Source organism: Arvicola amphibius, chromosome 17, assembly GCF_903992535.2.
Source record: "Arvicola amphibius chromosome 17, mArvAmp1.2, whole genome shotgun sequence".
In the NCBI taxonomy this organism is placed as follows: domain Eukaryota; kingdom Metazoa; phylum Chordata; class Mammalia; order Rodentia; family Cricetidae; genus Arvicola; species Arvicola amphibius.
In genome coordinates this window covers 39,475,565-39,547,653 of record NC_052063.2, presented here as the reverse complement: position 1 = coordinate 39,547,653, position 72,089 = coordinate 39,475,565, and the positions used below count along the sequence as shown (strand labels likewise).

Below are 72,089 nucleotides of genomic sequence, written 5' to 3'. Positions count from 1 at the left end.
TGCAGGAAAAGTACATTAGTGAATGATCACAGCGCGTCGTGACCCATGCTCTGCTTCAGGTGTGTCCACTGCCTGTAGCTCAGAGGAAACAGCAAGGAGATTTGAAAAGGGACTACCATATTGGAACTGGCTTTGGGGAGACGTGTTGACATTTTTTCCTGACGGAAAAAAAAAAAAAAAGAGGTAAAGAAAATACAATCTGACCACACATGTGAAAGAACCCATACAAGCTGGCAACAAAAAAAAAAAAATCTGTTCTTTATGGATAAGACTGCAGCTAGTGGGTGGTAGGAACCTAGATTAGAAGTCAGTCCTGGTGCTGTATCAACATAAAATGTTTGGACTTTATCCCTTGGTAGAATGGCAGTCATTGAGAGGTTTTGCTTCGTTTGTGCTTTGATAATAACACTTGAGTGATATTGGCGGTGGGGTGAGCAGAGAAGACTAGAGACGGCTAAGAGTTCAGACAGTTAAGAGAAGAGTGATCAGAGCTCATACGATGAAGGACGTGGTGTGGGTGGAGGGAAAGGATGCTGAAAACATGGTTCAAGATGTGAGATATCCTTCTGTAAGTGTGTTGTTCTTATTGGTTAATGAATAAAGCTGCTTTGGCCTATGGCAGAACAGAATATAGCCTGGCTAGAAGAGATATAGAGAAGTAGGCGGAGTCAATGAGATACATGTAGGTGCCGAAGGAGAAAGACACCCAGAACCTTTACCAGTAAGCACAGCCTTGTGGTAACACACAGATGAATAGAAATGGGTTAATTTAAGATATAAGAGTAGGTAGAAATATGCCTGAGCTGTTGGCCAAGCGCTGTTGTAATTAATATATAGTTTCTGTGGATTATTCAGGTCTGGGCGGCCAGGAAACACAAGAGCAGTCTCCGTTTACAGTTCAGGGCATATTTAAGAGTACTGAATGACAAGCCGCTGTGAGCGCTGGAAACAGAAGATGAGTCAAGGGTGATCAGGTGGACAGGATGCCCTCCAGTAAGCAAAGAGGCTGGATTGAAATGCAAGAAAGAGCTGGAAGATAGGATGTGGTAGAGCTAACTCAGAGTGCACACATGGAAGGAAGACTAGAGAGGTGAGCAGCAGACATGGGGGCACCAGGGTCGGAAGAGCATGTCTTTGACTTTGAGTCAAGAAAGGACACAGAAGGTTAAGCTTCTTTTCTGGGATCCAAGGTAGAAAAAAATGTGTCAACTGGGAAGCTCAGTACATGTGTTGGGTGTTTGAGAACAGACACTAACAGAGGCCTGGAGAGCACTTTGGCCTTTTCAGGGTGGAGTGATTTGAAGCTCACCTCAGTTGTGTTCTGTTGGGGTACTCTAGGAAGGGCCTAGAGTGGAAGCCCGCATCACATTATCACAGGAGTGGAAGGAAAACACACAAAGGCAGAGTGTTCCCAGCCTTGACACGATGCCTTCAATCTACAAACAGCAGGCTGTGCTGCCTCCTTTAACGGTGCCCAAACCCTGCAAACTCAGGGATGTTCTGGCACTGTCCTACAAGTCTGTAACACCCATAAAGCCATTGGGAGGTCAGGGAGGCATGAGCAGCTCAAATAGGAAAGTTAAGTCTGTCATTACAAGCAAAGGTGGCTTCTCTGTTGAACCCTCCAGAAGATGGGGCATGGATACAACACACATGGTGATTTTCACAGATCCCCAACAGCCCACTTGACATAGCTCCGTGGAGCTGACCACCAGAGTACAAACTAAAAGTGCCTAACAAAAGAATGTGCCCTCTCAACTAAAGGGAAATCCATGCTTTTCGGGATCCCCATAGGAGGGGGAGATGGTGATGGAGAAAACACATTCTACCTCATTAACTTTTAGTTTTGGGAATTTAGACATGGAACATTCATAAATCTCCAGAGAAGGGGAAAAAATAATAGCTGGCAGCAAAGCCAGAGGTATCTTGCTTCTGTTAATGAACTTCAATTCGTTTTCCATTCACACACTAGAGGAAGAAATCCATTTATATGGATTAAGAGGGCCTGGAAGAGACACGAAGGCAGGTGTTGGTGAACACATCCTGTTGTGAGATAATAAGTATTCTAGGCTTTGTTGATCAGATGATCTCTGCAACAGGCACTACACTCTGCTGATACAGAAAGAGCTGCCACCAGCAATACACGCAAACAGGGGACTGCGCCCTGAAAATTTTGTCCGTACAGGGAACTCATAACATTTTCATGCAGCAAAGCGCTAGTTTTTATTTTATTTTTTTCAGTCATTCGCAAATACAAAAACAGGCATTATAAGCACATGTTTTGAAAGGTGGGGAACACAGGGTCTTTCTGCATTGCCCTGACGGGCTCCATACTCCTACCCATGACCTTATGAAATAGTTGGGACTGCTGGTATGCACCTCTGAGCCCATAAACACATGTTTCAAAGCTGAATTCCAAAGCACAAAGTTGGTATAGCAGATAGTTGTGCCGCTTGCGTCATCACTAGGCTGTGGCTGATGAGAGGCCACTGTGCTCGGTCTTTCTATGCCAGTTCAGATCGAATTGGCCATTCCCTTGCCTAGACTCTTCAATAGTTTCTCATTCACAGTGCCCAGTCCCCATACGCCTGTCACATTTACCCTCCCGACTTGTTCCCACCTACTTTGGAGACTCACTGTCCACATCCACCCCTATGCTATGACCCCAACTCACAGTACTCAAACCCAACTTGAGGCTCTTGTTTGAACACACCCTACAATGGCTCCCCTCCACTGATCCAGGGTTACCCTGACATGACGCGGGAGGCCTCTGCCGTGAAATTCCTCTACAAGTTGCCCCATTAAAGTCCCTTTCATTCCTTAGTGTTCGGTTGAGGCGCCAACCACCTCCTTTGCATAGACTTTCTTCTTTTTCATGGCTGAAATAAGATCACAGTTTATGACTTACATCTTGACACACAAATAACCACCTGATAGGATTCCCTAGGATTATATAAGACAGCGAGACAATGTTAATAAAGCCTACCGTGATACTTGAAATTGACTTACCCCTAAACTGTAAAGCAGCTAAAGCCATGTTGGATCGGCTTACACAAAACTTACAGTGACTGCATGTATGTTATGTGCTCAGTGAACATTTATTAGATATAAGTTGAATATTAAGTGCTATGTCTTTTTATGAAGCACAATCAATGGCTTGAATCCTAAAGCTAAGGGTGAGAAAGGCCAAGACACAAGATTTCTTTGATTTTTCTACTTGAGTTGGCAGAATGGTACAAAAAAAAAATCATGGACCATGGTATCTTATACATATAAGACCAGGAGTCAGTTTGGTTACTGTCTTTCTTGTGTATCTGTGTAAGCTGCTTAAATTTTCTTACATTCTGTTTATTCTTTGATAAAAACTGTCAATAAAACGTCTCAAAGGAACATTTGAGACTACTCTAGTAAAGCTTTCTATTTGGTAGGCTTTTAGTACATGCGAATTGAGAATATCAAACAGGACCCATATAGATGGCCAGCAGTGTGGAACGATGCTCAAAATAGTATACTCCTGAGTGAAATGAAACCTGTGTCTCTCAACCATTGTTTTGTAAATGTAGAAAGAGAGCAACAATCTCTTTGTCTTTCTTGGGGGAGAATCCAGGAAATTGAAGATGTTCTACAGTGTCTGAGGGTTGATCCAATGGACAACACTCTCTGCGCCATTTAGCCTTAGCAAACAGTAAGAGTGAATGTGAGCTATGATGTGAGATCAGGCTGAGAACCCATCCAGCTAGCATGTGGGACGCTAAACACAACCATAAGGGTATTTCCATGAGGTCATGTATGAGCTACCATCTTCCCTCTCCACTCTCATCTAGACTTATAAAGGTACAGGGTGATGGAGAGGGTGATGGTTCACTGAATAATGTACATCCGAACCAGTGTGGCACAGGTTGTCTTCCAAAAAACTCAACCATGGCCTACTTGGTATTGAGTTGAATCCCTAGAAAACTACCTGTAGATACAATCTCACTAAGCTGATTGTTTAATAAATATTTTTTTTTTTTGCCTCAGTGATCAAGTAGCAGGTTAGGAATCTCTTACAGTACATATAGTACAAAAAAATAATGGTACCCCATTAACCTCACTTGAATGCTGTGTGCTGGCAACTTGAAGTGCCATGGCGTTCATGACAATGTCTACATTTTGTCACAATTCTTAATTTAGTTTCCATCTCAAAATGTCATGATCCTATTAGTCTGTCAAGAACATAGCCATATATATATATATATATATATATATATATATATATATATATATCAGACATGATATGTGGTGGCCACACCTATAACCTCAGCACTGGAAGTCAAAGTCTGGATGACTACAAGTTCAAGGCCAGCCTAGGTAAAATGGTGATTTTTTTATTCTTTACTTAAAAATGAAAACCAAATACAGAATTAATAACCAATAAAGGATTAACAACCAGTTCAGACATGACTGAGCCAAAAATGTAACTAAAGCTGACATGAGCATTCTCATTGAATCTAGTGGGGATTTCAGAGAAAGGGGTTGGTAGAAATACATATGTTCTGAGTTATTCTGACATCTCATAGTTGATTTCTTAACTATTCTTTGAGATGTCCTACCCTGGACAAGGACTACGGAGAAGATAGTTATGATCTATAGGTACAGTATCTAGAAGTACACTCTCATTTCCCCTTTCTCTATCTCTGAGGTAAATGGTCCTTGAGCCCAAAGGGTGTAACTCATCACCCCAGTCTCCTCTTTCTTGTTTCAAGTTCAGACCCCCGCTGGGAAGTAACCGGACCCCTCTGGATCTTCACTGGACAGTCGCCAGGACGAGGGCTTGCTTTCTCCTTGCACTCTACAAAGCCACCTACGGCTCAGAGACGCTCTTTGACATGTTCTGAACTCGAAAGACAAATGAATTTGGCGTTTTTAAATCTGAAGGCAGAACAAAGAAGTCGGAAACACGATATGTCAAGACTGGTCACTGATCTGATCTCCCAGTGAAAAAGGAGGCCCCAGGCTCAAAGAATGCAGCGATATACCCACTATTTCCCCCCTGGGACTTCACTGTCACCAGAGAGTCTCCACTTCCAGAAGCATTCAGCAGATTCTCCCCCCTTTTGTGGGGGCCAGCTATAGGAGGTGACTGGGTATCTTATCCCTTCTCAGATATTCAGAGACTGTTTCGTGAGCAATGTAGGAAGACGAAAGGGCTCCAAAGGGGAGGACATCGGGGAACAAAGGGGACAGGTCTACATGTTTCTGATACCAGTTCTCATTTTGTGTCATGGTCAGTGGCAGATTGGGAACCAAAGTTTGGTCCTTCTGGCGACCTGGTACCCAAGTCTAGCCATTTACGCTCTTACTGAAGTCGGCTGTGGACAACCTAACAAGCCAAGGTGGGACTGCGGGGACATGAGACAGGGAGAGCATGTGCCAGCTCTCGAGGGGCTCTTCATCTTACACGTGAAACTTTACCTGTACTGATTCACATCTTCTTTTCATTTTCTCCCGGACCCTACCCAAACTTCTGGTTCTCAATAGCTCTTGCCTCAACTCTGTGTCCCCACAAAACTTATATCCTCCACTTTTACACTGTTTGAGCTTGGCAGCAGTATGCCTCAGTTGATTTGTGTGTGCTGTATCCAACCGGTTTGTCGGTATCATGGGGATGGGCTTTCCGTCTTCTCGGTCCTTCGTGTCTTTGTACAGTCACTACTTCTGTAGCTCAAACACTATAAACACTTGCTAAGGGAAGTCTTGTTGGCCAATCCTGACAACCCCTGGCTCAGATGCCCTCCAAGCATGCAAATTGAAGTTCTCCTTCCCGACAAGGCATGTGGATTTCATGCGGCCCCTGTGTCTATCCAAAAGTTGAGTTCAACTGAGCCAACTGTGAGAAAAGAACTCCCCACCATAGTGGATTTAACTTCTATTCATCGCAGAAACAGCTCAGGTCCACATATTGTCTCATCCATAAATATCAGTGATCGAGAAGGGCAGGCCCTGAACCAGTAGCGGTAGCGTAAAGCCATCATTGCATGAGTTAACTCAGCTGAGGAGTATTGGGCTTTGCTTGTGCTTCCCCCTTCTCAAACTGTTTTCTCTATGTTCTGCAGCACTCAGAATCCAGAGACCCAACCAGAACTCATTTCTCCCATCTTCTTGCTCACCTTGCCTGCTCTCCCCACAAACAATTTTGTGTCCAGTTGAATGAGAGCACACAAAGCCAACTAGCATTGAAACACGTTGGCTGCATCTCAGCTCAGCGTGAGCGCGCGTTCCCAAGTTATCTCTACTAAAAAGAAGCATGACTGGTGGTCTCAGTGAGGACTCTGAAGTCTGTCTAGCCTTTGTGATGAAGAGCATCAGGTGGAAGAAGTGGGGAGCAATTGCAATTATTCCATTCTTAAATTTCAAATAGCTACACGAATGTCCCAGAAAGAACAGAGATAATGGACCGGATCTCTTTTTTTTCCAACTCTGACAATCCCCACACCATATCCTCAGGTGATTTTAGTGTATATATGCTTAACTCTTAAAGTACTTTACATAGAGTGTAAAAAGTTCATTCTCACATTATCAAAAATATATTAATGTGCAAATGAGCCAATCTGAATAAAATGTGTCAAGGTCTTTCTAGTCACAAGTAAATAAGACTGAGAGATGTAGATGACTTGCTCTCCTGCTGCAGTTTATCATGACTGCAATGGAACCCAAGGGCAAGCCTCACACAGATGCTAAATGAAAGCACAAACGTCATTTGCAGCGTGTTCTTGGAGGAGGAGGATTACAGTCACACTGCAGTGTTGATGCTCGTCAGGAACTCACGCCATTTTCCTGTCATGTTAAATATTTCCTTGTGTTAAGAAAAAGCAAGATGCCAGGCAGTGGTGGTGCACGCTTTTAATCCCAGCAGTCGGGAACCAGAGGCAGGAGGATCTCTGTGTGTTCGAGGCCAGCCTGGTATACCTCGTGAGTTCCAGGACAGCTGGGGCTATTACACAGAGAAACCCTGTCTCAAAAAAACCAAAACAGACGGAAAAAGCAAGAACCTGAATAGCAAAGCTGGCGTTGCCTGCCAAAGGCAAACAGTGAATGTGCACTATTTTATAGAAGAGAAAACAACGGTGTCAATAATAGACTATCTCAAAGAGGCACCAGAAACAAACAAACAAACAAAAAGCCCACTATTACTTTCTTAATAATCGTAATTCTGTTTCTTGCTATGTGATTTTGTCTGTACAACACTACTCAATTAAATTGACAGTTGGATCAAAAATTACTGTCTTGGCTGCTATGTGGCATTCCGCAAATCTCTTAAAACCCCTTATTTAAGTCTGCTTTTTTTGAAAGGCACTTACCTACTCTCTGGGGTGTTATATGAATTAGGAGTGCTGGCGCCCACAGCTCCTAAGCCTGGTTAGCAGGTTGGAAGCTAATAAGTACAATGGAAATGGGCCCTACTTAGTTACTATGGATACCTCAGACATAAAGGATTCCTGTTTGGGGTACTCATCAACCAGAGCCAGCACAAAATCCCTCATGCTGCTTGGACCTAAATATGGCCATAAATGTTTACTGCACATGTATAGTATTCTAGAAGTGCTCTGAAATGGCAGAGCCGAGCTGTGGGAAACTATTCCTGTCTTTCGGTGCTTATGCATTGCCTGTTTCCCATCCAGAGAACTAAAGGTTTCCCTTCTGCAATTCACTTTGCAGAATCGAGCATTTTTGCTAGACTGCTAAAACTGCTTAGGTAAAATTAGGCACAAGTGCAATGCAATGCCCGTGGCAAACCAACTCAGCTAGAAATACTACAGTTTGGGCTGGAGATGGCTCAGTGGCTAAGGGCATTCATTGGCTGTTCTTCCAGAGGGTCTGAGTTCAATTCCCAGCACCCACATGGTGGCTTTCAAGTGTTTATACATGTATAACTGTAGTTTTCATGAATCCCAGTGCTCCCTCCTGGTGTGCAGATGTACATGCAGACAAAAGCATTCATACACACACACACACACACACACACACACACACACACACACACAATCTTTGAAACCTAATGATTCTTGAAGTCAAAGCTGTTAGTTTAAACACACTGGGCACCTTACCCCTCTTCACAGATACACACATGAGGAGGAAGGTGCAGGCGACTTGGGAGACCCGGCGGCTTGCACTTGTGCCCTGTTTTGGCTTAATGACTTTAGTAAGCCAACAGAAACACGCCGTCCCATAAAGATAATTGCACAACAAAACTTTTATCTTTTCCAGATGGCAAATGGGATGTCACTAAGTGTGACTTAATGGTCTGGCTCCCCCAGGACTCTCTCCAGCTTCATTTGCCTGCTCCACAGGGATGCCGATTCATCGGATGTACCTCAATAGGTAGCCTGGTCTCCATGGCTAATGAAAGTACGACCTAAGGCCAACCCTCATGAGCTGAGCAAGGGTGGAGAGAGGGAAGACAGGGAGCTGGCTTGAAGAGATGATGGTCTTTCGTAGCAGCTGGCAGGCTTCGCCATCTCCTCTGCACGCAGAGGGTCACAGTCTCTTTCCCCTCACTCTCTACATTCCCTTCTGCCTTTGCCACTCTCTTGGGAGATATCTCTACCCACATAGAAAGCTCTGGCTCTTCCTTCAGTGGCTCCCAGTCTTTAGCTCTTCAGCTCAGCTTCCTCCCCCAAACTCTATGTATGTAGCAGGTGTGCGAGTGTTGCCTCTCTACCCAATACTCCACTTCCATTCTTTTTCTATAGAATTTTTTTCCTTAGTTGAGGGCATGGGCACTTACTAGACGTTAATATCTGCACTGTATTTTTAGTACAGATGCTTTCCTTAATTTTTTAACCTTCTCAAATAGAAGTATTTCTAACAGCTAGCTTCCTTTGCATACACACCATGCCAATTTATGCCATACATATTTTAAAATAGTATTTTAATGCAATTTCATAGACGTTTACTTTTTCCTTTTACAACATAGTTTGCAAGCTGCAAGATCCAAAGAACAGATAAATATACCCAATGTGTTTTTGTTAATACCCTTTCAATTTTGAAGTCATGTTATGGAATTAGGAAAATGTCTGTGTATAAACACACACACACACACACACATATATATATATGTATATATATATGTATATATATATGTATATATATATATATATATATGTTGGCATGTTAGTTTTTAAAGTATAGTGCATTCATAAAAAGTCACATTCTTTTTTACTGAATTTATTCTTTAAGATTTTGTTTATCAGTCTAAGGTTAAGAGCACTTGTTGTTCTTTCTGAGGACTCAGGTTCAATTCCCAGCACCTATAGTCACTGGCTCACAGCCACATGTAAGTCCAGTTCTGGGGCCTTTGATACACTTTTCTGGCAGGCACACACATGGTACACAGATAAAGTACCCAAACACATAAAATAAACATTAAAAATTACCACAGATACACAAGCTGCTTAAATAATGTAGGTAGATATATACATGGATGACACATAGGTAAATAGATACCAAATACAGTGCTGTGAAAAAGAAAGAAATGTATTTTCATAGCGGACAGCACACACAGAGCAGTCAACAAAATATAAGAAATGTATTCACATAGAAGATTCGCCAGATGGGAGCTCTGTTTTGTCCACCATGATCTTTCAGATGTTTTTCTTTAGATGTTCCTTTCCCCTTCTCAACAACTGACTAACGAGTTGTGGAAGTAACACCTCCCCTTCCACTTCTGCTGAAGCGCCTGCCGCCATGTTACCGTGCCCTGTACCCCACAACTTCACCTTAAACTGTGCGGTTGAGCAAAGTCCAAACGGGGAAACTTCTGTCTATCTCTCCCTTTAAAGATATTTCCCCAGCGTCTCTACTGCTTCCTGTTTTGAAATCTCACTGAAGACATGAGTGGCCCTGATGTTGCTTACCTCTGTGCCCCTAAGTGTCACAGCCAAGAGACCAGCAAGAGCAGTTAGTCCTCTGGGCACAGCATTCAATGACATTGACGCTATGGAAATAAGTCTTTGAACCTTTGAGTAAGAAGTCATTTTGTGAGCTCTGAGGAACCCAGCACACTCTTTTTTCCTCTCTATTCACGTGTATGAAGGAACAGCCATTTACTACCACTTTTGATATTACACACACACACACACACACACACACACACACAAGCAAAAACAGCCACTTTCCGGGGAGTTTATGGTAAAGGGCATCAAACAACAAACCTGTTGCAAAAGGTATCACTACAGGAGAAAACCGAGTGCAAGGCATTCCCGTGCATCCATGTTCCTCCCGAGGGACTGCCCACCTCACATCATGTAAATCAGAACCGCGTGTTTGTAGATACGCTGAGCACACCACTTACCCACTCACACTGGAAGAAGTTTTATAAAGATCTGGGGCTATTGACAGGTGCCTGGAGGAGGAGAGGCTTCACGGCTGGACAGGACAATGGTCTTCACTCCCTTGTATTTCTCTTAGTGCAACCTGTTTCCTGTTATTTCTTTAAAAGTATTCCAAGAAATCTGGAGGGTAGCTGCTGCTTGATACCTGTGGACCCACTGACTGATCCGCGGTTTAAAACGTCCCCGTCATTCAAATTTCTTCCTAAGATCAGAGGTGCCATCAATCTGGGACTGTCAAGACCTTCCGTCTTAGGAACTCAGTGAAATATTTCTAGAGAGGCTTTTAATAATCTAGACTAAAGTAACATGGCATGGTGGCTAATTATGGTAGAAACACAGGACAAGCTTCGGAGAAGAATTGTAGAGGAACACAGGGGAACGGCATTCCAACTCTGGTCTGGACTTCAGGAGGCATTAGAAGCTTCCTCTAAGTGCACCTTCATATTCTTTATAGAGCCCTGAAGTGTTGAATTACTGGGCTGTGTATCCCTCGCTCTCTCATATATTTGACATCTAAAGGCCTGAGCGAAAGGTTGCTTGTTAAATAGCAGAGAAAGATTGAAGAGCCCCGCAAGATCATTATAGGGCTGGGTGTTGTGTTTCCCTTTTCAGTCTTGAAGAATAATCGCCACAAAAAAACTAAAACAAACAAACAACAAAAGAGAAAATAATGCCTCAGTCCCCTCAGACTATACATGAAGCCTGAGCATAAACATCAAGTACGATACTTGGAAAACTCAGACTACGGTAGGAATTCCGAAACTAAACTATTTGCTTGCTTTCTTCTTCTCTCCCTCCTTCTCTCCCTCTCTCCCTCTCTGTCTCTCACTCGCTCTCCCCTTTCCCACCCTCTCTTTCTTCCTCTGTGGGAAAGAATGGCTGAGACCCGTGAAATCATTCATAAAACATAGATTACTGGGGAAGAGTCAAACGACCTGACCTGCACTGTGCGTATACACATTCAGCTTCTTGAATTGGTACATACTATTGGAAATGGCATCAAACCATAAAAATAACTCACATGTCTGTTATGTTTTTCCATTTTAAGCTTATAATAGCAATAACAACCTCGGCAAAAGACATTTTCTTGGAATTAATGGCTGGCTGGGAGGCAGAGCCCAGGTTCTTCCCAGCTGGTCATTAATCCCCAGGAAATGCCTGCACCGCCATCATTATTGCTAAAGCACCATTACAGAAAATTCTCACAGTTCCAGTATATGGAAATCTAAGGCCGTTTTGCAAGACCACGGTACTCATGTGAGTTAATAGGCCACCACTGAGCACAACACACGTAATTATCCAAACGACAGAAGGGGAGCTAGTGTTCTCCTAGGCCTGTAAGATTATAGGAAGTGGGGAATGGCCTTATGGGAAGGCTATGGTGGAAGCTAAACCACATTAATTTAAAGGGGGATTGGAAACTCATATATGAAAGTTAGTGGGAGAAAAGACAAGGCGATTTACTCCTATTACATAGTTTTAGAATATTTTTCTATTATTTTTATTTTAAATTTATTTTTAAAACAATCTTTTCTCAGTTTACATACCTAGCCAGGTTCCCACTCCATCCCCTCCTCCTGCTCCCCCCACTTTCTCCACAAGTTTTAGAATATTTTTAAAAGATAACAAACTAAGGTTATATATACCTTTCTCCCTAAATTGACTAAATACTACTAAAGAGTCCGAATACAAAGAATTGTATGAACCAATGACATCTGAGGGAATAAACAGAGTGGGTAAGTGGGGGTTCCTGATTTTCAATGTTTATTAAAATTTGTAGGCATTCACCCCACTAAGTATTTCATGTGAACGTTTTGTTCTAGGAGTTTCTGGCTTCAGAAGCAAGCAAACCAAAAGCCCCATCACAAGGACAACCTGAAGCTGTCTAACTAGAGGCTTAGCATGTGCAAACAGGTGAGGAAGAAGGGTGAAAATCCGTGAATATTCACACTCCTGGCGTCCCACACTACCCTACTTAGACTACACTCCTGGCGTCCCTCACTATCCTATTTAGATGTCCTCTTAAAAATGCAAAGCTTACGAGCTACCCCGAAAATGAAAATGAGATGCTTTCGAATCTAGTCGTTCCCAACTTTTAAAACCCTATGCCCAACAAATGGTTTAAGGAAGGAATTAATCCAAAAAAAATCACATCCCAAATAGCCTACAAATCTTTCCAATGTGTTCTTATAATAAACTACAAATGTGGGCTATGATGCTTCAGGTTTAATGAACCCCCATGTATGTTCTCCTCGCGAGTTTAGAAATACCTGCCTTGCTCTAAAACGAGGCTGACATCAAGGAGGCCTGTTACGGGTTAAACTGCACCCCTAAAAAGATGGATGAAGTTCTAACCCACCTTGCATGTACAGGAGTGGAGTATTATTTGGAAGTAGGGTCTTTGCATATGTAATCAAACTAAGATAAGGGTTACGTGGGGAGCGGGGGAGCTACTCAAATACAGCCTGACGTCCTCAAAAGAGAAGAGACCAGACACATGCCTGAAGGAGATCACATGATCACAGAGGGGTGTGTCTAGAGGCCAAGAAACATCAATGTTTAGAATAACACTGAACGCTAGGGAAAAAGGCACTGGAATGATTCTCAGAGTGTGCTGGCTCACACCTGTAATCCCAGCACTAGGTTTGGGGGGGGGCGGGGGGGGGGGAACCATTGCCAACTCAAGGCCAGTTTGAGTGACCAGATGAGATCCTGTCTTGAAAAAAAAGAGACAGACAGACAGACGAGACAGACAGAGAGAAAAAAGACAGAGGGAGGCACAGAGACAGAAGAGATCATTCCAGCCTGGCTTCTGGGAAAGCGGCACAACCCCGCAGACACCCAGATGTACAATTTCCCTCTTCCCAGAAATGTGAGAGAGTAGTTTCTATTGTGCAAAGGCACCCAGGCATGTGGTACTTTGTTACATCAACCCTCAGAAAACCTAACGCAGGACCCAAGGGAAGGAAGAACCAGGGCCAACATTACAAATGGAAAACAGGGGAAGTCAAGCCAGCAAGATGAAGCCATTCCTTTAAGGGGAAAGCAAGGGGTTGGAAGTCAGGAAACCTGGTTCCCGTCAGGATAATGAGGCTCATGACCCGGAGCTGGACACTTAATTGCTCTCTGCTTTGACTTTGTCACCTGCGGAACATGAAAGCCTGGGACTCCGTAAGCGGCAGAGCAAAGCCAGACTTCTATCTGGGGAGGCTGAACACCGATCGGAACAGCACTTAATGCATCAGCAGTTCAAGTTTCGGCACCCTGTGGGCCTCGTTGACCGGCAGCAGGATGCAGAGATGCAGCTGCATCTTCATCTGCAGCTTGCCATGCCCATACCAGCAGCCTGCACACATGGATGTGGGTTAGGTAAGGACAGAAAAGCCCGCCCCGGAAATAATAGCATTCTGTTCTGGAACTCTCATAAGTTTTGTTCTTTAAAATGCTCCCCCCCCCCTAACCCTTTCAAGATTCTCTGAAAATGTCTCTGGTTAATTTAAAAGCAATCTTTTATTTAAGTAAGAAGAAAACCACACTCAAAAAAAAAAAATAGAGTGTCACTTGTAAATAAGAAATTAAGAAATATATTCTTTTAAAGTGCCACTATGGAAAAGCATTAGTTCAAAGAGAGGAAACCACTCTTGTAGGGCACCACAGAGTGGGGATTGGGCTCCAATAGGGCACTGGATACAAATACAATATATTCTCTAAAAGGCTCCCATAGTAGCCGCATTTGGACTTGGTTCACTGGTCATTATCTTCATCTTGCTGTCTAACTGCTCAGATCCCACGCATGACCAGTAGAATGCAGCAGGCCTTTGCCATTCTAAAACGGTAATGTTAGGACTTTGAGCTATTTGCTAATCCTTCTCAGAGGGGAGATCCTTAGCCAAACACAGATTTTTACTAGGTGTTGTTATGGCTTTGCTCTCTGTGTGTGTGTGTGTGTGTGTGTGTGCACACAGAAAGATGCAAACATACATGTGTTTATGTTTTAAAAAGATGTTTGCCATTTTTTTTCTTCCCTATTTCTGTGTTTATTTTAGTGGAAGGATGTACTGCTGTGGCAGCATTATCTAAGGTGAGTATTCTTGATGGTGTCACAGTAACAAGGTTTTACTGCAGTCTGTACTAGAGTCTGGGATAAATGACCAAAGTACAATCAACAGGACTGTTTGCCCAGTGAAATCTGCTTTTGTGAACATATAAAATTTATGTGAAACAAATAACTTCTGGCTCAATTTTTGCTTATGTATCTATATGTATCTGTTTATTTATTTGTTTGGTTTTCAGTGTTGGCAATCAAACCCAAGGCTTTGGTGCCACTTTATGCATGCTTAACCATGAAGCTATCCTGCAGCCTGCATTTTTGAAGGGGAGCAAAGGTATTTATCCACAACCTCGGAACTCTGGAGAACTATTTGAGCATATCCCAAAAGACAGACAGGTACTCAACTAGGCACGGTGTGTGTGGCCTCAGGAAAAGCAGGCGTGGTGCCCTCTTAGGCCAGCTCCCCTTCTTGGCCTCTCCAATTGGCAAACTCAAGGCAGTAAAGTACAGGTTACTCCAGGTAAGTCAGGAGCTGGATGCCAAGCCCGCCTATGCTCTGCTTGGGCTAGCCAGCGATTCATAACAAGGGAATCTGAAGGAGCACCCAGACAGCCACAGGTAGGAAACACAGGCCAGAATCTGTCCGTGCTTCCACAGCCAGGCAGCCTTCTAGAATGTGTAGAAGACATGACGTATCTCCCCATGTCTGTCATCATGGGATAAGCTTAAATTCTCAAGCAACTGTCTTAAAAGACAATACATGTGATGGCAGATTTCTGAACCTATACACGCGATGAAATTGGTTATGACACAATCTACACACACATAATACACACACTTATAATTACACCAAAAACCGGGAACCCAGAATATGACTGAGAGTTTGGTTAACAGCAACATCCTAGTCGAGATAGTTTAACAACAGTTTATATCGGCCAGAAGATGCTCAGTAGCTGAGACTTTGGGCAGATCCCCAGAGCTGCAGAGAAACATGGGCGAGAGAAAAAAAAGCCACCAGTGTTGGGGGAATGGGACAAAGTTTACAAGGTATTTCTTACAGCTGCATGTGAGCCCCCCCCAGTAGCTCAGGAAGATGGATAACCCAGCTGGATTGAGAGTAAAGGGAAAAGGAAGAAGGAAGACAAGAAAGGCATTTTATTTTAACAAATATGAACAGGTAAGGCTGTCAAAAGTTTCTCTTCAAACTCAATGTTTTCCTCATTTAGGAACCCAGAGGAATATTCCTTTGGGGGACAGAGATGGGTAAAAACACAAACAACACAGGCAAAACACAGGATGTCTCAGAAGTGTTATCAATCGGCTGTTTCCCATAAGTGTCTCCAACTGTCATGACATTACACACAGTTCAGAAATGTGGCATTAAGTTAAAACTCATTCATTCATCTTGACAGAAATCTTGTTAGGATCCACAAGCCCAGAAGGCTCAGCTAGACCTGCTATAAAGTCAGAACAATGACCTCTCCCAGGCTGACTGGCTGGAGCTGCATCCACACACGTCTGCCCCAGATCGCTCATGAATTTACGTTGGGGAACCTACAGCTCCGGGGGCATTCTCGGGTTTGAATGTTTCTACTTCAGATCCCCAAAGAGACAGAAAAACAACTCAATTTATTGAGCGTTCACTATTGCCAAGCACTGTGCATTGAGCCTCTCAGACCAGGAAGGGTGGGCCTCATGTGTGGTGAGGATACAGGCTCGAGCCCCAGACATAACATCACCCTACCACCCTGCCTGCTCCGAATCACTGGCTTGGGAGGCCAGAAACAATTAAATGATTCAATGGCTAAGGTCATGGGCAACCTTGGAGGAAAGGGCCTTGGGAAAGCACCTTCTGTGATTCTCTTAAGGACAGCTTGGCCCACAATAGCTGGTTCTGCTAGAATCCTGGAGCTGGAAAGTGGCTTGCAGGGACCATGAAGCAAATTCCATGTAGAAACCACCCAAATGTCTATATGCTCAGGCTCATAGTAAATGCAAAACAAAACTGAGTTGAACAACAAAACCAATATGTGTGTGTGTGTGTGTGTGTGTGTGTGTGTGTGTGTGTGTGTGAAAGGCTCTTGTTTTGTGAACCCTGCCTGGCTGTATATTTAATAGATTTAAAATATGAAAGCAACAGCATATATAAATTTTCCTGCAGCATTAGAGTATTCACTCAAATTTATTTTCTCCCCAATTTTAATCCATATGGTTCAATTGAAGGCTTCATCTTTATCACTGATCCACCTTCCATCCCACTCTTCCCACTTGAAGTATCTCTCTGTAGAGGTGGCCATACCCTCTCCTGTCTGGGGTCTCTACAATTTTTACTCTAAAAATCCTTTAGTGGACCAAGCAAAGTTTCCTCTTCCTTCGGCTATGCTTTGACCACATGTTCCGTTGACTTGACAGTTACTGTCTTAGGAGGTAAAGTTCTACATGTCTTCCTTTGCATGCCCGCCTCTCATCTCCGTGCCTCTTACATCATTGGTTCTTTCTAAACATTACCCAGCCCCGCAGAGAACACCTTCAGTGTTGAAACTTTAACCTTGCAACAACAAAAGAAGGTTGAAATGGAAAAGGCCTCATCGCTTCAATGGAAGGGGTGGAGAGATGGCTCAGCAGGGCAGAGCACTGGTTGCTCTTACAGAGGACCCGGGTTTGATCCCTAACACCCACGTGGTGGATGACAATTCCGGTTCCAGGGGATGCCCTTTTCTGGCCTCGGTGGTTACCAGGCTCACAAATTCTGCACAAACACATATACAGGAAACAAACCCATATACAAAGGACAGATAATTTCTGTGGAGGACAAAGGATGAGGCTAAAGATGCTAAGCAAAATTTTACGACTTATATGTGTGACAAGACCAAGTTCACTCTCATGTGAACTTTTACTATTGAGACTTACTACCATTTCTTTATGATAATATGTACTCTGTGAATTGTGAATCTTCTTTTTACCTTTTCTTGTTCACAGCCCACACAGAACGGCACAGGAGGAACACTTGGTGCCCCACGTAAGATGTGAACAGGTAGAATGGTAAGTAACCTATCCAAATCATTAAGTCAGAAGCCAGACAGATAACACTTTCATTTCAAACAGCGTTCCATCTAGCTGACTTGAGGACTGTATCAGCAAATTAGAAAAAACAAGACATAGAAATGTCTGGAATGTTATGGAAATGGGGAAACTGACTTGATGCGTATCCACAGCTTTTAATAATAATGACACACGCAGAACCGTCTAGAACATTCCTTAGGGAGTAGGCAGGTTAGCTAAAATTACAAAAATATCAACAATCTCATGTCCCAAAGGAAACGTAGGTTCGGAAATGTGACAGTAGCCCAAGGTTAGCAAGTGAAAGGGCTCAGGCTCCACTGCAGATTGGTTAAAATTTACAAAAGGAATGTACGCTTTGTTGGGGGTCAGCAATACGACTCAACGGACGGTGATGCTTGACACGCATGCCTGGAAATCTGAGTGTGATCCCTGGAACCTACATAAAGATGTGACCAACTCCATGAGGCGATCTGCTAATCACGTGTGCCATGGTACCCATGCTTGCACTCACACGCATGCACACACACATGTACACACACACACCAAGAAGACACACTCTGTCCTACTCTCAACAGGATGATTTATTCTGGAAAAAGAACATTACAAATGAAACTGACAGAGATGGACTAAAACCCACATAAGGAGAACTTAGATTAGCCATATGGAAAGATAGACTTGTGTTGGGACGCTCATGAAATCTTATGTCTTATGCATTTTTTTTTTCTGGCATAGACTGCTATTTCCTCACAAAGATAATTTTGCAGCTAAAAGGAATATAAACATGTTCTTAAGCTTGAAGATAGCTGATTCGTTTTTTTTTTAAAGCCACAAAACTTCTAAAATTTCATAAATGTTGGAAATTGGTTTTTTTCTTCATGGATATTTTCAAATGTCAGCTTCTCAAAAGAGGGTCTCAGTATTTACTATAATATATTTACTTGCTGGGATAGTGAATTATCGTTCTGAACATATGACATAATCATTCCTGGTGCTACCCTGATCTACCTATCCATCCATCCATCCATCCATCTGTAGAAGGAGCGGAGCAGAGGGCTGTGTCCCGCCACCCGGCTAGCTTTACCCAAAATAATTACACGGAAACTGTATTCATTTAAACACTGCCTGGCCCATTAGTTTCAGCCTCTTATTAGTTAATTCTCACATTTTGCTTTAACCCATATTTAGTAATGTGTGTAGCACCATGAGGGGTGGCTTACCAGGAAAGATCTTACTTAACCTGTGTCCGTCTCAGAGGAGAGGCATGGCGACTGCTTCGTGGCAGTTGCCTGAAGCGTCTGCCTTCTCTCTCCCAGAATTCTGTTCTGTCCACTCCGCCTACCTAATTTTGTGTCCCATTAAAGGGCCAAGGCAGTTTCTTTATTAACCAATGACAGTAACACATAGACAGATGGCCCTCCTCCATCATCCATCCATCCATCCATCCATCCATCCATCCATCCATTGTCAACTTGACAGAAGCTAGAGTTATCTGAGAAGACAGAACCTCTCCCATGAAAATGCTCCTACTTGACTGGCCCATGTACAAGTCTGTGCAGTGTCTTCTTAGTGACAGGTGTGGGAGGGCCTTAACCACCATGAATGGTGCCAGCCCTGGGCTTGCGGTCCTGGATGGTCTAAGAGAACAGGCTGAACAAGTCACGAGGAGCCAGCCAGTAAGCATTACTCCTAAAAGTCTCTGCTTCCATCCCTGCCTTCAGGTCCCTACCCTGACTTCTCTGAGAGACAGATGCCAAGCTGCATGATGAAAGAAAACCCTCTCCTTCCCACGTTGATTTTGGTCATGATGTTTTTATCACAGCCATAGAAGCCATAACTAAGGTAGTCACAAAAGAATTCTTCACACTGTGACTATGGATGCATGCCCTTCAGTCTGTACGACCTGTGAGCCTTGAGCCTACTATTGCCCAACAATACACAAATGGGCTTTCTCATTGGTACCAGAAAATGGTGTGAGACAAATGAGCATAGCATGAATTAATTCTCTAAACACCAAAGACCCCTAAGGACTTTCTACAGTGCAAAAGGATACTAGCCATAATTACTTATTTATTCCCGGAGGTGTTTACCTTTTAAGAACGGTCCCAGCGGATCTCTATCCAAATTAACCTTTCAATAATTAAGCACATTAATAGACAAAGTTACCATTTTGTTATTTATGAAACTTGGAATTTTAAATGGTTTTGTGCAGTTCACCCATTATCTACACAAAATGCAACATATAATGCCCTAAACGAAGTGATTCTATCATGTTTTAAAGTACAAACACACACACACACGTGCACACACACACACACACACACACACACACACAGAGAGAGAGAGAGAGAGAGAGAGAGAGGCTAGCACTGGAAGGGTGTTAGGAAGTAAACAGTGCTCTCTAGATTGGACTGCCTGCCCACAAGTAGTACACCCACTGTCTCCCTATGTCATTGTAAATACTGCAGACACCCATGAAAGGACAGTGTTAACTGATTTCCCCCTTTACTCTCATGCTGGCTGTAAACTATAAGGGCAAGGGAATGGAACCCAAACAGGGCACTCGATCAGTTCCTGCCAACAACACAAGGAACTACCGTAGAAACCTTTCTGTGAGGTCTAACCAACGCTGAGATTTTCTATTTTGGGGATGACCAAAAAAATTGGTTCAAAAAGTCCTTTCAAGGGACTGTGCTGAAATCTGTTTCAGAAATCAGAGCGTCATTCTCAGAAGTGAAGAGGTGGGGGCAGTAAAGAGGAGACAAAACAGCCAAAATCCTGTGGGGGCCTCTGACACAGAGGTACCACTGATTTGTTAAGTGGCAAGGCATGAACGAGCATTTGAAACTATTTGGAGGCCCTGTTTTAATGATTACAGGTTATGTGCTTACACCTAGTATAATTTCTTTAAAAGCACAAGGCACCGACTTAAAAAGAAAATGAAAAGTCAAAAAAATGAAATTTCAATCGACATTCACAACTGGGAAACGAATATTCAAAGAGCTTGTTTTTAATAACATAAGGTTTATATACACTAAAGGAAAATTTTTCCTTCACCAAGTTAGGGTTTGGACAGTTCACCAACTTTATCAGAAAACATTAACAAAGAGGTGTTTTTCTAAAGTAAATACTGCATATTGATTTTTAATGCACTATATGCATCAGGAAATTGGCGTTTTGATTACTAAGTGTAAAGAAAAATTTATTTGCTACCTTGATGGTACTTTACTGTAATGAACTCAGGCATAAAAGATGAGTCTGCTAGGTTAAGTGGCCTTCAAACTCCTGCTTCCTCCCAAACACTGCCCGTCTCAGGGAGCGCCCATCTTTAGAACACCATTCCCAAGCCACCGAACATCATCTGCGGTTTTGCGTCGTTTTACCAATTGTATTTGTATTCATTTCTCTACCACAAAAGGAAAAATGATGCGTGGTGATATTTTGTTTGTGCTCTAACAAATAAAGCTTGCCTGAATATCAGAGGGTGGAGCTAGCCACTAGTTAACCGTAGAGGCCAGGCAGTGGCACACGCCTTTGATCTCAGCACTTGGGACCTCACACCTTTGATCCCGGCTCTAGGGAGGTGGAGAAAGGAGTGTAAGGCCAGTGGAGACAGGATCCATGTCCCATTCAGCCTGCGGATTCCTAGGCGGATTCCTAGGCATAGGAGCTTGCCCCTTCAGTCTGAGGATTCGGTGGAGGTAAGAAGTCTCCGGGGGTGGCTGGCTCCTTTATCGCTCTGCTCTTTCAGCATTTACCCCGATATCTGACATTGAAACGATACTAAAATATTCGCTTTTGATCCTCGTTCACAACTCATGCGCTCTTCAGCCTGCATTCTGCCCATCTTCAGCCACTAATGGAATCCTTGGCTGGTCTCCCTTTCTAAACGGTAGACTACACTACACCCACGCTCACACCTGTTTACATACACATATATACATTACAGACTAGGATCGCACGAAGGAGAACGTGATTTTCTTACTGACCTCACTGAACACTCAACGCTTTACAAACCCACCCATATTCCTTAAAATTCTACGATTTCATTTTACTTATCCCATTGTGTGTATGGAGCACATTTTTATTATCTACTCGTCGGCTGACAGTCATTTAGGCTCGTTCCATCCCCGTGCTATCACAGATAGAGTGATAATAAATGTGTATGTGTAAATATCTCTATGGTGATATGGAATGTCCTCGTGCGGTAGCTGGGTGGTATGGACGTTCTGCCCATTTTTAAAGCACATTAATGCTGCAAGTTCTTAAGGAAAAAAATGGTCTTGTTTTTACAAATTCCGTTTAGCTGCCATTTTTGATGTTATATCGAGGTCATTTCTTCCCCTCTGACCCCAAGTACAAATTTAAAATTATCTGTACTCTGCATTATTGGCTATCTCTTCTTAAACACTGGAGCTATGTATCACTGAAGAAGGCAAGTGTTAGGTTACAATGGGTACAAGTTTTTCAAAAGGGAACAGACGTCTGGAGAGGAGAAAATGGAAATGGAAACCCAGTGCTTTACTTTCAGGTAGATTTCCAGGTTCTTCAGCACATGGATGCTTGAAATCCTTAGGAGAAAGTGTTTCCAATATGTCCAGTGAGAGCCAAATTTATTCCGAATTAGTGTCTCCTGCTCTGTCATCAAATCTTCTCTTACATTTCTAGGCTGCTACAAACCAGGAAAAGCCTTGTCTATCTAGGTGACTAACCAATGAAATTACATCCCTTTCCTGTGTACAAGCTCTTTAATAGAAGCAAGTGCCCCTGGAAGGAGGTTAAATGGAAGCGTGTATTTTTAACTTAACATCCTGTACACACCCCATTGCCAAATAAAGAGTTTCCACAGCCAAGGAAACAGCTGGGACTGTTAGCAGCTTTCTAATGACCATCTGAACTCAGCGTCTAGTCCTTGGGTCAGTTTCTAGGTCAATTTCATGATCTGCAAAGTAATTATTTCCTTTTGAAAAAAAAAAAGCATTCATTTGTATTAAGGTGTATTTTCCTTTGCTGAAATGGTCTGGAAACAAAACCCAAAGGGCCCGCTTGTCCTCACCCACATCTTCCGTGTGTCTGTCCCTCGCTTCTTTTCTCCCTGCAGCCCTTGTGGTCTTCCTAAGAAACATCTGGATGGCATGTTTCATGAGTGAACCTGAACGCCACACTCTTCAGGTGTTTGCCAAACATTTTCTGTCCCTATACCAGTTATGTGATAAGCTGCTCTTTGGGGCAAAAGGGAGAAATGCAGGTATTACCTGAACACAGGGGTAGGACTGATATAGAGGTTCTGAGAATAATCAAGTTTCTATAAGAACCTATTAAGGTAAACAGCATAAAAAATACTTTTCAAATTCAACAGGGTGCAACATCAGACTTCTACTATAAGGAAGAACAAAGACTTTTAGCATCAATGTCAAATTTTCCCCTCATGTGAACAGACATAAAACTCGCTTTAATATCACTAAGAAACAATTCTTAAACTTGATAATATTAGACAGAGACACATTGTGGTAGTTAGAATGCAATTGGAGCTCACAATCTCACAGGGAGAGGCACTCTTAAGAGGTGTGGCTTTGTTGGAGCGGTTATCGCCTTGCTGGAGGAAGTGTGTCGCGGTGGGGGTGGGCTTTAAGATTTCCTAGGCACAGAATGCCTATCTCAGTGTTTCAGCCGGCATCCTGTTGCCTGCAAGATGTAGGACTCTCAGCTACTTCTCCAGCACCACGTCTGCCTAAACACCGCTATGCTCCCTGCCATGATGAAAAAGGACTGAGCCTCTGAACTGTGAGCCAGCCACGCCAATTTAATGCTTTCCCTTTATAAGAATGATGGTGGCTATGGTTGTCTCTTCACAGCAATAGAAACCCTAAGACACACATTGAAGACGTGGTTCCCCTGATAGAACGTGGTTGGTGTGGGGTGGGAGTCCTACTTCACACGTCACTCCTGGTGGCTGTGGCTAGCTAACGTGCAGCTATGGTTGACATTGGGGTAAGCGTGTGCTTCACTCTGCTGTGAGGTATAATTGCTGACGACAACTACCAAGCACTTTGTGTTAAGGGGTTTTTGTTGTTGTTGTTGTTGTTTTTGAGTCTTCGCACACATTTCCTCATTTAACACACACAAGAATTCCTAGAGTTCTTCTTCCCTTTCCAGAGGAGAAAGGTAGCCTTGGGCCAATCATGCCATTTGTTCAAGGTGATACATTGGGTTGGGGATGGGTCAAAAGTTGAACCCAAACCGCCTAGACCCTGATCCTTGACTCGTAATTGTGAAGGAAATGTAGGCTTCATTCATTCTCCTTTCTTTGCCTCTCACCTCTGACGTGTTCAGACGGAGAATGAAAATCCGGAAACCCACATCTAATAATAGATCTGAAATCTAATCAAACCAGAGGAGCGAATAGACCAAAGGAGGCAGTGGACAGTAGAAGTATTCCTAACCATCTCTAGTGAGCATGCTCATGGAATCACCGGGCCCAGTGCTTCCCCATCCTTTCCAAGGGTCAGGACTGATGCCAGTTTCTCCTCAGATTGACATATTTTTGGTGAACCAACCCAACTACAGTTACAATAAATGCTCTCTTCCAGGCCAGCTACGTAGGTCAGTAAGATTAATAGAACAGGGTGTGTGCCTGGTGCCTTCCTTTGTGAAGTGGCAGCTGAGGAGACTCCAATGCTTGCCATAGCTGATGAGAAACCCAAGGAAGGAGTCAAGACTGGGAACAATGATAACATTAATTTCAAGGCGGTAAGCATGGTGGCTCTGTGGGACAGTTTAGGAGGAAGAAGCAAACACCACGAGTAAACTAAGGAAAGCCTATTGTGAATGAGAGGTTTGTTAACAAGGTGGATGGGATTCCAGTCTGATGAGCAACAGTCAATGACACAGACACACCTGCGCAGCGGGAATGCATGCGGATGAAGATGACTGCTGTGTCCAGCAGCAGACAGGAGTTCTACTCAAAAGGGAATCTGCTGCTTTGCTCCAGGACTGTGTCGAGCACAGTCTCAACTAGAGAGCCTCCGTTTGGTCCTAAACAACCCAGTTTTCTCTTTTCTGTCATTTTTCCTTCACCACTCCTTTATTAGACACAAGCATATTGTGCGTCCTTCCATCCCTCCTTCCCTCCTTCCTTCCTTCCTCCTCCTTCCTTCCTTCTTTCCTTCCTTCCTTCTACTTCCCTCCTTCCTTCCTTCCTTCCTTCCTTCCTTCCTTCCTCCTCCTTCCTTCCTTCCTTTCTCCTCCTTTCTTCCTTCCTCCTCCTTCCTTCCTTCCTTCCTCCTCCTTCCTTCCTTCCTTCTTTCCTCCTCCTTCCTTCCTTCCTCCTCCTCCTTCCCTCCTTCCTTCCTTCCTTCCTTCCTCCTCCTTCCTTTCTCCTTCCTTCCTCCTCCTTCCTTCCTTCCTTCCTTCCTTCCTTCTCCTTCCTTCCTTCCTCCTCCTCCTTCCCTCCTTCTTTCCTTCCTTCCTTCCTTCCTTCCTTCCTTCCTTCCTCCTTCCTTCCTTCCTTCCTTCCTTCCTCCTTCCTTCCATCCGTCCTTCTCTCCTTCCTTCCTTCCTTGAACTAAATAACCAACGTTCTGTTTTGTTCAACATCAAATGGAGCTGGTGCGGGAGAAGGCACCGGCTCTGTGAAAATGCCTCTTCTCCATTAGTGGCATGTTCGTTCCATTCTCCTCTTACAAAACAAGTAAGGGATTTTGCTCTCATTGATTGAATTAAAAAGCTCAATGACATACACTGCCTACATACTCTGTTCACTTGGAGACTTTCAATGTTTTTCAATTAGCATTGTGAAATCAAAGACAAATTTGTAACTTTTTTAGTAAGTAGCTGTTACATGTGGGGCAACCTATCTTAAGTAGGGGTAAATTATACTGGAAAAGAATGAATCCTTGAATCCCTTCAAGTCGAGTATCTTCTTGTTTAAATAACTTATTTTTAAAAAGATATATATATATATATATATATATATATATATATATATTAGCAAAAGAACTTTAAAGCAAAATCTCCAACAATAAAGGGAACAATTTGGCCTCTAAACCAAATACCAAGTCGATCCAGTCAGTTCAAAAAGATATCTACAACTCAAGGAAACAGTGGATGTAACTGTTGGAAAGATTCATACTTAGCATAAAGCCCAAGGCCACTTCCTATGGGAAACACAGTGACTTATTCCTCCATACAAACATTCCCAGCAAATGATGCCCCTGAACAGAATGCCTTGCTGGGGGCTGACTGCACAACCACCTAGAGGAGCTGTGCAATCAAAGAGGAAACACGTTGTCTAGAAAAAATAGACGATTTCCTTTTAATTCCCCTCCGAAGCAGGGCGACTCTTCTTCTGAGACCAAACTGGGGGCTTGCTGCAATGCGCCACACAAAAACCTTCCAGTCTCACAGCCAATAAAAGTTAGAAGTCAGACGCGTCAGAAAGAGTCCCACAGCTGTTCCCAGGAAGCCAGGGTTGATACTTCCCAGGCGCTTTCACCCAGCGTGAAGATCATAACTAGAATCCAGGTACCCTCCAAGACACAAGAACCCCTTTAGAAAAGCATTGCTCACACCCTTTAAGTGCTCTGGATTTGATAGGAACAGCTGTGTGCACCACCAAGGAAGTGGGTACAAACTGGAGGGCTCTGAGCACTGCAGTGGGCTGCAATCAACTCACCGACCAGTGCCGGGGATGCGGAAAGTTTCTGAGGAGAACAGACGTGACTAAGGTCCACGGAGGTTAAACTCGAGGCTATTAGAGGAGGGGCTGATCAGGACCCCTGAGAGGGTCACATATCAGATATCTGCATTACGATTTATAACAGCAGCACAATTACAGGTATGGAGTAGCAACAAAATAATTGTATGGTTGGGGTCCCCACATGAGGGATGGTACTGAAGGGTCACAGCGTTAGAAAGCTGAGAATCATTGCATCAGAGGGTACCCCAAAAACATTAGGAATGGAAAGCAGAGACTTACAACATTTTAGTCCTGCTACTCCAATGACTTCAAAGGTCGCATCTATTGACTACTGTGTTGCCTACTAGCAAAAGTATGCAGGTCTCCCTTGTTGATTCATCCAGAGGATGGGGTGCCCTTTCGGAGCTCAGATGCTTAGGAAATAGCAGGCCTGCATTTAGTCTGTGTGAACAGAGCTTGCACTGTGCTCTCTAGAGTGGAGCCGTGGCGGGACTTTCTGATTTCTAGAGGTAAGTTTGTGGTTCTTTCCAAGTTACTGACCCATGAGGACAGCTAAAAAGACCGAGACCATCCGGTTACAGTGTGAACTGTCTGAGGACACTCATAGACAGGACCAGACTTCCAACCAATCAGAGGACCTGAAGTTAAGAAGCCTTCCAGTTCTAGGCCCTGAATTTTAGAGGTGTGGCTAAACGCTGAGGTCCTCTTAGCATACACGATCTGCTCCACCCTGTCCATACTCTTGGCTCAAAGAACAGGTAAATAGTTGGTGATTCACACGACTGTGCTCCCAGGACATAGATGGAGCAGCCATAGATAACCATATGCACAACACAGGTAACACACCCACTGTTTACAGAACCCACACCTGGAATGTGATCCGTAGCTGGGGGGGTGGGGGTGGGGGGAACACATTTCGCAACATTAAAAAGCAAACAAACAAATAAAACAAATGTACTCGGAAACAAGTCATAAGAATGTTTCTGCAGCAGGATGAGGGGGGGGGGAAGGATTGGACACATTTCAGGAGAGACAGGGGGTTGGTTCTTAAGTTCTGAGCATTTGTGGGAGGAATAGGTGGCCTCTGGGGGGGGGGGGCAATGTGATTCCTTTGTTTTAGGCAATGGGGCATCGAGTGGAGGATGCCCGCGTAGATAAGCCTGGGAGAGAATGCCCTTATTGGAAAACAGGCTCCATAAAATGCCTTTACCCTTAAGGTTCCACTGCAAACGTGTAAGATGTTTTTAATCTAAAGATCATCCCCGGTTCCTTGTGCTAGGAAATCTAATCCCAACACATGCAGAGTAGAGGAGGAAAAAAAAAATACAAGATGAATAAATTAAATGAAAGGCAACACCGAGGTATAAATAGAAAGTGATGCAGAGCAGCAGACTAAGGTGGGAAATGCAGGAAATGCAACCCAGCAGGGCAGGAAAGCAACATTAAAAGGTGGAGGGAGCAGGAGGCAACCAGAGCAGCGCTTTGGGGGAGGAGAGGCAGAGAAGTAACTAGACAGGCTGGGGCCAGGCAACGCCTGCCACCTTCTTGAGAAACAGCTTCCTCTACCCTCTTAGTGGGAAGACCTTCCAGGCAACGTGGGTCACCCACGTGCCTGTAGTCCCTAAGTACAATGACACTTAAGGCTGGGGCTGCTGGAGATCACACCTATTTCCTGAAGAAACCAATGTGATAAGGTACATGCAAAGCATCAGAAAATGAGACTAGGCCAAAGCAAAAGCCAGAGAGGAAACCGCAAAGAAAAAAACATTTTTTTTAAAAAAAAAAGTTATCTCATTCATATTTCGTCTGAATTTTATCACCGTCGTAATCAGCTTCTGAGGGCTCCTGGTGAGTTTAACTCCAGTTACTCAACCTGTAAACAAATCGTCCCTGTGGCCCCTGGCAGGAAGAGTGGAGACTCCTTTGATGTGGGAAGAGAAAGGAAGGAGTCACCTCCAGGGAGCAGAGGCAGTGAGCTCTGGAATCAAACAGTAAGAAACATCACAGGTCATGTGCCTCAAAGATCTTCCAAAGATTCTAGCAGGCCAGAAGTTACCAATTCTCATCATCCATGAAACACAACTTTTTTTTTTTCATTTTAATTTAAAAAAATTCTTTTCCTTTTAAGAGGGAAACTGTATGTCGCTACTCACCCATTTCCTAGGTCTGCCTCTTGGCCGCTTTTCTCCAATGGCCTCTGCTTTCTGAAAAAAACGAAAAGGAAGTCATGTAGTCTCCTGCCTGACATTATTTACAAGTGCTGGGGGAAAGAGCTTTGCTTCCAGGTAGAATGTTCTGGACTGCAGATGAGGTACCAAGACTGTCTGAACAACCTCTTCTCTTCATCTTTGGTGTGTTTCAATGGCTGCTTCTTCCTCACTGTTGGCTGAATGATAAAGAGGTATCTATGCAACCCCTCACCACAAAGGACTCCCATGGAGTGACCTCCTCTGAGATGCGTGACTAGCTCTTGGGAAATCCCCCTTGCCTTTGTTTCTGATCAGGCAAAAGAAATATTCCCACATCCCATAATTTATGCAAATTAATATTTTACAGCATAGACATTCTTTCAATGGTCAAGACTCTCCAATTACAACTAGCTACAAAAGTTAATATAGACACATTGATTTTAAATAATAAAGCGTTTCTCTCTAGACTGCTATGGAAAGCAAGTCTGTACATATGAAATAATACATAAACACTTTAATAAGAAACAGCAAACATCTACCAACTTCTGGATGGCTAATTTCCTGTTCTCTGCCCAAAACGATCACCTGCTAATCAGTTGCCTGATCTGTTGATAGATAGGTGGGTAGGTAGGTAGATAGATGATAGAAAGATGGATAGATGATAGGTAGGTAGGTAGATAGATAATAAATAGATAGATAAGGAATTTTTAAAAACAGCAAAAAGCATCCCAGAGATGTAAAAATTATTATTAAAGTGGCCATTATTAACAATAACTCTTCACTCAACATGAGTCTGACATGACTCTACTTCCTGTTATTTTCAGAGATTGTTTCATTACTATATTGCATAGAATTTTCTGATATTAGCTATTTATTTCTATTCTAGTTCCAATTTCACATTCGTAATTAGCTTTAGTCACCCCTTACTCCATTCTCTAAGCATGTCAATGCACACACAGACATCTCTCTTCTATAAAAAGCACACGTTTATACTTTTCTGAATAAGGGAATCTGAGTACTTATTGTTTGTGTATAAGAATTATACACAAAAATTATATCCAAGAACTCTCACGGAAGAATCTAGGCAGACTGAGTCAGGACAACTTGTTTGGCAGTGTAGTTTTACCTGAGCTAACAGCCTGTGGGTCTTGATACAGTGATACTAAAATGAGATATTTAAAGCCTGTATTGACAAATAAAACCTTCCTTCCTTTCTTCAACTTATCTAATAAAAGCAGATAAACATAAATGGTAAGATAAATAGATGATTGAGAGAGAGAGAGAGAGATAGTTGGATGGCCGAATAGATAGACAGACAGATAGATAGATATTTAGATAGATATTTAGATAGATAGATAGATAGATAGATAGATAGATAGATAGATAGATAGATAGACGGCAGTTTGATAGATAATAAACAGGCAATCTGATACCTGTATTGCTATCACAATTGTCAGAAGCTCTATATGATTATAATGTTACCTCAAATTTATTAAGCATTAAAAACACTCTGGTCTAACTTGGATACATATGTTACTTTATTCCTTATAGCAGGCTTGTAATAGGAGCATCATGATTTCATTTACTTTGCAGGTGAGTGACTAAATCCTAGATGTGTTAGGTCATACATCATGCCTGTAAGTGATGGGAATGAGATTTGAACCCAGCTCTGTCTGACTTCCAAGCCTCTTCCCAGTACTGGAGAAAGCCCTTGTAACAGAGCCACTGACTTGGCTTGTTTTTGAGAATGAAAAGAAATTCAGTAGCTCATAGCATCTTTCACTGTCAGGATTGGCTGTCGATGTTCCCAGCTTTGTTGGAGGTCAATCAGGGATTTCTTTTTTTTAATTTATTTATTTATTATATATACAATATTCTGTCTGTATGTATGTCTGCAGGCCAGAAGAGGGCACCAGACCTCATTACAGATGGTTGTGAGTCACCATGTGGTTGCCGGGAATTGAACTCAGGACCTTTGGAAGAGCAGGCAATGCTCTTAACCACTGAGCCATCTCTCCAGCCCAACCAGGGATTTCTTTATGGTCAAAGTTAGTGCCCTGCCTCACCTTTAGACACGAGAGCATGGATTTTAAGGTACGTGCAAGCTGGGGATGACCAGAAAAACCACACAATCATTTTTATTGTCCCCTGGAGGGACATGAAGGTGTCATGCTTTAGAAAGCTCAGGTCGGAAGACCTTTCTCAGATAGTCTAGCTCTATGACTGGGCATAGGTCCCTGGAAGCATTGATATTTATTTCCTCTGCCAAGTGGAGATGAGCTCTCCTTTAGAGGAACATCAAGGCATTTGGGACTGCCCTTCCTAAACAAGATCCTCCAAAATGTCTTTTCTTACCTAGCAAGATAGAAGGCTTAAAAGGTAAAGTTTCCCTTCAGGTTAGTCCAGTCCCACAGACAAGTGTGTTTAAGTGTCTCCTTTAGAAGGCAACTTTGAAGGAGTGCCTGGCTGGTATACAGTGCATTAGGATGGCTCACAGACCCAGCGCTCTTGAGTGGATCTTTGGAAGTAACTATAAGATAATTGTACTGAGTTTACCCAGTAATGAATTACAGGAACATGAAACAGAAGTCCTTTCTCATGGGAACTGGGTGGTCCTTGGGCTGGAAAAGAGGCTGCTATTAACCTTGAAGGTAACAGTGCTCTACCAGGGATTTCTGTATAATTCTCACATCCTGGGAGCTCTGATATGACCTGAGTGTATCTGAAATCTCCTGAAGACAAGGAGTTCTCTAAAAAAGGGCTTCTCTGCATTTTCAAGACAGAGAAAACAGATCTCTCCAAGAGAGAGGGGAGAGGAAGCCTTGCAAACCCGATAACTTTTAAATGAGTATCCCATTTACAAAAAGCCCATTGAGAAATAAAATTCATACCATTAACAAAAGGGCACAAGACCGCGATTATCACTTCAGCTTGTTAAAAGTAAACTTGCTCCCTGGTCATAGAGGCTGGTGTCCCATGTAAACTGAAACCCTCTTCTGAGATGACATCTAGAAGCAACAAGCTGGCTGCACTGTGTGGTCCCTATCTGGGAGGCTTGATTGTTCTTTAAAACCCACATTACTGAACCACTCTGATCAAACTTCACAAAGTCTGCAAAACAAGCTGGGGTTTTCTTGTGTAAACGAGGTTTGCTCCAGGATTTTCAGATACTGGAAAACTGGTTTTAACAGTCTTTGTGTGTTTGCGCGAGTGTGTGTGTGTGTGTGTTCAATGCTCTTTGGGGCATTGTCTTTTAGAGAAGGAAAACAAAACATGGAGAGTATTTTTTTAAGACATCAATGTACACAAAACTGTAAAAGCGAATGTTTGCCTGCCTTGCCTTTGCTGGGATCGACTTTGGTTCTGCAAACCAAGACCTATCTAGTTCTAAGTGTTTTTTGCTTTTATAGAGGGCTGCAGGGAGAACCAGTAGGTTTTCTGCCTTTGTGAAAACTGAAATTTCAGACTTTTGCCAGCACCATGACACAAGTGTCCACACCCCTCACGCCACAGCTGACTCAAGCTTTCTTCCTCTGCGCTTTCCATTAGATTCTGTCTGCCTTTGTAAAGTGCCTCATTCAGAATTGTTGTCCTAGACTTTAGATGTTTAGAAGCAGCTTCATGAAAATGTGTGTGTGTGTGGGGGGGGGGTGATGCTACAGAGAAGATACACTTCTTCCTTTAAAAAGTGCTGGGTAGTCGAAGTTTGTGAGTATATTCCGTATTTTAAAACACTTAAAAAGGAAATTTAGCCTGTGAACATCTTCCTTGAATTTGGAAAGGGTAAACAGATACATTAGAGGTGGTATCCACTACCAATTTGGGAAAAGAAGAAAAAAAAGCAAGGGATAAAAGAAAGGAGGAAGGGGGAGGGAGAATAGAGACAGTGGGGAGGGAAGAGCCTGGGAGCTGAGAAGCTTTGGTGCTTTGTTTCCCCATTACCATCAGAAGTTTGGTAGATCTTCAAAACCGTCTCTGGTAGTCCTTTCATTTGACAAAAAAGAATACATTTGGATTATTACAGTCCCCAAACTTTGTGGATTATTGGAGGGCCCAAAGTCTCTGCGTATTCCTGGCAGAAGACACACATTTCTCTGCCCTCATGTCTTAGAGAGAGCTGCACTTCAAGTTACCCCCACTTTTAACCCCGTCTGTATCTCAAGTCATTGAGGAAGATGACAGACACCAGCCTTGTGGTTGGTAGTATACAACACACTGGTCAGCCCCCAGAGTGAGAACCGATGAGGGTTGGAGGAGTTGAACACTGGGCATGTGTCTGTCTGCAGTTGTGAATCAGAGTTATCTTTTGTGCAGACCACAGCAAGAATTAAAGAAGGAATCTATTTGCGAAGGGCTGGGCAAGACTGCAGTGTGGCACAGACAGATGTACTACCACTGCACTGTGCTCAACACCGCCCTCGGCCCTCGCCGAGAGTCCCTGCTGTCTGCAGCTCTCACGGTGACAGCTCCTCCTCTCCACTTTGTGGGAGACTCTGTGCCCACCTTCCCAGGGAGCAGACCTTCAGCTCAGCCTAATGTCAAGACGTTTTCTTTGCTAGGATAGTCTCAGATATAAAACAGAATGGGCATAGGCAAGGTGTGAGAAGAAGAAAGTTTTTTTTAAGACCAAGGAAATAAAGTTTTAAAAAGAAGGCTCTTTAGGATACTGAGTAAGAGCAAAATATTTTCAGTATTCCTATATTCCTATTAAGACATGAACAGGAGCAGGGCAGGGGCTGGGACCTAAGAGACTAATCCAAGGCTAACTTCGGGTCAAGCTTAGACATTTAGATAGCTATTCAATTTTTACAATTATGAATGTTCTCATCTTGTTTTTGTGTTGTAGTGGGCGTTACCTACAAGCCAGACATCCCAACTTCAAACCAGGAGGTGTGTGAGCACAGAAAAAGAACTAGGGATTCCAACTGCATGGGTTGGTTTCATATATTTGTATTTTGAATTGTTTAAAAGACTAACCCCTGTTTGAACCCAACAGTTTGCAGAAATACAAGAGTATATGAAACATAAGGATATCCAATCAAAATCTAGAAACATAATTTCACCCAGCTTCTCTCAAAATAAAAAACAAAAAAACAAAAGCCAAAACCATAAGCAGTGTAAGCCAAAAGTCATTGGAATTGAATTCAACTGGACCAATCATTTGGATAAACATCGAGTAAATTCTCATTTCACCATTTTGATAACCCAGTTCTGGATTTCCCAAGGTTATGTGCAACCATTTTTAGTCTTGAAAAGATGCTACGATTTGCTCACATATCATATTTTCAGTGCGAAATAGAAGAACAAGCCCTCATCTGTTGCAGCTCACACTCGGTTATCCAAGGAAACCCTTAACGTGAGTTCTCCTGTCAATACTTTTGCACATGTCCGCTTCTACACACATATGCAGTAAGTTAAGACCAAGGACAACGTTTTGGAAGAGTTCTTGTGTTCAGGGCTGGAGACTTTCCCACTCTAAAGTGTCTCCCTACCTCTTTTGCAATCAGATAAAATAGCAATAATGTAGGGGTCCAGAGGAAAGGCTGGGGGTGTGGCTCAGTGGTAAGGCACTGTCCTAGGATGTGCATGGTCCTGGACTTCATTTCCAGCACTAAAGATAAACAAATGAATAATAGAATATGCCATTCAAAGTTGTTCTGTGTGTTAGAGCCATAAAAATAAATATAAACGAGTTTAAAAATATTGCTGCTTCTCTGTTCCCCTTTTTCTAATGGTTAACTGAGCACAGATGCTCAACTTAGTGTCAGGGGTTCTGAATTTCGGTTTCCACCCTCGTGTAAGCTGTGTGGTTCTCAGGGGAACTCTGGAAACTGTAAAAGAAATAAATAATAAAAGTCAACTCGCAAGACAAGATAGGTTTGAATGACTTAACCAGCATAAAATGCTCTTCCTCACCCACCTACTCTCCACAAAGAACTGAAATGCAATAGGATCCCAGGCAGGGACATTCAGATCTGTTAAGACCCTGAGACAGGAATGAGCCAAGGATATATAGGTCAACTGAAGTAAGGGGAGCTTAGGAGGAAAAAGTCAAGAGTTCAGAGGGCTGGTAGTTTCCGGGGACTGGGCGATGGTGGTACGCTCCTTTAATCCCAGCACTCGGGAGGCAGAGGCAGGAGGATCTTTGTGAGTGCGAGGCCAGCCTGGTCTACAAGAGCTAGCTCCAGGACAGGCTCCAAAAGCTACAGAGACACCCTGTCTTGAAAAAACAACAAAACAAAACAAAAAAACCCAAAAAAACCAATCCTGATGGATCTGAATCTCCCCTCTTTGCATCATGACCTCGGCTGACTTGATGACACTGTCATATGGTATTAACATCTGCATTCAGGCTTTTCCACCCCAGGCAAAGTGAAGTTTAAAAAATACCAACTTCTAATACCAAGAAAGTGGAGGCAGCAGTTGCACCTTCTTCCATGACACAGTCTTAGGGGTACTCTCTAGAGGCCTGCACCCTTCCTCCATGACACAGTCTTAGGGGAACTCTGCTAGAGCCCTGAATCTCACACAAGAGCTTCCCACCTATTAGCACACAGAAAGGTGCTAATTAAATAACACTAGCACTGTAGAAACTACAGGCTAGAACTTTATGATCACCCCCAATGTCATCTTTGAGGGAGTCAACAAAGGGTGCCTTTGGGCCTTCCATGCTCAAAAGAAAATCCTGTCCTCACCCAGCAACCAGACTCCGCAGTTAATATGAAATGGTAATTAAGACCCACCTCTCTTCTTTATTCCTAAAATATCTGTGATTAATGTTAGTAAAATTTTATGAGGAAAAAACCCGCATCAGTTCCAAAAATGCAAATGATGTGGAATATGACTTGATCTACAGAGTACCCAGGTAACCTCAGGGCTTGTTTATGTTGTATATGAAGATGAAAAGACATGTTTATTCTGAATGCATTATTCAAAGTGTTCACTGTCATTCTGTGCTCTGTCCCCTAGTCTGGCCATTATACTTCCAGCGAAAGGCAGGGGTAAGCAAAACTCTAACGTTATGAAATGGGGGTACCTCCTGCTTGAAATCTTATTAAAATTTAACCCAACCTCAGAAAACACTCACCCCTACAAGCACCTGAACGAGACCCACTTTGAAACTTGAAGATCAATCTGCTTGTGACCTGAAGCAGAGGACTTTAGTGCCAGCCCCTCCAGTTTTCTCTCCTAATTAAAAAGAATCAACAAAACCCTAAACATAAGGGAGAGGATGCCTTCCTGTCCCCAAGCAAGCAAAATGGGAAAATATAGAGCATCTCCAGTAAACCCAGCCAGTAGAGGAAACCAAAGCACAACACAAAGATCAGAAGGTAGCCAATCAGAGGTATTCCTTGACCTAAAAACAAAAGAATGTGACGGTAAAGGCACACACTTGTATCCTCAGATAAATCACTTACTCTAGAAGGTGGCAACTTCTGATTTCTTTTTATTAAGGCTGCACTCAGACTGGAGGAGTTCCCAGGAAAGACTATTATGGACACACAAGGGTTATCCATGAAATTAGTTCTGATGGAAGAATAATTATCTTCTCTTCCATAAATTCTAAACACGACAAATTGCTTCTTTATAAAATTGTTTCTTGTACCTATTGCACAAATCGACTTCCTATTGCAATTTAAAGGAGAGTTATATTAGTAGTTGTTCATCCACCTGGTCTTGCAACATTCTGCATGTATTGTCAAGTTTCTCACTGCTAATTTCCTAATGAGCAGTTTTGTTTTTAGGTGCCCCAAGGCCAGTTGCTCAGCCCAAGCATAAACTGAAGTTTAAAGAAAAGGAAAAAGTTCAAAGCAGCAAGAAAAATTTAAACAGCATTGTGAGGACTCTAGGGTGCATTGCATCTCCTCAAGTACCTGCCAGGTGTGTGTGTGTGTGTGTGTGTGTGTGTGTGTGTGTGTGTGTAGAGAGAGATTTCCAGAGTGCAGAAAAATATTCACTTCACTAATTATATTGAAGGCTTTCACATGTGTTCAGCTCCGTCTAATAGGGTATTTTTCATCTAGCATGTTTTCAACTGTATAACTCTTTCTGAAAAGGTTTTCAGTTCCAAAATCATAATGAGCATAAGTCTTGTTAGAATACAATAAAATACACAGTTAATAACCTAACCATATGTGTGAAGGCATAGGAACACCCTCCATAAAAACTGATTTTTAAAAGTGAAACCCCTTTCACTTTTATCCGCCCCAGGAATGATTTATCACGTCCTCACTCAAGTGAAGCATTAATTTATACAATTGAAGAAAAGTAATAGTCGCGTTCTAAGCTAGTGCATTTATTCACTTTTATTAAAAGAGGAACATTTGTAATGGAATTATACGCAATAATTATACCTTGAAGAATAAAAGAGCTCAGAAAATGTCTTCTTGTGGGGGGGAGGGGGGCTGTTTGTATTTTAGTGATTAAACAAGTGTGTGTTACCCAAGGAGAATTTCAGAAAGAGGATAGCCTAGCGGGCCATCTGCAGATGTTGTGACTGAATAACCAAACATGCTTGGGAATGGATAAGCTCTCTGTTGTTGTTGTTTTGTTTTACGTATTAAATCGGGCACGCGTCTTAACTTTCCGTTTGTCCACACAGATACTCTTAGCCCAAAGTGAGGGGAGCATGAAGGGACCATTTCCACCTAGTCACCCAAGAGAAAACGCCACACCCTGTGACATTAAGATGACAGCCCACCTTCCTTTCTATAATATCTGCGGAATCATTGACTTATGGTGAACTTCAAAGACTTCTTGAATGATCTTATGATGAAGCATCTTAGGAGTGATTACATCATATTTTAAGTATCTGCTGAGGCTACCAAGACACTCCTGGGCTGCCCCTGAAAGCAGAAGCACCACAGAAACACAACACAGAATCACTTGGTTTTGTTTGTTTTGAAGCCCATTTTAGTTCATTTATGAATAAAAGGCAGAGAAGGCACCCTTCCGCCTGAGTGTGAATCATTACTTAAATAGCAAGGTTATTTAGAGACACTTGAGGGTTAATTGGTTAAATACTGACTACAAATCTGAACTTTACAACACAGTTAATTCAAGTATTAGAGAAATCTGCTCTTTCAACTCTGTTCAAAAGTGTTAAAATAAAACAACCGGAAGTCATAATTACTTCCTCAGTGGCTTTTATACCTCACTGGTTGCTATGACAGGGTACATCACTGAGCATCATCACAGACAACATGGTTAGTGGCTGCACTCACACACAGAATACTAATTCCCCAAAGATGAGCGGAGCCACCTTAAACAAATGCTGTATGTTTGAATCTACTGAAAATACATGTGGGGATTTATTTCTGATATTTGAGTCATTAGTTTTAACTACAACGCACACTCACAAGTAAGACACAAACTATTTTCAGGTCAAGACAGAGAGTGACAGCATCTCCATCACCCCTCCACACAGCGTTGCTGTGGGCACTTCCTCTTTGGTAGCACACACAACCAACATGAAATTATTTTAAAGGTTCAACTTCAAATCTGTTTAAAACAAGACAAAAACAAATGTCGACCCTAATTGTGTTCTACCCCAAAATATTAAATAAGGCAAATATTGGTTTTTAAACTTCTTGTGGTCTGAGAGCATAACACTTTGGGAGAAACTTTCTTGACAATATTATCTTGCATGTTTGTCCCAAACAGTATACTTGATCACATTTAAAGCTGTAGAATTCATGAAACTTTTTTCCAGTAACCCATAATTGGATTTTTCTCTTTAATTAACATCTATTTGGCAAAGTACTTAGCTTTAATAAGGAGACTGGGTTTCCAGTTATCATGTAAATAAGCCCTGAATAAATTAATCTCAGTTCTATTTTTTTTTTCCTTAGGAAATTACAGGAACATCATCACCAGTCAAAATCTCTAGCTTTGATTTATTATGAACTCGTTTGCCATTGGTGTATAAATATTAACGGTATCATTTCCACCCCAACCTACCCAGCCCCTTCCCCCACTCCACCCCTAGCATCCTGGTCTCCCCAGCCCTTGAGATGTATGATTTGATGGCTCTTTTTGTTTGTCTAAAATCATTGTATCTCCAGGGAACTTTTAAAATAAGCATCAACACAGAAAAAAGAAAGAAAGAAAGAAAGAAAGAAAGAAAGAAAGAAAGAAAGAAAGAAGAAAGAAAGGAAAAGAAAAAGGGTTAAGACCCAATCTAGCAAATCTAGAAATGACATCGTGGATTGCTCAGCCAGAACCAATCCTGGTGTGTGGATTTAGACTGGGAAAATTACAGGGAGGTCATCGGCAACACTGGGAAAGCTTCCGCTCGAATTTCTCACCTTCTGAGCTGCTTTAGATGGACTCTTGTTTTTGCTGCCTTTGGGTCTTCCCCTGGGTCTCTTAGGAGAGGGCTCACAGGTCGGCTCCTAAGGGTAGGGAGGAAAGAAAAGTTGTTGTGGCTAAGACCGGCTGAAAGAGACTGACCCTGGCTCTGACTCTGTTTTCTGTCTGTGCTGCTTAACCAGCCTGCTGGAAGTCATTCAGTCCATGCATAGTTGGATGATGGTGGCATAGCGTTGCAAAAGAGGGTGGGGGGGGGCGGTGATGGGATAACCATAGTTCGAATCCCAGTGTTCAGAGGAAACTGCTTTACATGTGAAGAAAAAAACTGGACAATATTTCAAAATCAAAATTATAGCAAAGCCCAAAAAAAGTCGCATGTTCTGGAAAGTCACGTGTTTTTAAGATACAAAGTTTACATGGCCGTGCACTTGGTAACTCACAGAAATAATAAACATTTTATAGGACTACCACTACCCATTCTACCGGGATTTCAAACAACAGAAATAGAACCCAGCATCATAGCTAGCTGGAAAGATAGATAAAGAGACGAAAAGGATGGCATGTAATCACTTCTACAGACCTGTGTTTCTTGTGGTTTAGGACTGAACCCACACATTCTGAGTGCAATATTGGAGCGATTATCCAAACTGTTCAGATCAGAATAATTCCATACCTCCTAAAAATTTCCAAATAATTATGGCAAATCTGAGGTGGGAGGTTTTGCTTGAATTATCTAGATAATTGCTTCAATTCTCCACTTCCTTTTGGAGAGACAGGCATAGTCTCCCGTCGAAATTTAAATATCTTTTTACAAAAATAAACATGTTGTCTCCAAATTTTTTTAAAAAGAAAGTCTTTGTGGGGTGGGCTGGAAAGAAAACGGGGGGGGGGGTGGGAGATGGGAGAGGAATGTAAGTATCTTGGAAGGAGCAACTGAAAAGCCAGGTCACCAGGTATATCAACGCTTTCCTTTATTGGGTGCCAGGCTAAGTAGCCAATACTCAAGCAGTTAAAAAAAAAAAAAACGTGATGATTGATACTCCGGGGACGCTGAACGTCTCTCCAGGGTGAATCATCTCCTCTCATTTCATTCAGATTGGGTGCTTAAAGGAAACTAATTACAACTCATGAAAGTTCCCAATGGAAGTTCGCGTGGGGGAAAGTTTCTTGGAAACGTTCATTAGATACTCGCGCCAGTGGGCACTTAGAGCAATCACATCGGAAACACATTTTTCTTTGTGAGTTCGGCCTTTACTCAAAGGTAAAAGCTCCCAGTCACCTCCGGATCCCCTTGCGTTTTCTTTTAGATTTTTTTTTTAAATTGGGGGGAGGTGCGATTAGCAGAATTTGTTAAAGCTGGGTGACTGGTGGAAGCAGGAGAGTAGAGCGGAGACTTCCTTGGAGGTGTAAAACAGGCTCCAAAAGCACACTAAAGTGTCGCTAAGGGCAGAGCGGGAAAACTCGGAGGCCTCTAGATTGGCTTGTTTCCTTTGATGATTTAAAAAAGGTACACCCCTCGTTTTTTCTAAAACACCCTGGCATTCACTCATCGATTTCCTACCTAGCGCCCGGGGGCAATTTGGGACTTTAGGATTATTTTCTAACTTTCTTTTTGCCTGAGGGAAGCGATTTAAGGTAAAAGAAGAAAAGAGAAGTTTAAAAGGCCAGGAAGCGGAGTTTAACTGGGCGCTGCGCACAGCTCTGCAATAGCCGGCTGCACGCTTAATTGGTTGCATCCGCAGACAAAACCCTCCACTCCGCGGGGTCCTGGGTGCCCCTCAACCGTCCCCTCCCAGCCCCCAGCCATTCACCCAGGAGGACACTAAACTTCAGCTGCTCTGAAGCGCCGGAGCCAGGAGCCAGGGCTTGGCTCTAGGCGGGGAAGCAACCGTAGCTACCGTGCACTCTCTAGGACTCTTCTTCCAAAGCTCCTTGGAAGAAGCGTGTTTCCCGGTGGCGCGAGGATCTGAGATTCCCGGGCTCCCTTACCCGCCTGCTCCCGCGGCTGCAGCCCGGCTAGCATTTAAAGACCCCAAGTAGGCAGTCGGCTCACGTTCTTTGTCGGGACGGCGCGAGCCTTGAGCCACGGAGTGTGGGGAGGACACCGAGGGGGCGGCCGAAGCGCGCCAGCCTCCTGCGGTCGGGCAGCCCCGAGAATCTGCAGAAAGCCGCGGATCCTCCGACCCACCGAGTCCCGACCCTCCTGAACGCCCCAGTCCCCGGCAAGCCCTCTCCCTGAACGGTTGCAAAAGCGGCTGACAAAGCAATGCTTTTTAGTCTGTGGGACCCCAGAAACTCACTGTCCCCTAGCCACGCCGCGCCGCTCCGGGACTGCGCACAATAGCGAAAGTCCCGGTATGCGCCTCGCGCGACCCCACCTCCCGCCGGGTGACTACGGAGGCCAGAGGACCTCCGCCTCCTGCAGCCGTGGGGCGCAGGCACTCGCCGGTGGGGAAATCGGTCTCCCGCCCACCTACACCCTGGGGCTGGTGGGCAACCTTGCACCGCCCTGGTCGCTGCGCTCCCGCGCTCTGATCGCCCGGCTTGTCGCGGGGCCCCGGGGCAGAGGCGTCGCGGGTGGGCTGAGTGGCCCCTCCGCGCCGGCGTACTGACTTGCTGCTGCTTCCTGGGTCGGCCGCGTCCTCGCTTCTGTGGCGCCGGGGCGGCAGGTTGTCCCTGGGCTGAAGTGGACGGCTGCCCGGCGCCTTCACCGCGTGCGCTCATCCTGCCTCCCGCCGCCGCTACCGCTGCCTCCGCCGCTACCGCCGCTGCACCCGCTCGCCCTCCGCCGCCCCGGATCCGCCCAGCACCTTTCGGGAGACGGGATGGAGAGGGCTGGAGAAGGCAGGGGGGACGAGAGCTGGCGGAGCTGGCGGAGCTGGCGGAGCTGGCGCGCGCCGAGGGCTGCTGCTTAGGCTGCCGCTGCTGCCACCATCAACACCGGACGTCCAGCGGCTGCCAAAAAAGAGAGAGAGGGGAGGAGGAGGAGAGGAGGAGGAGGCGCTGCGGGCGGTGGGTGGCGGAGGTGGAGGTGGAGGTGGAGGTAGTGAGAGGAGGCGGGAAACGAAGGAGAGGGAGAGTTGAAGGTGGAGAGAGCTCCTCTCTCCGCTAAGGATCGGGAGTTATGGGCACTGGGAACGCTGGCGGCAGCTTGGAAAGGGAGACTTGTAGTGAATTGTGTCTCTTGCAATGTTAGGCGGGGAAAGAATTCCTCCTCCTCTCCCGAGAGAGAGAGAGAGAGAGAGAGAGAGAGAGAGAGAGAGAGAGAGAGAGAGAGAGAGAGAGAGAGAGAGAGAGAGAGAGAGAGAGAGAGAGAACTGGGGGTAGACAGAGAGAGGCAGAGACAGAGAGACAGACTGACTCTTGTGCCGTCGGAAAGCAGGGAGAGAATGGGAAGGTTCTGCCGGGACGTGTAGGGTGCACAGCTCAACTCTAGCAAGAAACAGAGCAGTGGGTGGCACCGCGCCTCCTCGGGTGGCGGGGGCAGGCGGCAGCACTGCAGTGTCGTGGAGAAAAAAGCTGCTGGCCGAGGCTGGAGCTGAAAGTTTGTTGAGTTCCTGAACGGGATTAAAGGGGGATGCGTGTGAGTGCGTGAGTGTATGTATGTGTACGTTTGTGTGTGTGTGTGTGTGTGTGTGTGTGTGTGTGTGTGCGCGCGCGCGCGCGCACGCGCGCTTGCGGAGGGGGTGGCTGGGGGGGGCTGCCCACCTCTGATCGTGGGCGGATAAAGGGGAGGGGGCTGTAGGAGAAGCAAGAGGAGAGGGGAGGCCGGGCGGACCGCCGAGCCGAGGCGCCTGGCCGCCCGCCAGAGGCAGCGTTCGAAACACAACTGCCTTGGCGGCGGCGGCGCCCGAGTGCCACCCGGAGCCCCGGCTCACGTGCTCCCGCCGGCGGTGGGGTTAAAGAGGCAGGGCCTAGGCTCTCCAGCCCAGCTCGCCGCCGGTCTAGTCCCTCTTGCCGTCCTAGGTCACCCCTGGTCCTAGGAAGTTGAGAGAAAACGACTGTCTCAAAGCCACCTTAGAAAGCATGACCACTACCTGCGCTTGCACCGAAAGGAGCCAGAAGGTGGCCGGAAGCATTCAGGGCCAACCGCCGCCGCCTTCTATTTTAGCCCCGAGAAAGGGCAGCCAAAGAGTCGGAGCGCGCCTCTCCAGACCCTCGCTCGGTTGAGAGGTGCCCTCACCCCAGAGCACGCGGGCCGGTGCACAACACAGCATGCACAAAGATACATGCACCCACGCGTATGACCGCATGCACATTTGCACACAGATGCACGTGCACACATACACATTCCACTGGTAAACTCACACGCTAACAAACGCGTGCTTACACACACTGCCTGGCACACAGAAGGCCGGCCCAGCAAGCACATTTGCAACAAATACACACACTTGCACACTGCACAGAGGAACACGGAGCGCGCCAACTTCTTCATAGGGCTTTTCATTTCTCCGGGAATGACTGCTGGGACTGGCGCTGCACACCCGTCTTCGGACGTCCACAGTGTATAGGGGGGCCTTAGTGATTCTTTCCCCTACAACTGCACCAATCGCCTAACTCTTCCTTCAGCTTACCTTCATTTAACCTTCTCCCTCAGAATTCCTTTCTGCCAAGTCCTAATTTTATAGCCTGGGCTGTTTCTGGGTTATGTGAACACCATCATGACCACAGTCAGTTTTTAAAAGGTGGAGAATGTTCTCAAATGTATCTCTTTTTCATCCTTGAATAACACAAAACTGAAAGGAAAAAAAAAATCTTAGGTTCAGATTTTCACACATCACGCCCAAAATTGTCTTGGATCGACTCCAAAATAAAAATGATCACCCAGTGAAGAATTGTTTTTCTTGCAAAGATACAGACCACCGTGGAATAAAAACGCCTATTCTGGAGCCATAAACGAGGAGCCAGACTCTGCCACGTTCCGCTGTACTTGAGGCCCGTGTAAATGTCTGCCCGGGTGCGACACAGCTGATTGGTCGGCGTTGCCGTTTTAAATCCATTTCTAGCTGCCCTTTTCAGAGTTGGGACACTTCTCTGTATGTTGAGTGCTCTGCAGGAACCCAGGGCTGCTGGTGGGTCTGGGAACGCTTAGCTCTGGAGGAGAGGAAAAGCCCCCTCCCTCCAGATGGAGCCCAGTCACTGAATAACGAGGGAAGGGGTCTAACAGGCACCAAAGGTTTTGTTAGGGCTTGGCTGAAAGATGGTATCTTCATCAAAGGGACTGAAATTTCACCTTCTAACAAGTGCAGTGACATTTCCTAACTGCCAAGTTTGTGTGTGTGTGTGTGTGTGTGAGTGTGTTGGCATTCTTACACTTTGGTGCGTCCATCTTACATTTGTGAATAAAACGGGCTTCTGGTTTTATTCTTGTTTGGTTGCGTTTTGCCAGAAGGACAGACAGATAAAGTTCTGGGGATAGATTTAGGCAGAAGTCACCATGATTTCAGCCAGCTAATTTTATACTGGGAATCCCATTATCTCCCTGAATTTTTCTGTGTTTGTTTAGTGCATAGGAGAAATTTCAACTTGTGTGTGCCGGGGGCAGAGGGTGTGTTGTAGGTGTGTGGAACTTTTTTTCTTTACCCTAAAATCTAAGAGAAACACATAAATGTTGAGAAATCCAGCCAATTGTTTTCGTTCCATTTTGTTCTCAGACTTGAACCCTTGCATTCACAGAGACAAGTACAGAAAGAAGTTTGGTGTTAGGTTTTATCTAAGTTACCCTTACACATTGTCATCCTTTGGTGTCTATAATCCTTTCAAGTCGCTGGGTTGTTTTTTGTTTGTTTTTGTTTATTTGCAGGCAAAGCATAAAATTTTGTTTTGTTTTTAAAATTACCTATACTTTTATTATTGAAGTATTATCGTTATCTGGTCTTTTAATTAAACTTAATGATTATATTTTCTCTTTAGGGAAACATTTTCCTGCTCACATTTGAGAAGTTTAATTCCCAGATTTAAGTTTCTCAATCACTCATTCCCTCTTCTATATCTTGCTATGTAGTATTCCTTCATCGCAGGTTAAACTTGTCCCATTCTAGTAGTTGAGATGATAGCATGGGGTCTCTGTCCACATTAAACTCCCTTTCCTCTCCACCTGCTATCAAATCAAACATTAGCACTTCAGCTGTGTATGTCAATAAACTTTCTATTGACCTGTGACACATGATTGAGATTGGTGTTTCTATTTGGTAAAGTACATTAGTGCTTGCTAAAATCAAAAAAGCAGACTCAGAACACCACTTAAAAACAGTAAATAGAATAAGACAGAAAAATTGGGACCAAATCCTTCCCATTTAATTCTCTACACAAAGATAAAATTGCTTTAGGATCCTCAGCCCCATGCTTTAAAAATTGAGTGCATGCTTTTAATGCCAGCACTCTGGAGGCAGAGGCAGGTAGATCTCTCTGAGTTCAAGGCCAGCCTAATCGACAGAGTGAGCTCTCAGACAGCTAGAACTACACAGAGCAACACTGTCTCAAAAACAAAACAAAACCAACCAACAAACAAAGAACTTAGGGTGCTCAGAATTCAGGATGCTTTATCATTCTGTTATGATGTAGTAGGCAGAACCATTTTTTTTTTAGTCTTATACTTGATACAAGGTACACCTTAGATTGATGGACAGTCCTTGTTTATCATGGGTCACAATGAGACACTTCTAAAGGCAACTGACCTGGACAGTTTGAAATCTGGATTCCTTTAAACATTATCTTAATTATCTGTGTGATGCTTCCTCAGTCCTTTCCACTCTCTGTAGATCAGTGCTCTAGTTTCTAAAACTGATATGCAAGTTCTTCCAGGTCACTGTGAGACATAGAATCTTGATTTCTGTTTTCATCACGGCTATATGGAAATCACATGTATAATCCCCAAAGGCAGGTAGTGCTCCCATTACCTCATTTTTTGTCTTGCTACTTCTGTCTAGGTTTTATTTGATTAATAACAAACATTTGTTAGTTATTATTAATTTATTGCTATGATAAAGATAATTTTATCAAAATTGCAACTTTCTAAATGTACCACACAGGGTAAGAAAAGGATACTGTAGTAAGTATCTCCAATATTCTTTTTTTTTTTTTTCTTTTTTCTTTTTTTGGTTTTTCGAGACAGGGTTTCTCTGCAGCTTTAGAGCCTGTCCTGGAACTAGCTCTTGTAAACCAGGCTGGCCTCGAACTCACAGAGATCCGCCTGCCTCTGCCTCCCAAGTGCTGGGATTAAAGGCGTGCGCCACCACCGCCCGGCTACCCAATATTCTTTTGACTGAAGGAAGATTCACCTGTGATGTGGAGGTTAAGATTCCTAAGCCACCCAACATACTATGTTTACATTTACACATCAAAAATAGCTTATAGGTTTTTCTCATAACTGAATGAATTCATTATGGATGTATTTTAATAATGAAATTATTATAACCAGGTATTTTTAAAGTGGCTTTTTACCTGGTCACAAAACTTTAGCTAATATTTACTAAATGGAATTTTATACATATATAAATTTACTTAGAAACAGTGCAGTGTAAAATATATATTCTTGCTGTTAGAAGCTAGCATAATTGTCCTGAAAAACATTCCAAATGTTTAAAATAAGTTTGTTTGCATGCTCAAACCCAGTTATGTTTCTTCATGTGTAGTGTTTAGTGAAATGTTGGAAAGATTACCTCTGCTCATTTCCCTACATTATTGCAATGAAGGGTTAATTACCACAAAGTCAAGCTTTTGTTGGTGATGAGAAGGTGCATTATTTGGACAAATTCCCTACTCCGAATGTAGGAGAATTACGAAGCAAAATAAGATTGTTTATTAAAAAAGATTGGGTTTTAGTAAATTGAATGTATATGGACTTGGTTTTACAGAAATATCACCTATTATTCTCCCAGGATTGGGAGATGTAATTTATCCAGAATTAAAGAATCCTCTTAGAAACAAGATTGATTGCATAGCATGTTATATATTTCCAAGTGTTTATTCTCTATGCAATTCATAGTTCCCTCAAAATCTGTTTATTGAGTGCCTAATATGTGCGATTGGCCAATGTCAAGGGAGAAAAAATAGAATTTTCTGCTTCATCTTAACAGATGAACTTAGATATACGAAGTACAAGGAATATGTGACCTGTTATTGCAAGTCTGGGGTTTGAGGGACTACGTGACAGGTAATGGGAGTGGTATTTACATTAATTGCCAGCAAGGAAACACTGACCATTGAAGTCGGACTTTATTTTTGGCCGCCAGCCCCCAAATAATGACATAGAGACTTATTATTAATTATGAAAGCTTGTCCACTTTCTTAGGCTTGTTTCCAAATAGCTCTTATAACTTAAATTAACCTATTTGTATTAATATGCATTTTACCACATGGGTTTTTAACCTCTCTTTAATTCAGTATGTCTGACTTCCTGGGTGACTCGCTGGCATCTCTCCACCTCTTTTCTTCCCAGAATTCCTCTCTCTCCCTCAAAATCCCACCTAGTCTCTTCTACCTAGCTATTGGCCATTTAACTTTTTATCAAACCAATCAGAAGGTGCCTCATCAAAGACACATCCTCACAGTGTACAAAAAGGTTATCCCCCAAAAGACTATTGTTCTCCAACAGCATTCTTCAAAGACGAGGCAGTCAACTCTTTCGGCAGCAAGAACGAGTTTGAAACCCACATCTTCCCCAGAACCTTGACACAAACTCCGCCAGGCCAGCACCTTGCTGTTGCAGGGACCTCAGCCACTGGATAACTGATTTCTGACTCACAACACCATGAGCTAATCACGAACATGCAAGCCATTGAGACTTCTCTTTCGTTGTGCCACAAGGAAGATTAAAGCAAGGTGATAGGGTCCCAGGGGCTTCTCCTCCTTCTCTACCACCTTCCATCAACTGTTCGAAGCAGTTACTCAAGCATCTATCTTGAGCTGTGTTCCCTGTATCAGTGCCCACTCCTACTATTTTTGCAGCATTTTGTTTGTGTTTTAACAAATAAAGCTTGCCTGAAGATCAGAGTGCAGACTGAAGCCACTAGGGGCCAGGAAGTGGTGGCACACACCTTTAATCCCAGACAGAGGCAAAGGGATCTCTGTAACTTCAAGGCTACCCTGGGCTACACAAGGTTGAATCTGTCTAAAAGAGAAACAGAGTTCACACAAAGGTGATCCCAGCACTCAGGATCCCACACCTTTAATCCCAGCACTAGGGAGATGGAGACAGGCGTGATATGGCTGGGCAGAGAGAGGAATATAAGGTAGGAAGAGACAGGAGCTCAGATGCAATCAGAGGATGAAGTCTGAAGCAGTCTGAGGACGCAGTCTGCCGACAAGATCACCCTTTTGGTCTGAGGATTCGATAGAGGTAAAAAGTCTTTCTATTGACAGCCGGTACTGCTTCTCTGACCTCTCAGCGTTCACCCCGATATCTAACCCTAAGTTTTTATTAAGAACAATTAGAATTCACGCTACAACTAAGACATTATGCTTCTTTGAGTTCATAGGGAAGCAGTTACTGTTATGATCTGCTGGCCTGGGTACCCTGTCCCTTTGAGAGCCAAGCCCACCCTCTCCCAACCCCTCCCCTTCCACGGAGGGCAGTGGCTATCCTACCTCCTCCAGCCTGTGCTTTTTCTCTTTCCATCTCTCCCTGCGGTCACCCACCAAGGTGAACTGCCAAGGCCTCAGAGGACTTGTGGACCTGCTGAGGCCTCTCTTGGGACCAGTCCCCAATCACTATATCTTAAAAAAAATAACATTGGTGCATGACTCAGCCAGGCTCTCTCCACATTCCCTGGTGGGGACCCTGGACTCAGGCCACTTTCCAGTGCTACAAATGGTAAGGCTCCTGTCAGCTGCCTTCTGATTTCTACCAGCAGACAGGACGCCGGAGTCCTGCTACCGGCATCTCAAGCCTGTCCATTTTTCCTTTTGCTGGTCAGCCCCTTCCCCACCCACCTGTAATGCTCTTTTTCTCTTGCTCCAAGTCCCTCTATTCTGTCTCTGCCACTGCTACTGCTGGTCCCACAGAAACCGGCAAAGCAGCTGTTTCCAGTTCAAGCCCATGTTCCCCACTGCGGCTGGTGGAGCAGTGGCTTGGCGGCAGGGCAGATCACAGTACTGAGTAATTTTCCTCTCTACTTATGTATAAAAGAATGTGTGAATGGTGTAGCCACACGGATGTAATTCAGTTTTAAATGTATGTTCTGCATGGCCTCTATGTCTCTCTTGTTAATTATATCTTTTAAATTCCCACGGCTCTGAAAACATGGTTTCTCCATCCAGCACTTGACGGCCACCATTTTGACTAAGGCCTCACTGCCATCTTAACTAAGGTCAGGTGACCTCACCAACATCTTAACTAAGGGCAGGTCAAGTGACCAAGTCCCACCATCTTTACTGAGGTATTCCTTGCCTAGACTCACAGTTGACTTACTTTTTTGTCTAAATTCCTCTTATTCTTCCCCCCTCCTCTTTCTCTCTCTGCCCTTCTCTCGGAGAGGCAACCTCTGCCTCTCTCCCTTCTCCCCCACCTTTTCTTCCCTTCCCGCTTCTCCCATCTCTGCCAGGCCCTGCTCTGTCTCTTGACCTCGAGTCTGGTTTCCATCTTAGTGGTGTAGCAGGCACTCTGTCCCGCTGCCCACCCACCCCTGTGCTGCCTCCCACCACAGCAGCAGCGGAATCTCTCTTCCATCCACAGAGCCCTGTTTCTGCCGCTGCTGCACATGGGCAAAAACCCTTAACCTGGACTTCCTACCAGCCCACTTCCCAACTTCCGTCAGGCCACTGGGACCATCGGTAGGACTGTTCACTTTTTGTCCTAGTGCCTCTCCCGCAGCTGCCCCTTTCTTGAGTTCTCCCTTAGCGCTGCACTCACTGGGCGGTGCATTTGTTTTGGGGGCCCAGGGCCCCTCAGATATTTTTCTGCTTCATTGCTTCCCATAGCTAAAAACATGAGTGGACCACTCGGAGTGGTCCTCACACTGTTTGGATAGGTGTGTGTGTGTGTGTGTGTGTGTGTGTGTGTTTGTGTGTGTGTTTTGTTTTGTTTTTCTTTTCGGACCTCTCGTAAGTGGCCCTCACCACTGTAAGGACTGCTTGGAGCAGTCCTAGCTCCTGGTTCCTGAGCTAAGGGGCCGGGCCGGGAATCACCTGGGCTTTATTATCAAGCCCTGTGCTAGTCTGGAGATGATGTCCAACTAGATGCCCTGGGGTTTAAGTCGTTTTTGCCTTTCTTCCATTTTCAGCTATGAGAAACCAACCACATTTTAGCAGGTGTCTAAATTTAAATAGTCACACCACGTGGACAACGATGGCTGCTGCCATTTTCTTAGAGCTTAACCAAGGGAGGATCAAGAATTTCCACCCCTAGCCAAAGAGCGCCAGCAGTAGGCTCTGCACAGGAGTCCCGCCCCCAGCAGTAGGCTCTGCACAGGAGTCCCGCCCCCAGCAGGAGGCTCTGCACAGGAGTCCCGCCCCCAGCAGTAGGCTCTGCACATGAGGTCCCGCCCCCAGCCAGCTCCCTTTCGTTCACTTTTCATTTAACTCTATGTGTATAAAACTTAAATTCAATTGAGTGTAAACGCATGTATATTTGCTGTTAAACTTTGTGTTTCACAAGTACAAATATCACCTGTTGAGAGCCATTACAGTCAAGCTTGGACTCAGCTCTCCAGACAGATTCTATTCTGTAGTTATACCCGACAAAGAGCACTCAACTGTTCAGAGGTCTGGGGAGTACGGCATTTAAATGTTTAATTATTAAAAGACTTTTCATAACAGAGACAGGTTGACCCTTAGCAGCAACACTCTACTTCCTCCGAAGAAGACAGAAGACAAATGGGCACACAAAAACGTCCATCCGTAATTCGCTTCATCAACTGCCAAGCGCTAACCACTGGATAAAACTGCCTTTCATCTAAACTGAAGATCTCCATACATGGATTGAATCACCAGGGTCGACAGCCTAGCTGCTCAGGTCAAGGTAGGCTAGTGTCTTCCTGCAGATATCTAACCCGCAAGATCTTCTAAAACCTGGCAAGCCCTGTGCTAAACAGCAAAAGGTGAATACAACCCTCAGCGACCATGGAGAACTCTGAGGAGGAGGCTCTAGGTGCCAACCAAGTAAGTTCTCTGTCATCAATAACTGAAGTAAAATTTCATCCTTCTCAAAGATCTCTGAAGATCACAAAGATCCCAGTTTGACAGCTGGGAGATTTTGTCAATTTAAAAGGACAACCTCACCAAACAAAATTTCAGTAAAATACAAATACAAGTTACTAAGGTGTATACCTGCAAGTTATAAATGTGTGAGGACAAGTGCACACTCTCAAATTTCTCTCTCACGCTGCTTTTCATAGTCTTAAAAATACTTTTCAGGGGCTGGAGAGATGGCTCAGTGGTTAACAGCATTGCCTGCTTTTCCAAAGGTCCTGAGTTCAATTCCCAGCAACCACATGGTGGCTCACAACCATCTGTAATGAGGTCTGGTGCCCTATTATGGCCTGCAGGCATACGTGGAGGCAGAATACTGTATATATAATAAATAAGTAAATATTTAAAAAAATACCTTTAATTGTGCAAAAACATGTCACAGTCACTATGACCTGAATATGCTACTGTTTATACATATACATATGAATATGCCTAAAACTTATGTTTTCACACACCCAAAGAATTCTTTTGAGTTCCAGGGAACCAAATTGAAGGATCTACCTTAAACAGGTCAGATATACCCTTCTCAATTCCCTGGTCCTGAAACTGGTTTTTTTTTTTTTTTTTTTGCTCTTTTTTAAACTTAACTTTGTCCTCTGTTCTGCCAACACCTTGCCAGGTCAAAGACACCAGACGACAGTTCCACACCACAAACCCTGGACAGGAGTAAAGTGACCAAGATGTAACCAGCACCCAGCTTTCTCAGGTTTTCCTTCCCAAGACAACACCCACAAATAAGCAGGCAGTCTTGAGAATCCACCATCCCAAATCCTGTAACCTTTTGTGCCTAACTTCCTGTCTATATATATATATACATATATATATATATATATACACACATGATGCATATATATACGATGCATATATATGATGCATATATACACTGCATATATATATATGATGCATATATATGATGCATATATACACTGCATATATATATATGATGCATATATATGATGCATATATACACTGCATATATATATATGATGCATATATATGATGCATATATACACTGCATATATATATATATATGATGCATATATATGATGCATATATACACTGCATATATATATATGATGCATATATATGATGCATATATACACTGCATATATATATGATGCATATATATGATGCATATATACACTGCATATATATATGATGCATATATATGATGCATATATACACTGCATATATATATGATGCATATATATGATGCATATATACACTGCATATATATATGATGCATATATACACTGCATATATATATGATGCATATATATGATGCATATATATATATATATATATATATATATATATATATATAATGTGAATGCTCTGATCTGCTGGCCTGGTCTGTCAGTCACCTGGGTACCTTGTCTCTTAAAGAGCCAAGCCCCGCCCTGACTCCTGCAGCCTGTGCTCTCTTCTGCTTTCTCTCTTTCTCCTCTCCACTCTCTCTCCCCCTCTTTTGATTTGCTTCCTGCCCTCATCTCCGTGTCTCTTTATTCTTAAATACGATATAAATATGAATCTCACTCTCAGAGTCTATTATCGATGACCCAAACTAAGGCACCCAGAAATTTAATCTCAACCTCATCTATGGAACTTTGAAAACATATTGGTGTCAGGTGTGGTGGCGCACGCCTTTAATTCCAGCACTCTAGAGGCAAAGTCAGGAGATCTCTATAAATTGAGGCTAGCCTGGTCTACATGGTGAGTTCCAGGAGCAGCAGAGGGACACAGTGAGACCCTGTCTCAGAAACAAAACAAACAAAAGCATTTTTACCACCCTCCACCAAGTACAGAATCTCACCCACCCTTATCTCCTAGAACAAGGCACTTGCTTATTCTAGTCGCTTAGAACTAGGGACGAAATCTAGGAACTAAATACAATGCTGTAAAACTGAGGCTTTGCAGCTCTGGGAGCCGGCTGCAGCAGGCTTGAAGAACAGTACACTCTCCCTTGACCCAGCCTCTCTCCCTTGCCCACTTCCCTCAGCACACCTCGAAATCCCTGGGGCAAATATCAGGAGCTTCATTGGGGGATCATGGAGGGAGGAGGAGGAAGATCAGCTGTGCCTGTGTGTGGCTGTTTATCCAGTCAGCCACACCATTCCAAGTCTTCCAGATCCCTGCATTTAAAGCACCCCAGGCTGATGGGACATGAGAGGAGAGGGATGTGCTCGCCTCACTTACTATACATATACACACATGTGCATATATGTATATTATGCATATATGCACTTACTATAAACACATGCATGCATATATATGTGTGTGTATATGTATACATACATACACACACACACACACACATATATATATATATGTTAAAACTATGTTTTTGAATGGATCATAAAGCATCAGATCTGACCCATCACTGTCTCTTATAAACCAAATTTGAGCCCTCACATGTTTAATCCCAACACTCAGGAGGCAGAGGCAGGTGGATCTCTATGAGTTCAAGGCTAGCCTGGTCTACAGAGCATGTTCCAGGACAGCAAGGGCTATAAAGAGAAACCCTGCCCCCAGAAAACACAACAACAAAACTAGATTTGACAGACACATCATTCTAATTAGTGCTCCAGTCACTTTTATTCACAATTTTCACATAGGCAGGAATCAGTATAAGTCCCTCATCCACCCAAAACCTCAGCCCTCTAGTTCTGCCTTCTAGATGGTTCTTGCTTTGTCTGCTCTACAGTCGGCCTCTCTGTTCATGTGTGGATTGCTGCATCACCAGTGCCCTGATCTAGCCTGCACTCTCATTCTGTGTAAACCCACTCTCATGTCATTTCTACAAGGATCTCTTTTTAACAGTTTGCTGTTGCTTATTTTGATGTAGGGTCTCGCTGCGTAGCAGGGCCTAGCCTCCAGCTCTTGTCTTTTCTTCTGCAGTTTGCTATTGCACTTGGCTTGGATGAAGTTTTCTTCTTGTTGTTTTCTTTTTCTTAAAAATCACAGATGTCCCAGATGTATTGATGGACATGTGTGTAACAGAAAAGTAAAGGGGGGAAATCCCCATCGCCCTATTACTTTTAGATAACCCTAAAACATGTTAGCGTTCCTAGAATTAGGTGAACAAATACAGGTTCCTACTGCACATCTGAAAACACAACCTGTTTCATCTAATATGGTGTACATGTTTTTAAGATTAATATTCATCGACAACACCACTCCTAATAGCTCCATCATATATATATATATATATATATATATATATATATATATATATATATATATATATTCTAATTTACATGTAAAACAGAGCCTGAAGAACACGGCACCTGGAATTAAGCAGGCCTTTAATGGGCGTGTTCATGACATCCTCGTGGAGAACTAAAGGACTATGTCGGATTGTTGCTCATTCCTTTGGGCTGACACTGACTTCAAAGGTGGTCTCTTCCATCCGCACCCTGGTATAATCCTAGAGGCAGAAAGGATCGCTGACTCTACCGACACGCAAATGAAAAGTCAGGACTCTTTCGACCAACCGTAATACAATCTAAGGAAAAGAATGTCGAGTGTATGATTGGGTGGTGAAGTCAGCATGCCAGCACTGGGCAGACAGAGGCCTAGAAACAATCTCCGTGATTACACATAAGACTGAAAAGCAGATGTTTGGAAGGTCCCAATATGTGTTTCTTTACACATATGTAGAGTCTACCAAAAGAACACCCATGGTGTTGAGATGGACATGTTACCAGCTGTAAACCTCTGTCTGCTGTTCCTTGGAGGTCATGGGGGAAAGAGAGGCAGACATCTCTGAGTCGTGCTTCTGCAAAAGCCCTTGACACAGACGGTTCTGCGGGGAGGGTTCTCACAATGTCCTTCCATCCCCTTCCTTATTTCCTTTTCGTTTCCAGCCAGGAATGTAAATAAGACAACTAAAGCACCAAAAACCATCTCTAAGATTGCGGAGCGGCTACAAACAGCTAAGAGTAGTGGAGAAGAAATACGGAAAACCTATGTTATCCCGTTTACTTATGGGGTTAGTATCCCAGCCCTGACCTCGGACCTTTACGTTGGCTTTATGGGCAGCAACTTTGATCCTGTGTGAGCAACTTCTAAACTCTCAGTCAGGTACAGCCACATGTGATTGCTAACTGACAGATCGAGTCACTGCATGCTCGGCCTAAGTTATAACTGTTTCTTTCCTCCCTTTAGCTCATAAACTGTACTTCAGAGACGTCTTTAGATCACAGCAGCATTGAGCAGAATAGCTTCCATGTCTCTCCATGTGCACACAAACCTCTCAACTAGGAACACTGGTACCAGTTAAATTTATCAGCATCCGTGAGTCTGTTAGAATGGTTAGAAACTGGGTTTACACGAGGTCCCACTGACAAGGATGTCCATTCTCTTGCTTTGTTTATAGAAGGATGTTTATGCCGCTATAGTTCCCTATAGAACGGTCTCCCCCGTCCGAAATTTCTCTTCGCTCTACCTAGTTAGCCCTGTCTCTCCAGGAACCCATGGCAACTATAAGTCCTTGTACTGTCTCCTCAGCTTCAGTTGTTCTAGATTTTCAGATTTTCTTCTACTACTTAGAGGCATTTAAGACTTTCCCGTGTCTTTCCACGGCCTGACACTGCTGAGTTCTATTCCATTGTCTACAGCAGTGGTTCTCAATGTTCCTAATTGATCCTTTAATACAGTTTTTTATGGTGTGGTAATCCCTAACTAAACATAAAATTATTCTTTTATTACTTCATAACTATAATGTTGCTGCTATTATGAGCCCCAATGTAAATACTGATATGCGGGGTATCTGATATACGACCCCCAAAGTGGTCGCAACCTATAGGCTGAAAACCACTGGCCTGGAGGAATACATATTTGATCCTTTTGCAGACTAGAGATATATATATATATTTTTTTGCTTAAAGTGTGGGCAGTTACGAATATCACTGCTTATTTCACTCACTCACGTTTCTATAGCTGTGAAGAGACACCATGACCAAGGGAACTCTTATAAAAGGAAGCTTCTAATAGGGGCTTGCATACAGTTTCAGAGTCTCAGTTCATTGTCATAGCAAGCATGGCAGCATTGCAGACAGGCAATGGAGCAGGAGCTGAGAGCTACATCCTGACCCAGAGGCTGAGTGAGAGAGAGAGAGAGAGAGAGAGAGAGAGAGAGAGAGAGAGAGAGAGAGGGGAGGAGAGAGAGAGAAGAGAGGGGAGAGAGAGAGAGAGAGAGAGAGAGAGAGACAGAGAGAGACAGAGAGAGACAGAGAGAGAGAGAAGGGAGGAGAGAGAGAAAGAGGGCTATCTCTCCTTTTCCGACGTAGTTTACTCGGAGATTCGTTGGGCTCTTATTCTCCGCCTTCCCCCCCTCTATCTCTCAGACCCTAGAGGATAGGGAGGGATGCTGGGTCTGGCATGGGCTTTTCAAACTCCAGTGACTTCCTCCAACAAAGTCACACCTCCTAAACCTTCTAATCCAATCAAAAATTTCCACTCCCTGGTGACTAAGTATTTGAATATATCAGCCTATGGAGGCCATTCTTATTCAAACCACCACATTCCACTCCCTGGCCTCCATAGGCTTGTAGCCGTATCATAATGCAAAATGCATTTAATCCAACTTCAAAAGTCCCCATAGTCTATCACAGTCTCAACACTGTTGAAAAGTCAGAAGTTCAGAGACTCAGGGCAATCCCTTTACTGCAATCCCCTGTAAAATCAAAATCAAAAGAGCAGGTCACATACTTCCAACATCCAATGGCATGGAATATGCATTACCATTCCAAATAGGAGAAAAGGGAGCTTAACAAGGGAATAATATAACAAAGCAGAGACCAAAAAACCAGCAGGGAAAACTCTAAATTCTGTTTCCATGTTTGATGTCAAAGTGCTCCTCAGACCTCCAATTCCTTGCCATTTGTGGCTGGTAACACACTTCTCCCACTTGGGCTGTTTCCATATCTGATATCAGCTCTCCCTCTCCCTGACAGGTATCCCATGATGCTGACACATCCAACATCTTGGGGTCTCCGATACAATTCAGGCCTCACCCTTCTAGAGTCACACAATGGCCTAGCTGGGCCTTCATGAAGGGACATCCCTGACACATTGCTACTCCCAGTGGTTTTCCTTAGCTGGGGAGGAAGATCCCACAATCCCCTGTTTGTATCCTTGACTTTAAAGCCAGAACCATGGGGCCAAAGCTACCAAGTTCTTCTGCTTGCTGGGACTGGAACTTGGCCCCTCCTTCAGTTCCGTTTGCCTCAACTTCTTTGTGTTGGTGGTTTCCTTCCCTGCTTTTCTGCCTTCCTTTAACTTCTTTCCACAAGCTGGAAGCCTAGCTGGATGGGGTCCTGCCCTGAGGTCACCACTTCCTTTGTGACCTTTAGCCTCAGGTTTTTCTTTAAGCTTTTTATCTCCTTTAGCACAGGACTTGGCTCCAACAAAACACTTCTTGGTGCCCCTTTTCTCCTTAACTGTATGGTTTACATTTTTTTTTCTATCCTGTTTGCTCCCTTTCATTGTAGATCTGTAGATTGGTTACCATGTGATAACCAGTCACATGACACAGTCAATATTAGGCTATCTTGAAATCTCCTCTACCAATGTCATTAGTCTATAAACTCTTCAATTTAACCTCAGGCAGATTTTTAGGACAAGGACCAAAAGTACCCACATTCTTTGTCAAAATATCACAATGCATGCTTTCTAGGTTACTTAGGAATATTGTTCTCCTCTGATACCTTTTGTCTTAGGGTTTCTATTGCCATGGGAAGACCATGACCAGGGAACTCTTATAAGGGAAAATATTTAATTGAAGGTGGCTTACAGTTTCAGAGGTTTAGTTCTTTATCATCATGGTGGGAAATGTGGTGGCATGCAGGTAGACATGGTGCTGGAGAAGGAACCAAGAGTTCTACATCTTGATCTGCAGGCAGCAGAAGAAGACTATCCCAGTGGGCATGGCTTGATTGTATGTGAGATCTCAAAGCCTACCTCTACAGTGATACACTTCCTCTAACTAGGCCATACCCATTCCAACAGGCCATTCCTCCTAGTAGTGCTACTCCCTATGGCCAAGCATTCAGATACATGAGAATGTATGGGCCATCCTTATTCAAACCTCTATACTTCTTGACCTGGGCTCCAATATTCCACATCATCTTTAGCACCACTGTTTCCCATGTTCCTACCAGGATGGTCCAGTAAGTCTTGCTAAAAGCGTTCAACTACTTATCTAGTCAAAGTCCCAAAGTCTTCTTTATTTCTCCAAACATCATGGTTAGGCCTGTCATAGCAATACCCCACTCCTGGTACTCATTTCTTTCTTAGTCACTGTTCGATTGCTGTGAAGAGACACCATGACCAAGGCAACTCTTATAAAAAGAATCATTTGACTAAGTACTCATCCCCCTACATATATTTTGAGACAGGGTCTTCCTTTGTTGTACAGTCAGCCTTGAAATCATCCTATGGTCCAAACTTGCTTTGAACCTGCAATCCTCCTACCTTAGACTCCCACGTTGCTGGTATTGCAGGTCTGTACCTTCAGTTTCAGGTACATATGGGAGCATACATAAGTTTTTTCTTTGACACCTAAGAGAGGTCTTAAAATATTAAAAGGAGAGGGCTGCTTGTTCATCTGACCACCCAGCTAGCTTAGCCTAGAAATAATCACACAGAAACTGTATTAATCAAAACACTGCTTGGCCCATTAGCTCTAACTTCTTTTTGGCTAACTCTTACATATTAATTTAAGCCATCTCCATTAATCTATGTATCGCCACATGGTGGTAAAATTCTAACTGGTGTCCATCTCAGGCAGAGGATCCATGGCTTCTCTCTCTGACTCTGCTTTCTTCCCCCCAAAATTCAGTTCTGTCTTCCCTGTCTACCTAAGTTCTGCCCTATCAACAACCCAAAGCAGTTTCTTTATTTATTAACCAATGAAAGCAACATGAAGACAGAAGGACCTCCTATACCATTAAAAGAAAATTAAATTTATCACATGAAAATTCTTAAAATCATTGAGGTTTGCATGAGAAATGGCCACCATAGGCTTGGGGATTTGAATACTTGGTTCCCAGTTGGTGGCACTGTTTGGGGAGGTTGAGGAGGTAAAGCCTTGCTGGGTGTCGGCTTTGAGATGTCATGACCTCTGCATGATTCCACTTTGTCTTCTCTGCTTCTCGTTGAGGTTAAAGATGTGAGCTCTCAACTTCCTGTTCCTGTCATATGCTTGGCACTTGTTTACCTGTTTCCCCCAAGATGAACTCTTATTTCTCAGAAACCATGATCCCATATATACTCTTTATAGGTTACCTTGGTCATGGTGTTTTATTGCTGCAACAGGAAAGAAACTAATAAATTCTCTGCCATAGATAGTTGGCCCTGTCTACTAAGAGCACTATATACTGATATTTAATCAACAACTAACCTGAATTTTATATCTGTGCAGAATATGTACAGACTTTCATCTTGGCACTGTTCCTCAAACAATACAGTATAACAATCATGTAATTATTTAGAGAATAGCTGTGTTTTATCAGGTATTATTACAAGCAATATAGAGATGCTTCAAGAACATTAGGGGATGTTTGTAGACCTTATACCGTATAAGGAACTCAAGCATCAGCAGATTTTTGCCATCTGCAGGAAGTTCTAGAACAAGTTCTTTGTAGATACCAGGAGGCAAATGTTTGTATCATAGGCAAATATTGCCTGTTTCAAGTGTAACACATGCATCATTGCCAAAGAAAAATTTGTTCATTTGTTGTGAAGTGTCCATCACAACCAGAACATATTCTAGTTCTAGGAAGTAGCACTAAGTAGTGAACAGGAAGTAATGATAAAGAAGTAGCTCTAAGGAAACAGGAAGTAATGATAAAGAAGTAGTATTAAGTAGTAAACAGGGAATAATGATAACAATGAACGATTGAGCATCCATTTGGTGTAAGCCTTGCTTTGAAGAACATCCAAAGGCTGGAGAAGAATTAAAAAAAGAAAGAGGGGAATGAAAATGCATCAGACCTAGATGTGGGTTCCCACTTCAGAAAGCTGATCAAGTGGCCAGAGTTACGTGGATACAAGTCAGTATAAGGTAAAATAGAAAAAAAAGGATAACTATCAAGTGTGTGCTGAGTGTGGGGACATGGTAGACTGCCTCTGGGTAATGGTCCTCAAGAGGGTCTTGAAGAACTGCTAGACACAGAGGTGGGGCAATGGAATTTGAAGCAAAGGGGGGATTATAAGAAAATGTTGCTGAAAAAAAAAAAAACCTGAAACCATGCACCAGAGAGGTTTTATTTTTTGTAAGGCAGATGGCAGATGGAAGCAATTCGCTGCAGATGGTTCTTGTGAAGCCCTGCAAGGCAAAGACTAAGCATGAGATCTCACACGTTCACAGGGATGGAAAAGAGGTTCTGAGGCACCGACACGAGTAACACTGGAGAGCCCCTGTCACCATAGAGCTGAAGAAGAAGAGGGAGGAAGTCATGGTGAAGACTGGGCACAAGTTGGAGCTCTTGAGGAAGAGCTGTGAGGGTAGGAGCCCAGGCTAGGAAAACACGTGACCAGTGTCAGTGAGGAAGCTCCAGAAAAGGGCCAAGGGGAGAAGTACTTTGACCTCTTCCTCTTTCTACTCAGTAGTCGTAGATCATGCTTCCCATTGCTCAAAGTCAAAGACAGGCACAGTCAAGGTGCCTGACGGCACTGGCATGAGCCTCAGTATAGGATGAAACAGAGCACAGAAAGATGAATATGGAAAAAAAATGTTCGCCAGACATGACTGTTGCTGTCTTGAAATCAGAGTGGTTATGATTACCTACAGGAGATCCTCAAGATTGGACTAGCCCACCTAGCATTCCCTAATGGAGCAGGGACCCAGGAGGAGTCCAGGAGACGTGTGAAGCTCATTTTCTTCCCAGGGATACATCAGTGACTAATACCTGCCCGTGGAAGACTGCTTTTTATTGGTGTAGCCATCTATAAGCTTGTGGTCCTGTGGGTAACTCTCACCCATGTTCCTATAAATGACCCCAATTAAACTCATGGGTTCACGAAGCCAGACTTGTGTGAGGTTGTTTCTAGGGTCTATCCCTGATGCTCTATCTGACCTAAACAGATGTTCCTATCTCCCGAGAAAGGGGAACTCAATAATGAGGAACAGTGCCCAGGTTCTTAACCTCATCTCTAAAATACAGCCACTCCTCCTCAACTAAAACAACCATGTGCTACACAAAACAAGAGCAAACCAAGGAAAACAGGCTCACCCAGAAGTCCACACAAATTTCCACAAGGTCAGTCTCAGCTCCGGACAAAAGAGGCTGCAGTAGTCACATCAAATCAAAGTTTACTGCTCTGAATCTGATTGCTTGGGACTTGTGTGTGTGTGGAGACAGGTTCTCACTATGAAGTCAGAGCGATCTTCAAGTCGCCCCGAAGCCCAGGCTAGTTCTCACCTCATGATGCCCCTGCCTTAGCCTTGTAAGTGTTGGAATTTCAGCCCTGTGCCACCACACCTGACTCAGAATCAGTCATTTAAATTTTTCTTCGTATTTATATTTACACCTTCATATTTATATCTGCATTATAAATATTTTCATATTTATATGCATGTGCATGTGTTCACATGTTTGGGGCACACTTGCATGTACAGGTGCATATGTGCACAAGCTTGTGGAAACCTGAGGTCAATGCTGGATAACTTCCTTAATAACTTCCCACGTTTTATATTGAGGGTCTCTCATGAATATGAAGCTTGCTGTTTGAGCTAGTCTAGCCAGCTGGTTTGCTCTGGGGAATCCCCCATCTCTACCTCTGCATGCTGGGATCACAGGTGGGCACCAGACCTACGCAGCTTTTGTGAGGGCTCTGAGGATTGAACTCTGCTTCTCACACTTGCTCCACGGGGGTTTTACTGGCTGAGCCATTTCCCCAAGCCCTAGGATCTGGGCTTTTAAAGAATGAAGGATACAAGTACATTCTGGGCCACAACTAGCAATATTTGATACAAAAGAGCAGCTTCAATGAAATCCAGGACTCTAATTCCTAATCATCATTTCAAATTTCAATATGTTCTCCCAAGTGGAGAACTTATTTAGGGAAGGGATAGAATTTCTGGGGTCTGAGATGCCCTGAAATCCAAGTGCATTACTGGATTTATTGTCTTAGTGAATAGGAAATGATGGAGAGCTGAGACAGAGAACTCAGCAGGGAGGCAAATTGGATTGTTGTCCCTAATAATCCACTTCCTTCCTTCATAAAATTATACTCTTTTGCTCTTCAATTCTACAAGCCAAGTTGACCCACGGGCTGCACCGAAGTCGGGTTTGATGACAGGAGGTTTTGGACAACAGTTTGAAAGCAGAAGTGTCATATGCCAGATCCAGGCCACAGACTCTTTCTCTTGTCACTCAAAAGCGGGCTCCACCACGACAGGAGCAATCTCAGCTCTGGAATGAAGACACATGAAATAAAACCAGGATGGATGCCCAGCCTAGTGCTGCAGAGGGAGAGCTGGATGCCAGTGGCGGGAGCCATCAGATTTTTGTGGTTGCTTTTAATGCAATGCTGTTGGACGGAAGCGTAATTGGTTCAGGTGGTCATCCTCTGGAGCGTATGGAAATGGCTTCACTACCACTAGGATGCTGTGTTCATCAAAGCAGATGAAGGAAGAACTGGTGAAAAGACAGGGAAATTAGGACATGCAGGTATTGCTGGCAGTTTTGAGATGTTGTAGGATTGCTTTGGAAAACATTTTGATTGGCCAGCTCCTTAGAGTCTTGTGAGTACCATTTCCATATGACCCAACACACCTATTCATAGTACATCATATCATTTACATGCATACATATTTGGAAAATTAAAACATGCATGCATGTCTTAGTGAGGGTGTCTATTGCTGTGAAGGGACACCATGGCCACAGCCGCTCATACAACTGTGACTGATACTTTCAGAGGTTAGTCCATTATCTTCAGGGCAGGACATGGTGGTGTGCAGGAAGACATGATGCTGGAGAAGGAGCCAAGAGTTCTACATCTTGATTTGCTGGCCGCAGAATCAACTGTGTGTCATGCTGGGTGTAGCTTGAGCATAGGAGACCCCAAAACCTACCCCCCACAGAGACACACTTCCTCCAATAAGGCTGTGCCTACTCTAATATTCCAGACCTCCTAATAGTGCCACTCCTTGTGGCGGCCATTTTCTTTCAAGCCACCACAATAAACAAAATAGCTAAAACATGGGAAAAAGCACAGATACAAATGTTCACAATCTGGTAACTGGAAAAGTAAAATATGTTTTGTTCGGTCCTTCATGATATGAGCCAGTACTCAACACTAAAAAAAGGAATAAAGTATGCACACTTACTACAACAAGTTTGATTCATGGAAAAAAATGTGCTGAGCCACACCCAGAAAAGCTAATGTTGAAAGGGTCTGTTAATGGGGCCAGAGAGATATCTTAGGTTAGGAGGGCTTTGCTGCTCTTCCAGAGGGATGGAGTTGCCTGTTCACTATCCCTGTTGGGCAGCTCACAAGCATATTGTTCTAGGGGTTTTGATGCCCTTCTCTGGCCTCAGTGGGCACCGAACTCATGTGCACGCACACATACACACACTCAAAAATAAAAATAAAGTCTTAAAAATGGTTCCAGTTATATAAAATATTTGGAACTGTCAAAAGTATTGATATGGAAAGTATGTTCAGTGGAGAAAGGGAGAGGAGTAGAGAACTAGTGACTGCTGCCAGGTAAAAGTTTAGCATTGGGGAATGATGAAAGATGGGGAATGATGGCTGTAGTAATGATTTCATAACACCGTGACTATACTAAAAACTAGTAAATTGTATACTATAAATAGGCAAGTTATTTGCTATGTGAATTGCATCTTAACATAGAAATTTAAAACAATGAACACGTGACTAAGCATGGGCCTCTTACCAGAAACCAGCTAGCTAGGGCCTGGGACCAGTACAGAATCAGACTGCTTCACCAATCTGGACTATGATAAATAGGACAAAAGACTGAGAAGTTGGTGTGATTCGTGCCCAACAATGGACAAATTTTCTCTTTCTGATACCAGCTAGTGCTTTGGTCTGCTGTCAAGAAGGACCTTCATGGGTAAGCAGTTGTGTTAAGGAGAGGGCCACTTGTTGGTTCCTGACCTCTTAGCCCTGAAATAGTCACACAGAAACTGTATTAATTAAATCACTGCTTGGCCCATTAACTCTAACTTCTTATTGGCTAACTCTTACATATTAATTTAACCCATTTCTATTAATCACCACGTGGCTGTGGCTTACCAGCTAAAGTTCTGTCTGGCTCCAGAGGAGCTACATGGCTTCTCTGACTCTGCTTCCTTCCTCCCAGCATTCAGTTTAGTTTTCCCTGCCTACCTCTGTTCTACCCTATCAGGCCAAGCCAGTTTTCTTTATTCATTAATGGTAATCACAAAACACATTACCTCCCCTTTTCTGTTTAAAAAAAAGGAAGGTTTTAACTTTAGCATAATAAAATTACATATCATAAAACAGGTATCAAGCAAGAATTACAGTTGCAATATTATATTTACTTTATCTTTTGTCATAACTAAGGAAAACTATAAGTATAAATTCTTCAACTCCTTCAAAGACTCTATAAGGATATATTACCTAAGTAAACATGAAGTTCACTATAAGCAACTTACAAAACTCTAGAATTGACAGAGACATCTTGTCACCCAAAGTTCTTCTGTATTGTTGGGGCATCCATCTTCAGCCTACAGGCCCATAGTACCCAGCAGATTGTTCCATGAAGCAGGAAATTTCAAAGACAATTCTGCCTATCCTGGCAAACTCAGTCACTTTCTTCTGTGTTCTGCAGAATGTCTAGCACACTCATGAAGCAGGAACCCCAAAATATCTTCTCACCTTTAGGCAAGTTCAGCAGTCATTTCTCTGTGGGTCCTGCATGTCCAGTTTATCAAGCAATCTATCAAGCAGTCCAAGCAAGAGCAATTTCTTGCCCAAAGAGCTAACCAACTCCATAAGGATCCTCTTCAATGCCCACCTCCTCTTGAAGAAAGATATGTCTCATTGTCATAAAAAGTCCTAAATTATTAAAACATGTGAAATGTCATATTATATAGTCTTTGAAAGGTTTGAAGAATGTCTATCCATCTGAAATACATGTCTGTACTCCTAGAAAATCTAAGTAACATGACTACAAGCTTGACTATTATAGATGATTATCTATTAACCTTTATTTCTTAATTATACATTACATTTTTAAATGAGCTGCACAATCACAATACCTTAATCAAATGCAGAATATATACAGTATAACAAAATTGACCTTAAATTTGTATCAATAAACCAAGATATATAACAATGCAAATCTCTATAGCATATCGCCCTTAAAACATAAACATTTATAAAAAATATTTGGGAATTTGGGCATAGTTCTCTAGACTACTTCCTGCTGATTGAGGTGCTATTAATCAGGTCTTTCATGGTATATGCTGTGTGCTAGGTTTATCTCAATCAACAGTTGGAAGAAGTAGTTTTTGAGGGCGTTCACTGTTGCCTTTCAGGGGGTCTTGGTCCATCAAACCATATTAGTCTGGAAGCAATCCACAGATTCTCAGTCTTTGTGGAAACAAAAGAAGAACCTCTTTTCCAAAGAAACATATTTTATACTCAAATTCTGAATTCAAGATACCTTTAAAATATATATATGTTGGTTACTTAGCTCATTCATAGTTAAAAAATTCAAAGAAAACATAACAATATACATAATCCAGACTCTGTGTATATTCCATCTCTACATGGCTTTTCTTACTCTATTACTTTTTAATATTTATTTTATTACCTTACTCCCTTAATCTATGACTGTCTGTACTCTCTCTCTTTAAAGACTTTATCTTTTTTTAAAAATTTCATTGACTTCTTTTCTTTTTCCTTTCTCTCCAAAGCTTATATACAATTATCCAACACTGTGACCCATTTAGAAATCTTTTATGCCTGAATCCGTCCTATTGTGTATTTGTAATTCTTTACTGTCTGGGAGTGTTTCTTAAAATGATAAGCGCTTTTTAAAAACTTGAGCTGCAGCATTACTAGGGTATATGAAGCCCTTCCTGCTTGCTCCACACAGTATGACATGGTGGAAGTACATTCACCACCTCTGCAAGCCGTGTACATTGCCCCAGATCCAAGTATGCGGTGGGTCTATGTCGAGCCATTGTGCAGTGATAGCCGTCTGTTCACAAACCCCATTTAAAAGCTTGACCTCCTGAAAGAGCCAGAGGTCACACTGGCAGCATGGCCCAGAAAGCCGACACCTCAAAATGGTGTGGCCTTTTTTCTGCTACTGATGAATGAAAAAACTTATCTTAAAGGAGCCATGCCTCTGCTTGCTTCTATCAAACAGAGCCCAACAAAGAAAATGCTACCAACCATGCTTAACTTCTTTTGTGTCTAGTATTCTTTCTCAAACTCTCTCAAGGCTCTGTTTATTTTTTTATAAACCTAAGCTCTTTCCAGGCTGTCAGTGAGATACCAAGGATTAAATGTCAGTTACAACATCCATTTATTGTGTGGTCTTTTTTTCTTTTATTATTTTATTGCATTAAAAAAATACCAATCCAAATTCCTACTCCCTCTCCTCCTCCCACTCCATCCATACACCATCCCACCCTTCCCCCTCCAATCCTAAGAGAGGTCAAGCACCCTGCCCTGTGGAAAGTCTAAGGCCCTCTTTACTACATCTAGGTTGAGCCAGGAATACATCCAAAGAGAATAGAATCACAAAAAGCCAGTACATGCAGTAAAGACAAATCCCAGTGCCACTGTCAGTGGCCCCTCAGTCTGCCCCAACTGTCAACCACAGTCAGAAGGACTAGTTTGGTCCCATGCTTATTCACTCCCAGTACAGTTGGAGTTGGTGAGCTCTCAGTAGCTCAGGTAAACTGTCTCAGTGTGTGAACCCCTCATGGTCTTGACCTCCTTGGTCATATTCTCACTTCTTCTACTCTTCAATTGGACCTTGGGTGCTCAGCCCAGTGCTCTGATGTGGTCTCTGCCTCTGTTTCCATCTGTTGTTGGATGAAGGTTCTAGGGTGATATTTAAGATAATCATCAGTCTGACTACAGGGCAAAACCAGTTTGGGCACCCCCTCCTCTATTGCTTAGGGTCTTAACTGGGGTCATCCTTGTGGGTTCTTGCTAACCTCATAATAGATCCCTCAATCAAGATATCTCTTTCCTTGCTCTCATATCTGTCCTTTCTCCAACTCAACAATCCCATTCTCTCAAGGTCTCCTCAACCCTCCCCTTCTCCCCTTCCTTATACCCTCCACCTCCATGCTCCCATGTCAGGTGATCTTGTCTGTTTCCAACTCCCAGGTGGGTCTATATATTTTTGGGGGGGGGAGTTCACCTTATTACTTAGCTTCTCTAGGATCATGAACTATAGGCTCAGTGTCCTTTGTTTATGGCTAGTATCCACTTATAATTGAATATATACCGTACTCATTTTTTGGGGTCTGGGTTATCTCACTCAGGATAGTATTTTCTAATTCCATCCATTTGCATGCAAAATTCAAGATGTCATTGTTTTTCACTGCCGAGTATTACTCTAATGTGTAGATTTGCCACACTTTCTTTATCCATTCTTTAGTTAAAGGACATCTAAGTTGTTCCAGGTTCTGGCTATTACAAATAATGCTGCTATGAACATAGTTGAACAAATGCTTTTGTTGTTTCATTGAGCATCATTTGGGTATATCCCCAATAGTGGTATTTCTGGATCCTGAGGTAGGTTGATTCCCAATTTTCTGAGAAACTGCCATACTGATATCCAAAGTGGTTGCACAACTTTGCATTCCTACCAGCAATGGATGAATGCTCCCCTTACTCCACATCCTCTAGAGCATGAGCTACCATTGATGTTTTTGATCATAGCCATTCTGACAGGTGTAAGATGGTATCTTAGTCATTTTGATTTGCATTTCCCTGATAGATAAGGAAGTTGAAAATGTCTTTAAGTATTTTTTGTCCATTTGAAATTCTTCTGTTGAGAATTCTCTGTTTAATTCAGTATACCATTTTTAATTGGGTTATTTAGAATTTTAATGTCTAATTTCTTGAGTTTTTTTTTTTATATATTTGAGATCAATCCTTTGTCTGATGTGGGGTTGGTGAAGTTTTTTTCCCACTCAGTAGGCTGCTTTTTTGTCTTATTGACTGTATCCTTTCATTTACAGAAGCTTCTCAGTTTCAGGTGGTCTCATTTATTTATTGTTGTTCTTATTGTTGGTGCTACTGGGGTTATATTTAAAGAAGTAGTCTCCTGTGCCCATGCATTGAAAGTTACTTCCCATTTTCTCTTCTATTGGGTTTAGTGTGGTCGGATTTATATTGAGGTCTTTAATCCGTTTGGACTAAAGTTTTGTGCATGATGGTAGATATGGATCTATTTTCATTCTTCTATAGGTTGACATCCAGTTATGCCAACACCATTTGTTGAAGATGCTTTCTTTTTACCATTGTATAGTTTTAACTTCTATGTCAAAAATCAGGTGTTCATAAGTGTGTGGATTAATATCCGGGTCTTTAATTCAATTCCATTGGTCAACATCTCTGTTTTTATGCCAATACCAAGCTGTTTTTATTACTGTAGCTCTGTAATAGAGCTTGATGTCAGGGATAGTGATGCTTCCAGAAGTTCCTTTATTGTATTGGATTGTTTTGGCTATCCTGGGTTTTTTTCTTCTTTTTCCCTATGAAGTTGAGTATTCATCTTTCCATGTCTGTGTCTTGTCTTCCATCTCTTAAAGGGAGTTTTTCACTTCCTCTTTAAAGGTCTCCATCTTTTTCATAAAGTTATGTTTAAAGTCATTTTCTTCTACTTCTTCTGGGTTTGGATAATCAAGTCTTCCTTTTTTGTGTCCACTGGGTTCTGGTGTTTGTTACCATGTTGCTTTTTAGGATGTTGGAGGAATTCTTACATTGGCTCCTACCCATCTCTTCCTTCAAATGAGGCCGGCAGTGTGTTGGCATCTTGGTCCAATCCTTGTTGTGGCTGTCTCTTAGGTCGCCTCAGTATTGGAGCAAGCTGTGTTTCAGGGTTCCACAGAGCTTGCAGGTGAATAGTGGGTTTGGAGGTAGGGTGGGTTGGGGGATAGCCTAGCCACAGGAAAATTTCCTGCTGACTGGCTAGAAAAGCCAAGGGAATTGGGGAAGGGCCCCTGGGTTTTGTCCCACTGGGGAGGTCCCAGAGAGTGGGGCATCCAGCTGTCTGGCCCTGTTGCTGCTGACTCACCTCTTAGGTCCCCTCAATATTGGAACAAGCTGTTTTTCAGGGTTCCTCTGAGCTCGCAGGTGAACAGACAGGTTTGGGGGCAGGGTGGGTTGGGAGATAGCCCAGCAACCTTCTTTCAGGTTTTAAGTGGATTTTATTTGGTCACATGGGCACCATTTTTTTGCAAGGAGGGCCGCTTGTTGTTTCCTGGAAGCTTAACCCTGAAATGATCACACAAAAACTATATTATTTAAAACTCTGCTTGGCCCATTAACTCTAACTTCTTATTGGCTAACTCTTACATATTAATTTAACCCATTTCTATGTATCACCATGTGGCTTACTGGCTAAAGTCCCATCTGGCTTCCTTGGGGCTACATGGTTTCTCTCTGACTCTGCCTCCTTCCTCTCAGAATTCAGTTCAGTGTTCCCTGCCTATCTTTGTTCTACCCTATCAGGCCAAGCCAGTTTTCTTTATCCATTAATGGTAACCACAGCATACAGAGGTGAATCCCACCTGAGGCAGTCAGGAGCCCTTCTCTCCTTTGCCCTCTTTGTTTTATGGCCCTCTCACCTGCTACTAAATGAGGGTAAAGAATTCCTCTTCTGTAGATGATGCAGTGTTTGAGGTGCCACCTTGGAATGAGAAAGAGCAAGGCCTCCAGGTCCTTGGTCCTAGCCTTCCCAGCAGAACTGTTCATCATAAAGAACCTCACCTGCAGTACCACCAACCTTGTCACAGCAGCAAGAATCAGACTAAGAACTTTGCCTGTATAACAAAGAGGCAGCTGGTCATGGCCTTGTTGGTTCCATGTCAAACTCAGTGGCTTTCAAGTTCTTACAAAATGTCCCCTCCAAAATGTTCACATGTGATACTTACGTGAACTCCCACTACAGAACATTCAAACAATTCAGAAATATTTGTACCCAAACATGAATGTTCCTCTTTCTCATACTTTTAGTTCTGTATTTTCTCCTCCTCAGAGGCAGCTATTGGAAAATAGTTGATGTATATTCCAGTCTTTTATTTTAAACGCCTACATATATGTACACGCCTATCTCTATATCTTTGTTTTAGAAATGAGGTCATACTATATACATTGAAGTGTGGAGGTCTGAAAATCTGAGCCTTTTTCTACATTGACCAAAGGTCAGAGAGTTGTAACTTACCTCTATTATGTCAAGGTTATTGTGTTTCTACCTCAAACAAAGGTCCCACCTAGCCGTAGGTCAGAGAGTTCTGCTCTCCCAAGGTTATTGTCAACAGGTGTGGCGAATAGCTAGCCCTTGGGCTCCAGGAATAGAGAAGTAGATTGTTCCTACCTCAAACAAGAATCTAAGGATCTAACTAAGTTCCAGTTCCTTTAAGGAGATAAGAATGGACTCCACCAAGGAGTGGTTTGCCTACAGAAGGTTTTAGTCTAGGGTGTGAGCACGACTTGTTTTGTTCTAGCAACAGAATGTCTAACTAAGAATGTAGCCTGCAACCTTCATCTGGCTCATTCATTTCCTTGTATCCTGTTGATGTAGTTTTTTTTTTTTTTTTTGTCTTACTCCTACCTTTTGGGGTCAGGGTATTTTAAGCTGTTAGAAATTAAGTGCAAGTGAATTTCAGTATTCACTGGAATTCCCTCCCTATACTATCTTATATGTTTCTCCGTTTCATTATTTTCATTCAAGTCTTTATATTCTTGACTATATTTCTAAATCCCCATGCCTCTACCCTGGCAAGAGGTATTTTTATTGAAACTGGTCCCTGACATTGAAGTATGCTTTAAAAAAAAACCTTACATGTCCCAAAAATATTTCCATGCATTTTCATGTATGTATGCTATACATGCATATGTGTATGCATGTTGTGTGTGTCTGGTGCATATGCAGGTGTCCGTGCAATTACACACCTGTATGTGCTCATGTGGAGGCCAGAGATTGAGTTTGGGTGTCTCAGTTACTCTTGAAGATGCATACTGTGACAGGGTCTTTTGCTGAATCTGGAACCTATGGTTTCAGTGAGTGTGGCTGGTCATCTTGTGCAGACAAGGATGTTGATGTTTTTGCCTCTCACATTGGATTACAGAAGGACCACCAAGCCTACCCTGGTTTTTTATGAGTGCTGATATCTGAATTCTGGTCCTCAAAGTTGTCCGTAAAGTGCTTTACCCTCTGAGTCATCTCCTTAGTCTCTTTCTGTATATCTTTATTAGCTATAGAGTATTTTGTACTATAGTTACACCTTAGACAAATTAGATTTCTTCCTTAGGTTGCTATCAGTTTTACTACTAGTAATTTTAACATAGAATTTTGATCCATGTATCCTGGAGTACATGTACAAGAATTCCTAGTAGATTTTTTTTCTCTAGTTGCTAAATATTGTTTTATTATGATGTCTAAAGTTGGGGCATTGAAATGATAGGCCCAGAACTTCTGGGAGGAATCCTGTTGGAGGCAAGCTGACTGCAAGTGGGGGCTGGATTCCTCCTGCTGCCCCTTGTGAGCAGTGAGCCCCTTGCCTCCTGTGGCTTTGGGAGTTGATGTACTCTCCTTGGGATAATGTACCCTTCTTCAAGTTGCCACTTGAACAGATTGTAGATGTTTCTTCAATCAAAACTGTGTGTTGGGAAGTGCCATTAATCCAGATCCTAGATGCTTTATTACCTATGGTTCTGTGTTAATTCTCAAGATTATAAATATGCTAATATTACCATTCAGCAAAGGAACATATACGGATAGCAATGTTTTAGATATTCTGACATAAAATATGAGGAAGTGTCATCTGATTCTAAAGAAATATTTTTAAAAAGTGAAGTTAAAGATTATAAAACACCTTCATAGTAACTTACTTCAAAGACATTTGTGTTGGGCTGCAGGATGGCTCATCAGGTAAAGGCACTTGCCACCAAGCTGGGGACCAAATCTAGCTTCTCTGTAAAAGCAAGTTTTTTGTTTTGTTTTTTCAATACAGGGTTTCACT

At 43.1% G+C, this 72,089-nt stretch overlaps 1 protein-coding gene across 1 annotated transcript; it reads right to left on the bottom strand.

Moving 5' to 3' along the window:
• Positions 1–28,046: 28,046 nt before the first annotated feature.
• Hmga2 (high mobility group AT-hook 2) lies at positions 28,047–41,406 on the bottom strand. Its single transcript, XM_042054247.1, has 4 exons — positions 41,296–41,406; positions 38,679–38,765; positions 28,336–28,386; positions 28,047–28,160 (listed from the first exon to the last, which is right to left on the bottom strand). Exons 1-4 carry the CDS (start codon positions 41,404–41,406, stop codon positions 28,047–28,049), a joined length of 363 nt encoding a protein of 120 aa, XP_041910181.1.
• Between the last annotated feature and the right edge of the window lie 30,683 nt (positions 41,407–72,089).

What these genes read in the sequence shown, in the direction of transcription:
- Hmga2 (XM_042054247.1), bottom strand. Translation starts at nt 41,406, where the DNA reads ATGAGCGCACGCGGTGAAGGCGCCGGGCAGCCGTCCACTTCAGCCCAG. An exon ending in CATCTAAAGCAGCTCAGAAG is followed by an intron (nt 28,387 to 38,678) that starts GTGAGAAATTCG and finishes CGTTTTTTTCAG; the next exon opens with AAAGCAGAGGCCATTGGAGA. An exon ending in GAGGCAGACCTAGGAAATGG is followed by an intron (nt 28,161 to 28,335) that starts GTGAGTAGCGAC and finishes GTTTGATTCCAG; the next exon opens with AGCTCACTGCCTCTGCTCCC.